General features: G+C 42.4%; 2 protein-coding genes and 1 pseudogene across 2 annotated transcripts; 2 read left to right on the top strand and 1 right to left on the bottom strand.

Moving 5' to 3' along the window:
* The first annotated feature begins 53,814 nt into the window (after positions 1–53,814).
* On the top strand, positions 53,815–54,578 carry LOC122655141 (annotated as a pseudogene).
* Positions 54,579–60,827: 6,249 nt separating this feature from the next.
* LOC122655140 (AAA-ATPase At5g57480-like) lies at positions 60,828–64,704 on the bottom strand. Its single transcript, XM_043849367.1, has 2 exons — positions 64,683–64,704; positions 60,828–61,432 (listed from the first exon to the last, which is right to left on the bottom strand). Exons 1-2 carry the CDS (start codon positions 64,702–64,704, stop codon positions 60,828–60,830), a joined length of 627 nt encoding a protein of 208 aa, XP_043705302.1.
* LOC122654411 (patatin-like protein 6) lies at positions 64,621–68,422 on the top strand. The gene is made up of 2 exons (XM_043848489.1): positions 64,621–66,183; positions 68,109–68,422. The coding sequence occupies exons 1-2, from the start codon at positions 65,062–65,064 to the stop codon at positions 68,394–68,396; spliced, it is 1,410 nt and encodes a 469-aa protein (XP_043704424.1). The 5' UTR covers positions 64,621–65,061; the 3' UTR covers positions 68,397–68,422.
* The last annotated feature ends 3,667 nt before the right edge of the window (positions 68,423–72,089 follow it).

The following is a 72,089-nucleotide window of genomic DNA, read 5'->3' as shown; positions in this document are numbered from 1 at the left end:
TTTTTTAATTGTGCTGTAATTTTGTTGAGCTTGGTTCCAAATTCCCGAAGTGTATTGGACAAGCAGCTCTTTGTCATCTTGGGCTTGCTTAAGGATACCTCCATAGCCTAATTCTAATGTATCAGTTTCGACTATTTTGGGTAAGGTAGGATCCGCAAGATGGAGACAGGGGATTTCTTTTGGAGACAGGGGATTTCTTTGACAAGTTTTTTAATATTTTGGACAGCAATAGTTTGGTCATTGGTCCAAGAAGGTGGTTTTTTCTTGAGTCTAGAATATAAGTTTTTGCAGATATGACTGATTTGGGGAATGAAATCTCGTACATAATTGAGACTTCCTAAAAACCTTTGGAGTTGTTTTTTGTCAAGAATTTGGTCTGGAAATTTATCTTCAAAAGCAATGGATCTTTCAATAGGGATAATCTTGCCTTGGTGGATATAGTGTCCTAGAAAATGGATCTTTATTTGAAATAGTTCCATTTTCTTCTGGGAGAGTACTAAGCCACTAATCTTCATTGTCTGGAAGAAACTTTTCAAGTGTTTGAAATGTTGTTCAATGGACGTGGAGAATATAAGGACATCATCAATATAGACAATTATGAAATTGCCAAATGGATTTAGGATGTCATTCATAATGTTTTGGAATTCACTAGGGGCATTCTTGAGGCCAAAAGGCATGACATTCCATTCATAATGGCCAAAGGAGGTGGTAAAAGCTGTTTTGTATTTGTCATCCTTGTGGATCTGGACTTGCCAGAAACCAGACTTCATATCAAATTTGGAGAATATGGTGGATTGGTAGAGTTTTTGGAGCAAGTCTTTTTTGTTAGGTATAGGGTAACGGATCCATTGTAGAGCATCATTGAGGGGTTTATAATTGATGACTAACCTGGGTGTTCCTCGTTCAATCTCAGCATTTTTATTAACATAAAAAGCAGCACAACTCTAAGGAGACTTGCTCTTACTGATTAATTTATTATCGAGGAGGTCTTGTATTTCTTTTTTACAAGTTTCTTGAAGTTCTTAGTTCATTTGAATGGGTCTGGCTTTGGTAGGAATATTTTTCTCCAGGAACCCTGGTTCATAAGGTAGCCTAACATTGTGTTTATGTCTATACCAAAAGGCATCAGGAAATTCAGGACAAAGGTCTTTTTCAAACCGTTTTTTGATATCAGCTATTTGTTTTTGTATAGTTTTGTCACAAAGTTTTTGTGAAACATGTCGGTGTGTTATTTCTTATTTTAAGTAGTCAAGAAGCTTTTGTTTATTGTTGATTAAGTTAATAGTGGTCTGATTAGATATAGCAACAGATTTGAGAAGATCAATATGTTTTGTCTGGGCTGGTTCAAGAAATTCAAAATCAACTGTGCGTGCAAGGATTTGGGTAGAAATTCCTTGGTTTGTTACTGTAAAGGGTTTTAAGAGTTCAAGGAATGGTTGGCCTAAAATTACTTCATTATTTAAGTCTTTTACAAGTATAAAAACTTGTCTGAGGCATGTTCCTTGGTTGCAGATGTGAACATCTGAAAGTTTATAATTAACATTGAGTTCGGAACCATTTGCTCCAGTGAGTTTTTGTGTTGATTTCTCGAAATACTGAGTTGGGACTAATCCTTCTTGAATACAATTTAGTTGGGCTCCTGAATCAATTAATGCGATAGTGGTTATTTTATGTGAAGAAGAAATTACTAGTGTTATGTTTACGTACCATTGTTGGAATGGAACTTTGTTGATAATGGCAACAAAATCTTTTTCTTTTTCCATATTTACTTGTGGTATATATATATATATATCATCATCATCATCATCATCATCATCTTGTGGAAATGCAGGTTCAACACTGGAAACAGAACTCAGAGGACTCAAAGAAGGACTCGAAAAGGCACTTACACTGGAATGCAGGAATATGACTATTTGGACAGACTCACAAGAGTTGAAGAACTGGTTAACTTCCCCAGAAGATTTTCTGTGGCCTTGGGAACTTTTTCATTTACTTTAGGGAAAATTGCATCCCCCTCCCTATACTATGGCCTAATTATACCTTCCTCCCCTTCATTTTCCCCAATTACACCCAGACCTCCTCTGGCTAACGGTGTTAACCTGCTGTTAGTTATTGTTTGAAAAAAGACTGTTTTACCCTTGTTCTAAAACACCACAATTAGAATTACAATGTATCCTTTTCATCATCTTCAACCTAAAACACCTCCTCCTCCACCACCAACATGACCACCATTGCCACCACTATCGTTGTTGCCGCCTCCTCCTCCTCCACCGCCAACACCTCCACCATCTCCATCACTATCGCCGTCGCTTCCTCATTTATTTCTATTGTAAGTTCGAGTATGTGATAATGGTGTCTTCCCCTTGCTTTCGTTTAAACCCCTACCAGTTAGGTGTTTCTCTCCTGTTGAGAGTTATGGTGTTAAGAGTACTTGGGCTAATGATGTTTTGAATTGACCATCAAAGAGACAATGGGATTGGTTGCTCCTGGAGTTTGAATTCTCATTAATAGATAAAATTGTCTTACTAAATGATACCAAATTTAAGGAAACAATAGGTGCTTTTCATCAGATTCAGATCTTCTACAGTGCTAGCTATAGCGGCAATCGTCTGGCGCGGTAATACAGGCTTGACACTTGTAAAGTGCTTCATCTAATGGTAGTTTTTAAATTTTTTTGAATTCAAGAGTTAAAGTGGTTTTAGGAAAGAAAACCAAACCAACCTGGACCAAAACCATGTTTGCCAACCAGACCAGTCTAAAATCTAAACAAAAGTAAAACGATTCACAGCCTTCTTCCCATTTTCAAAATCAGAACATAAAACCCTAATCTGGTCTGGCGAAGGGCGTCTTCTTCCTCCTCCTTCGTTTCTACCCCATCGTCTTCCTCACCTCATCTGGTCTGGCGAAGGGCGGCATCTTCTACCTCTATGTGAAGGCACACCCTGCATTTGGTTGGCACCTCAAATTCGACTCTTCAAAAACCCAGATCTATAAGTAAAGTCCTTGTTCTCTTTGTCGATTCTTGTTCTTCTTTTGAATCCGGCAACAATAAGTATCCAGTACCCTTATTGTTAAATGTTGTTGGATTCAAAAGTCCCATCTTTCTTCTTTCCTCCCGCACTGCATTAAATCTGTTATGTAAAAAGGATAGGTCAGATTTGTTCAATCATATTGTTGGATGGCTTGTCCTTAATTAGTTGTTTGAAATTTGTTATGTAAAAAAGATAGGTCAGATTTGTTTCATGTATGGTTTAGGAAGGCTCAGTTAGGTAGGATCAAATGTTATAGACTTGATGTAAACTCTTTTGTTAGATAATGCTACTATTTTTTAAATAAAGAATTGGATATTGAATCAAATGAATCCCTTTTAAGTCCTGCATTTCACTATTAAGTTTCAAAATCTGAATGACTTTTCTAAACTCTGACTCATTCTACAACTTAAAAGATACATTTCAATGAGAAAGGAACATTTTTGCTGAGCAGTGATTTGATACACTCCTCAAGGATTGGAAGGCTTTGGTTGTCATTGTAACTATGCATCAGAGGGACAATCCTCGCAATGTTAAGTGATGCCCTTTTGAAGGTGGGTGAGAAATGCTTTATTGAAAGGCATTCTCTATTGAGTTGCTTCCATGAATCTGAAATCATTCCAAAGACATGATCTTTTGGACTTTCAATTGAAGAACCCCCCCTCTTGTTCCTTCATGTAACATTGTATATAAGATCCAGCGTGTCCTTCTTGCTTCTCATTTAGGTTGTCTTTATATTAATATATAGTTATTACTAAACTTGGATTTTGGAAATATAGATCATTTAGGTTGTCTTTATATATAGATGTTAATTACCTTGGCGCTTCCCAAGTCTTCCCTTTTTCTTTGTAATATAAATTTTATTCATGAACTGAACTAGATTATCATAGTTACTTCGTTTGGCATATTGGTTGTTCGTGTTCATGATAATATATTTATTTACTCTTGTTATACATGTGTATGAACTATTGTAGGTTGGGTTTGAGATTGTATTTGATACATAACATTTGATATGGACAATACAATGAGTTCACCAGTTGAAGCCTGTAGTGAAGATAACATTGTTGATTATACGCCTCGAAAGGGGATGATGTTCAGTATGGAGGTTGAGGCATATGATTTTTTCAACTGATATGGAGGAATGGCTGATTTTAGTATTAGGAGAGATTATGCACATAAGTGTAAGAATAAGACTATCATATTATAGAGGAGATTTGTATGTAATAAACAAGGACATAGGAAGAAGGATAAGAGAGATGCTAACACGACCGCGCCTCGACCAGAAACCAGAATCGATTGTGATGTAAGAATGGGGATTTCTAGGTTAGGTAATGGATTGTATGAAGTTCATGATTTTTTGATGATCACAACCATACACTTCATACATCAGAAACTATTCATTTGATGCGCTCTCAGCGTAAAATCACAAATGTAGATGCGCATCAAATAGATTTGGCTGACGATTCTGGTATAAGGCCCAAGGCTACCTTTGATTTAATGGGTATGCATGCAGGGGGAATAGAAAACATCGGTTACACCAAGGAAGATCTTAAAAATTATCTTCGACCCAAGCGTTAGCGTGACTTGGCTTATGGTGAAATTGGTAGTATGTTAACATATTTTGAAAATCAAACAAGGCTCAATCCATCTTTCACATATTCTTTGCAGTTGGATAACGGAGAACAGATAACTAATATTTTTTGGGCAGATCCAATGATGATAATTGATTATTCAATTTTTGGTGATGTTGTTATCTTTGACACTATATTTTGCACAAACAAAGAGTACAGACCGTTTGGTGTTTTTGTGGGATTCAACAATCACAGGGGTGTAACCATATTTAGAGCTGCACTTCTATATAATGAGACAGTTGAATCTTTCAAATGGTTATTTGAGACATTCTTGAAGTCTCATGGGAAGAAGAATCCCATTATCATTTTTACTGATCAAGATGCTGTAATGGCAAAGACAATAGCTGAGGCTTTACCTGAGACATGGCATAGATTGTGTACCTAGTACATAATGTAAAATGGGATAAAAAAATCATGGTTATTTTATGAAGAATGGATCACTTTTTCTTAAGGATTTGAATAGATGCATCTTTCACTATCAAAATATAAAGAAATTTGAGAATGCTTGAAAAAAATTGTGTGATGATTACAAAGTAGAGAATACTACATGGTTGGACGGGATTTATGGCATTAAAGAGAAATGGGCATTTTGTTATATGAAATACACTTTCACATTAGGTGTGAGGAGCACACAACTAAATGAAAGCATTAATAGTGATTTGAAAGAGTATTTGAGATCCAGTTTGGATCTTGTGCGATTTTTCAAGTATTTTGAACGGATTGTGGAAGATAAATGTGCCAATGAATTGAATGATGAGTTTGATGGAAAAAACACACGTCCTAACCTTGGTTGTTCCAGAGCTTTGTATTGAGACAAGAAGGAAAAGTTTACACTCTTATATTTAAACATTTTCTAAAGGAATATGAGTAGATAGCTGCTTATGTCATAAAATCCCGTAAGGGGATGATGTCTTTTGTGAGTATGTGGTTGAAATGGTTAACGAGAAAATAAACTTTGTGGACGTGAAATATGTGGTCTTGTATAAGGCATCTGAGCAGTTGATAGAATGCAGTTGTAGAAAATTTGAGAGATTTGACATCCTATGTTGTCATGCCTTGAAAATCATTGACGTGCTAGACTTGAAGTTTATTCCTGATAAATATAGTTTAAGGAGATAGACACGGACAACAAGAAACATTGTGGTGGAGGATAGTAAGGGTAAACAAGTTGTAGAAGTTGTTAATTTGGATTGCACACAGCATTTTAGGCTTCTTATCCCTGCATTTCTTAAGCTTGCAAACATAGCATGTAACTCAGAAGCTGGTTTTGAGATTGCCCAAAAAAGTATCATTTTGTTGGGTAAAGAGCTTGGAGCACTGGGGGTTGATGGTCCCAATACAAAAGCTTCAGTTCATTGCTTTGATGTCAACACTGAATTGGTGCAAAAAAAGAAAGAAGGTAAAAAAGGTGGTGGGAGCAAGAGGCATAAGGGTTGGAGAGAAAATATGGGCAAGAAGACCAAGAGCAGTAGCAAAGCGTTGAAAAGCCAAAACTCGATTGAAGTTGAAAACCCTCAAGGATTGGAGTTACCATCTCAACATATGGAGAACATTCAATCTTTCACATCATCAAAGTTACCATTTCAAGATATTTCTACTTGTGATGTTCACGATAGATCTCAAGCAATGACACTCCTCCAACTTTCACGGCACTTTTACAGGTATATAAATTGGAAAACCTTTCATTATCAAGAATATGAGATAATACTACTGTATTTAGTAATGTCTTATTTTCATTGTTCCAATGTGCAGGGATTTGGTTCTTCAAAAGGTTCAACAGTACCACATGGACTTCATCCATCTCAACAGCTACAAAGAGGTAAATATGTGAAAAGCTTCATTTAAGCTTTCATTTTTTTATTTTGATTTTTCTGTGTATGTAAGATTTAACCATTTTTTGTATTGATTGATACAGGATGGAATTTTTTATGAGGATGATACACATTGTAGCCGAGACAAAGTATTTGACAACTTGGATCTTGTGTTGGACAACATAGCATCTTTTTTATTTTTGTCTCTAGTTGTGATTCAAGTTTGAAGGAATATGGTGTTTTGCAGTCTTGGAATAAACAACTTATCAATTTTAATTATGTATATGGTTCGTTCTTTTTTTTGTTCAAACATTCAAAAAACTCTTATAGCAGATCTGAATTTGCACTCAAAGCTTCACTTAGTATTTGCACTTTACTCAAACTGCAGGATGGAACAGTTACCTGAATCTATTGGTCTTTTGAAGAAACTTAAGACCTTGACTACTAAATACTGTGTTGCATTGACTGAATTTCCCAATTCAATTGGTAATTTAAAATCACTTGTAGACCTTGTGTTATAATACCGTAAGCGTACGAGTTAATCGTAGCTACGGGTCGAACACGAGGAGGTCAACCTTGAATAAATTTCCACTTTTAATTAAGGCAAACTGTACAACTTACAAAATATAGAAATAACCTATATATGGAAACTATCAATTATGGAAACTAGAAAATATAGAAGCAACTAAATTACCAAAGATAACAAATTAAAAATAGAAACTAGGGCAACCGCTAAGGGAATAGATGAATTAAAAGTAAGAAAGTCACTTGGGAATGGGTTCCACCATGAGAATTAGGACAGATCGATGACTAGCATATTAGGGCAAAGCATGCATACAGCCTAGGTCTATAAGATATGCGGCACGGCTCATATACGGTTAACATATCCTATGAAAATAGTGTTCATATAACATACAATGTAAACAAAAAAATACATGAACATAATGGTGTCACAATGGATACGGCTGACAAACATGTATATAGTTCCCCTTAGAATGACATATAAGCTGTGGGCGGTCATCCATTGTAAGTCCAATATTGATCATGTCCATTAATCACAGAAACAATGCTAGCCATCAATTCTTCCTTCTCTCATGTTTTCACCCACTCCCAAGAGGAGAGGTTTAGCTAGCCATGAAAGCAATGAAGAGGGAAGGAAGGATTGACGGAGAAAAAGATAGAAAAATTATTAAAACTAAAATTTATAAGAAGAAGAACTTAGCTGATTCGAATAACTCCAATGAAGATGATTCTGTCACTTGAATCCCATCACTTGAAGCCGCATCCAATATTGAAGAATAAATTACCAAAATATTTAATGAAAATTACACATATGATCGAAGGGATGGGGAAATAAAAATTATCCCAACAATGATTCTAAAAATTAAAATTATATATGATAACCTAATTGCATAAGATCTAAAAACTAAAAATAAAAAGAAGAGGATGAGAGATCCGATATAAGGAAGAGGAACGGCATTGCTGCTGCTATTGTCATTCTAGAATAGGAAATTAAAACTGAAAAGAAAACGAAGGACTGAAGGGAGAGAGAGAGGCTGGAGTGCGGTCAAGATGGATGCTATATGGGGGGAGAGAGAGAGCTCGTGAAAAAGAGATGGGAAGGAGATAGGAGAGAGAATTTGAGAAGAAGTGGGAGAGAGAAGAGATACAATCCAAGAGAGTTTAGGAGAGAGATTAGAGAGAAAAGATATTTTTCTCTTTTCTTTATTATATTTTTTATCCTAAATTCTAACTTCACTAAAAATTGTTTTTGGGCAATATCTTTCTGTCCTGGACCTGAGTAGATCGAGCCCAAGAATTAAAGTTGCATCATTTTAAATTTCGAACGATATGAGTCCAATATCCGATATCTTCTAAAAGATTCTTGATTCGTCAAAATTACCAATATGCCTCTATGCTTTATTTTTTTTCTCTTTCCTCTCCTTCTTCTTCTCTTAACTTGAATCGACTCGCTCTGGTCTTCAGTTCCTATCTTCATTGAATCTTCTTCTTTTTGGCTCTTTTAGCTTTATTACTCCACTTCTACTAAAATTATTCTAAAACCTGAAAACACAAAAAAAAAAAAAAAAAACTCGAGTAGTACCATTCTAGGAATTAAGTGATGAAAATAAAAGGATATATTCACACATAAAATTTGCTCATCAAATACCCCTATACTTAAACTTTGCTTGTCCTCGAGTAAACAAAAAGAAAACTAAACTAAAGAAAACAAAAGAAAATAATAAAAACCTAACTCACTTTCGTAGGAATCCCGATTGCACTTAGCACGTGCAATAAGGCTTTAAACCCCTAGGTTACCCCTGGTGGACGAGTTGTGTCTCGTGAGTGTTTGCAGTGAATATACACATAGAATTCAATTGTAACTCCATACTATGGTCAAGATAGAGAATGCAGCCCCCCTAAGATAAAAACAAAGAGATTTTCTAAATATTCCTCCACACTTGAACTTTATTATCCCACTCTGAGTTGGAGAACTGTCATACATATAACTTAGGGAGGTTAGGGGTAGGGTGAGTCGCACTATTTTCCCTCAAGATTAGATCAAGTAGGTCATCTAGGCTACAAAAGACTTTAGCTCGGAACCGTGGTAGAACCTTTAAACACATGCACAATCTCAATTTTTCTTTGATTTCACTTGCCATTATTTTGCCAAGTATTGAACTCAAATGTTCCTCTACTGCATTTGACTTGAATGACATGCAGGGCTTGCACCAGACACCCAAGTTACTAAGCAGTGTTGGAATAGATTCTCAGTGCATATATCTTTTGATTACAACTTTATGGCTTTAAACATTGATGCAGTATGAGTTCAAACTTCTTTTTTTTTTTTTTCAACACATTATTCCAATCCATGCAATGTCTTGACCTCTTAAGCTTTCTAGGTGGTTCGTGTAACGAGCTTTAGGTCAATTACTCTCAAACCAAATGGCTTTAAGGAATTAGGTGTAAAACACCCCTCAGGCTTACTTACTCAAACCAACTAGGCTACAAGTCAAAACTGGATCAAAGAGCAAATATTTATTTTATTATCTTTTTTTCTTGGCAATCAACTATAGATCATGCAAGTGTGTCATGGTTCAACCTTAGCACCTAACCAAAACTCATGTAAACAGGATGACTAACAAAATCGGCTCTCTCAGTAGATAGTGTATTTAAAAAAAATTTAAAATCCCAAAAATCCCGTTGATCGATATATTTCAATTCCCTCCTTAGTGCGGAATTTTTTATTGCTTCAAAGTGTAGGGTATTTTGGATGCTCTCAAAGTCTTTCAGAAAAATAAACTAAAGAGGCTACACACTCGTTCTCGAACCGCAGTACATACTACAAATCGATGAAATCCCCCAATACTTAAATTATGCAGTGTCTTCAATGCATGAAAAAAATAAAAACAAGGACAAAGAAGAGGAGGTGTACCAGATATGATCATAGTGGCTCAAAATAAGGAGGTGCATGAAAATCCATGACCTCGTAAGAATGTGGTGAAGAAAATGGCATGAGAGAGGAATTAAGAGATTTGCTAGAGATTGTAGAGTTTGTACCCTTACCTTGATCAAATATTACAGTGCCCCCATTGTGTTGTTGGGACAACACCTCTTGTTCCTTTTCAGGCAGTTCCACTGGTGGTGACTTAGGAAGAGAAGTAGACATAATATCATTTGGCTCAATAGGTGATGGCTTGGTCCATAATTTAAAAGGTTCTCCCCCATACTTGGATTGAGGCAAGTCCTCTAGACATTAATTGATACCCGTGTTAAGAGCAGTTGCAACCAAATCAGGTGATTCAAAAATTAGATGCACGTTTTCATCTAAGTATGGTTGCTTTCCCAATCTAAAGACATTAAAATCACGAGATGCATTCCCAAAAGACAGTCTCATCAGACCATTCCTACAATTGATCAAAGCATTGCTAGTAGCTAAGAAATGTCTACCAAGGATAATTGGGATTTGACCTTTGATATTGGTCACAGGTTGGATATCTAGGACTATGAAATCATAGGAAAAAGAAATTTCCCAACCTTTAATAACACATCCTCAGTTACTCCCTTGGGAGTCTTGACTGATCTATTTGCCAATTGTAACGTGATAGATGTTGGCTTAAGGTCTCCTAACCCTAATTGTTGGTACACTGAATATGGCAATAAATTGACACTAGCTCCTAGATCAAGATGGGCATGGTCAATTCTAGTGTTACCGATCATACATGAGATAGTTGGGCAACCAAGATCCTTATACTTAGCCACTATTTGTTGCGACAGAACTAAGCTCACGTTGGCAGTCAGGAAGGCTTTCTTAGGTACATTGTTTTTTCTTTTCTGAGTACACAAGTCCTTGAGGACTTTTGCATAGGTAGGTACTTGGGAAATAGCATCTAAAAGAGGGATGTTAACTTGCACATTTTTTAAGATATTTAAAATTTTTTCAGTTATTGCATCCTTCTTGTTGCTTTTAAGCCTATTGGGAAATGGAGCCTTAGGGACATAAGTCTTCTCAGGTGGCTCTTCATGTTTCTCTTCATTAACCACTATAAGTTCATCAGACGAACCTTGGACAAGGGGCTGGTCATTCACAACTATGAGAGGGTCATGTGGGGCACTTACAATGGGGGGGTGGATGGGGAACATTGATAACATCAACAGGAGGCTCAGAAGTTACAGGAGTTGGTTGAATTGGAACCTCTTGTTGGTACTCACGTCCACTCCTCAGAGCATATATGGCATTACATTGACTAGAGGGTTCTGAGTAGTGTGGACTCTGATGGATAGAGTTCAGCTGAGTGTGTGGTGGATGGGGCATAGAGGTCCTAGGGTTTAGATCTAGATGACTCGGCATCTTACCCTTTTCCCTTTCATGGAGAGTATTGGCTAGTTGAGAGATTTGCCTCTCCATGTTATGTTGGCTGGTCATGAATGTGCTCATGAGAAGCTCCATACTCTTCTCACTGGAATTTATCCTGTTAGACTCATCACTATTTTTCAGAAATTCAGGTGGTTGTTGATTCATCATTGGGGTTGGTGGTGTGGGTCGGAGATTATTGGGAGGGGGGACAAATCTAGGGTTAGTCTGCTGGGGAGAAAACTAACCTTAGATTGGAGGCTGGAATATAGATGGACCAACTTGATTGGGGCCTGGGTTCCATCAGAAGTTAGGGTGATTTCTCCACCCAGGGTTATAGGTTCCACTATAAGGATTGTTCATTACATGCACACTCTCATAGCTTCCATGCCCACTTGACCTATTAGGGCACTCATCCATCACATGTGATGAGGATTGGTATCCACTACACCACGGGGTGGTCTGACAAACCTGATTTATCAAGGAAGGTCCCTTGGTCACTATGGCTTCCAGTCTTCTAATAAAACCGTCCAACTGAGCCTCTTTGGCTACAGTTCCCTCTACCAAAAATCCCTTACCTGAGTTTTCATTTTCTTGAGTGGATTCCCACTTTTTGGTCTTGTCCGCTAAGTCAACCAAAAACTCCCAAGCTTGATTTTCATCGGTGAATGATGTGAATCCAGTTGGGCACATGGATTCCACCAACTGCTTGGTTTGATAATCTATACCCTCATAGATGATTTGGCACAGATGCCAAGTATGACGAAGGTTGTTGAATCTCTCCATGAATTTGGAGAAGGATTCATGTGGTCTGTGTTTGAACTGCAGAATGTCATTCCTAATCCTATTGGTCTTATGCAAGGGAAAGAACTTCTTTAGGAAGACAACTGTAAATTAATCCCATGTAGTTATTGAGTCTTTAGGCAAACCATAGAGCCACTTTTAGCTTGATCCTTAAGTGCAAAGGTGATGAATCTCAACTTAACCGCATTATCAATCAATTGTTGCATCTTAATGAGCACACATACCACCTCAAACTCCCTAAGAAACAAATATGCATCTTCATTAGCTACCCCATGAAAGTGGGGCAACATACTTATGAAATTAGATTTAAGCTCATAATTGTTTCTTTGGGCGGCGGGTAAGCGAATGCATGAGGGTTGTGCAGTTCGTACGGGATAAAAGCGGTCCCTAAGGGTCATAGGTTGCCTCTCTCCTTCCTCACCCATGGTTGGAATCTCAACTAGTTCTATCCGGCTCTTAGAATTCCTCAACCAAACAAGCATACAAAAGCCACAACCCGAAATTAGGGCACTCCTCAAAGCACTTTTTTTTTTTATTAAAAACACTACGAATCAATTAAAATTGGAAACTAAACAAGCATCACCTCCCCGGCAATGACGCAAAAAACTTGTTTGAGTTTAAAATAATACCGCAAGCGTACGGGTCAATCGTAACTACGGGTCGAATACGAGGAGGTCAACCTTGAATAAATTTCCACTTTTAATTAAGGCAAAGTGTACAACTTACAAAATATGGAAACAATCTATATATGGAAACTACCAATTATGGAAACTAGCAAATATAGAAGCAACTAAATTACCAAAGATAACAAATTAAAAATAGAAACTAGGGCAACCGCTAAGGGAATGGGTGAATTAAAAGTAAGAAAGTCACTTAGGAATGGGTTCCACCATGAGATTTAAGGTAGATCAATGACTAGCACATTAGGGCAAAGCATGCATACAACCTAGGTCTATAAGATATGTGGCACGACTCATATACGACTAACATATCCAATGAAAATAGTGCTCATACAACATAGAATGTAAACAAAAAAATACATGAACATAATGGTGTCACAATGGATACAGCTAACAAACATGTATATAGTTACCCTTGGAATGACATACAAGCTATAGGCGGTCATCCATTGTAAGTCCAATATTGATCATGTCTATTAATCACATAAACAATGCTAGCCATCAATTCTTCCTTCTCTCATGTTTTCACCCATTCTCAAGAGGAGAGGTTTAGCTAGCCATGAAAGCAATGAAGAGGAAAGGAAGGATTGATGGAGAAAAAGACATGGAAATTACTAAAACTAAAATTTATAAGAAGAAGAACTTAGCTGATTCGAATAACTCCAATGAAGATGATTCCGCCACTTGAATCCCATCACTTAAAGCTGCATCTAATATTGAAGAACAAATTACCAAAGTGTATAATAAAAATTACACATATGATCAAAGGGATGGGGAAATAAAAATTATCCTAACGATGATTCTAAAAATTAAAATTACATATGATAACCTAATTATATAAGATCTAAAAACTAAAAATAAAAAGAAGATGATGAGAGATCGGGTATAAGGAAAAGGAACCGCACTGCTGCTATTGTCATTCTAGAATAGGAAATTAAAACTGAAAAAAAAATGAAAGACTAAAGGGAGAGAGAGAGGCTGGAGTGCAGTCAAGATGGATGTTATATGGGGGAGAGAGAGAGAGCTCGTGAAAAAGAGATGGGAAGGAGATAGGAGAGAGAAGAGATACAACCCGAAAGAGTTTAGGACAGATATTTGAAAGAAAATCCTAAATTTCAACTTCACTAAAAATCATTTTTGGACAATATCTTTCTGTCCTGGACCTGAATAGATCGAGCCCAAGAATTAAAGTTGAATCATTTTAAATTCTGGACAATATGAGTCCAATATCCAATATCTTCTGAAAGATTCTTGTTTCGTCAAAATTACCAATATGTCCCTATGCTTTATCTTTTTCTCTTTCCTCTTCTTCTTCTCTTAACTCGAATCGACTCGCTCTGGTATTCAGTTCCTATCTTCATTGAATCTTCTTCTTTTCAGCTCTTTTAGCTTTATTACTCCACTTTTACTAAAATTATCATAAAATCTGAAAACACAGAAAAATAACTCGGTGAGCACCATTCTAAGAATTAAGTGATGAAAATAAAGAGATATATTCACACATAAAATATGCTCATCATGTTAGATGGGACACGAATCAGTGTATTACCAGATAGTATTGGATTGCTGCAGAAACTGCGATGCTTATCATTAAAGGGTTGCTTTCTACTAAGAAAGATTCCAGGTTCCATTGGAGGATTTGTATCATTGGAAAAGTTTGATCTTACTAATATAACGAGGCTGATGCTTGCCTGAGATGCTGAGCAACTGACAATTTCGTACCATTTCTTTAACAAGTAAACTGAGAAAGTATCCTCCTGAGAGTCATCGACCAAGAAATGATCTGAATTTTAATGGATTATGAGAAAGTTTATGCTGATGATGTAATTGACATGCACAATGTTCAATTAAAAAATTACAATAAATTTCCAGTGAGTAAAATGCTAAGCAATTCCATGTAGTTCTGACTTCTGAGTACCCACTGCTTTTCTCATGCTTTTCTCAAGAAGAGTCTTAGATATTATGTGTGAGAAAAAAAAAATCTGTACAAACAGTTTTTATGATTACTCTGAATCTAGGAACACCTATGGTAGACTCATCAGTTGACTTGACTTTCAAATCAATTTTCTAGATGAGTTTCTTCCCCAATCGCCCCCCCCCCCCCCCAAAAAAAAAAAATAATAAAATTCTCTACATGAGTCGAGAAAATATCATATAAGATAAATCCACTAGGTCGAGTATGAATCTATGACAATGATAAAGTAGTGTTCAGTATTCAAAGACAAAGGCTTGTTACTTGGTTAGGAATCTTATTGTAACTATTACAAATTTTAACTGTTGATGAATAAAGAGTGCCCATTGTTAGAATATTTTATTTCTATTCTATATTCCTTCTTATTTAGTAGGTTCTATTAATTATGGCAACTGCCATTTCTAAAGGGTTGGTCTAATAAGGTAGATATGCAATATCTTAGGGTTTTCAATATGGACTGGCTAGTGTAGGCTCACAGATCACCGTTAGATCTGTAATGGGAGGATCTATGGTAATCTGTATAAAGGGGAAGCTAAGTCCTTCCTCTAACTTCGATCAACACATTGTAACACCACTCTGCCGAAACGGAGACTAAAGGGGTTCTACCATTGAGCCAATACTAAAGGGGAGATTAGAGGAGAAGATCCTTGATTCGGAGAAGACTAAAGTGCTATTCCGTTGCGTTCTTCGTCGTCTCCATGGATCCGAAGGAAGGTACGCTCCCTAGAACAAATCTGTCACATATTGGATGTGTTCTTAATCTATCTATATGTGATTCCATTTGGATTTAATCTTACACCCATCTCATCTCTTATATTTAGCTCTAAGTTTTCTATAATCATTCAAGTTGAAAACGAGGCTGGACTATTCATGGCTTATATAAACTGAACTTGTTACCCTTGATTCTTCGCCTTGATCTTACTAATATAACGAGGCTACCAGATTCTGTTGGATTTCTTTGTTTTACTATTAAGTACAAGGCATTGCAAGAGGCTACTTAAGCAACAGTAACTTTTGTAACCTTCTTGAAAGCATCTGTGGCCTTTCTCTGTTGTAAAGTCTTGAAATAAGGAATTGCCCAAACCTCCAGTCACTTTCATTAAAAATAAGAAATTTGTCTTGCGGGTTTTCTATCTTGTAAGAACTAGTGTCTTACTAGGAAAATATAAGGGGGAGACTACACATATTAAATGTAAGAAGACAAAAATTAAAAATCTTTTTGTGAATCAGAAATATATCTTTAACCTGTATACATTACATTGCATGTCAATGCCAGCAAACTCTTTTCCACAAGAAAGAAAGGCAATACAGATTTGACACAGTTCCCATGTTGAACAACATTTTAATCTTGGAAGAAAATATAATAATATAAATAGATACAACAATACGCCATATGATAACAATATTTCTAATATCAAACACTACATAGTGTTGAGAATCGTCTCTATATGCTTAAAATCGAACAGGGTCAAGAACAGGATCGCGAACATGATCACGAACAGCAGTGGATGACGAAGACTCATCGAGCTTGTGGTAGCTCACCACTTGAAGGAATTTGGATGATCCTCATTTGCAGGACATTAGTAAAACCAACGACCGTAATTTTTCTCAATATATGCTTTCTTCAACACCATCTCACCTTGTCCACATGAACACATAGGTCTTGAAGTATTCAATGTCTTGCAATATTAAAAAATTTTCATTAGATAATTTAAAGGCATTTGGACTCTGACCAACAAAAGAAGGCATTTCCCCTAGTCATCCATCTATGTCCCTTGCACCTGATTATATCCAATATATCAATTTCACACAAGATACTTAATCGTGTGTACCATTCACTGTGCAATTCATATCAATTACAACCGACAAACATTAAGGAAATCAAGATGTCAATGAAAAGAAAAAAAAATTGACATAAACAATCTGCATCTCTCCTAGATCTTTATTATGTGTCCCTCATTCACTTCTAGCAGATCACCACAGCATGAAAGTGATGAAGCCCCAAGCCATCATTGGCATTTTAAGAATCAGTCAGAAACATATTTGTGTTGTTCATAGATTCCATGGTGGACATGCCATGCCAGACTTCCATTAGTCACAGTGTTTCCAAAAATTCTCTTCTTTTTCTTCTTTTTTTCACCCCATACGATTCAATATTCTTATTCTCAACTTCAAAGACGTAGCCAAACTGTTGTTCTATCCCATGTGTTCTTTCAAGGGGAAAAAAACCTCTTTCCAATGGACTTGAATTTGAACAGAGCCCAAATAATTACACTGTAAAACGATCCCACAGCTTATCTAATTTTCCATCAATCAAACAGGATAGCGTTTAAAGCGTCAATTAATGATGCATATAAACTGAGTGGGGTCAAAATTGATTCCATGGCCGACACCTTTTCTCTTCTTTCGTTGGTATCTATTCAAAAATCTAATGAGATGAGAATCTGGGATATGGAACAAAGGATTCAAAGAAAACTCGCATTAGAGATTTGAACTTTCCAATCTCTAACGTTTCCTCTGCCATATGTGACATGGTTCACAATCAATTGTCCTCCACCGGTGGTGGTGCTGTAAGGAAGGAGAGCGTATTTTAATTCTCTGATGAGCTTAGAGAGGAGAGAGACGAAGGAGTCCTTGTCGAGTTGATCCAGTAGTTCTTTCGCAAAGTTAGACCAGATCTTCTAACCCAGTTCGAGGATTCAAAAACCCAGGGCAGATCGAGTATGTGATAGAGAGAAATAACAGAGAGAGAGAGAGAGAGAGAGAGAGAGAGAGAGTTACATTGTTGTCTACACACAAAAAAAAACAGAGCGCAGGGTTTCCTCTATTTCTTCTTCTTTCCAAAATCCAGATCTAGATTTTTGAATCCTTGAAATAGAAGAACAAGAATCGACAAAGAGAACAGGGATTTTACTTACAGATCTGGGTTTTTAAATCGGATTCAAAAGAAGAACAAGAATCGACAAAGAGAACAAGGACTTTACTTATAGATCTGGGTTTTTGAAGAATCGAATTCGAGGTGCCAACCGAATGCAGGGTGTGCCTTCACATAGAGGTAGAAGATGCCGGCCTTTGCTAGACCAGATGAGGAGAGGAAGACGATGGGGTGGAAACGAAGGAAGAGGAAGAAGACGCCCTTCGCCAGACAAGATTAGGGTTTTATGTTCTGATTTTGAAAATGGGAAAAATGTTGTGAATCGTTTTACTTTTGTTTAGATTTTAGAGTGGTCCAGTTGGCAAACACGGTTTTGGTCCGAGTTGGTTTGGTTTGTTTTCTTAAAATCACTTTTAACTCTTGAATTCAAAAAAATTTTAAAACTACAGATGAAATACTTTACAGGTGTCAAGGATGTATTAGCGCATCGGACGATTGCCGCTATAGCTAGCATCGTAGAAGATCTGAATCCGAAAAAGTGAGTGATCATGAGCTCTTCCGGCTTTTTTCCCTCTCTTTCTCTCATTGGCTTTTACGACTGACCTAAGTTATCATTCCCCGACCCAACCCATCCCTACCACAGAAGATGGGCAGAACCAGAGGTCCACAGGGTTTTTTTTTATTTATTTTATGTGAGTAGGACAGAGGTTGCAAGTAAGGGTGTTAAATGGTCCGATTTCGATTAAATGGTTTGGTTCAATTCGGTTTTGACTATTTGAGGGTAGAAACCGCAATCAGACCTTTTAACTAAACGGTTGCATATCTAAAACTGTAACTGTTTAGTAAACGATTTCGGTTATACGATTTTTAAACGGTTTCGGTTAAATAGTTATACACGGTTTTCGATTAAATGGTTCTACACAATTTTACACGATTTGGGTTAACCGATTATGAATAACATCCCTGATTTACTAAATAGTTTAATAGTTTTCAAACCAAACCTCCTGCATTTTTAATAGAAAATGGGTTGTAGCCTGTAGTGCATCTCTTTTAATTAGTAAATACCTTTAATGGATGATGGATCCTATGAAAATGTTGTACCTTCAATCATTGTTTACCCTTTTCTTTTTTTTTTTTGGGGTAGAAAACGGTTTACCTTCTATTTACTAATTTACTAATACAAATTAGTTATTAGTAATTAGTTATTAATTATGAAGTTATTAGTTTTTTTTTTTGAAAAAAGGAAATCATTTATTAAAGAAACGTGACTTAGTGAGTCAATGACTTAGTGGTTAGTACTTAGTAGTTGCTATTGCTAGGTTTTGAATCTTTTGATGTTTGGTTTAAACGGTTATAATCGATTGTAATTGGATTAAACGGTCTGAAACCGTTGGATTAATCGATTAAAATAGGGCCAAAACAGTGGTATTTTTTAAATCATAATCAGACCATTTATTTAAACGGTCTGCTGATTCCAATTTAAATGATTCGATTCGGTTTCAGTTTTGTTTTGACACCCTTAGTTGCAAGCAATGGTGGGGGTTTCTCATGTTTTAGTCCTTCTACAAGAGGAAAATATATAGATACGGGCCGTTAGATGAAGCACTTTACAGGTGCCAAGCCTGTATTACCGTGCCGGACGATCGCCGCTATAGCTAGCGCCGTAGAAGATCTGAATCCCATTTTTTCAGCCACATCCATCATCAATGTTACTTCACCCAAAAATCCAAAATGAAACCGAAAAGCTGGGTGAAACAGATAAAAACAAAGTGAAGCGTGGCTGAGTTGGGATTTTTAAACTATAGAAATACCAATCTCTGAGTCCCTAGAAACCCTAATCATTTGCTGAAAGGATAGCAGAACTTACAAGGATCTATTAGAGTTCTAAGAAAGAGATCTGAGACAAAACCAACACCAAAGTTTACAAAAATCAAATCAATAGCAGGACAGACAGAGAGGGGAAGAGGGAAAGGGCTCAATAACTGGATCAGAACTTTTGGTTAATGGCTTCCCGCTACGAAGACGATGAAGTGAAGCATTGGAGGAATTTGGGTAACTAAAATTGGATCTGATTTTATCCAAATTTCTATGTTTCTTAGGTATTTGGAGACAGTCCTCAGGGTTTGAAGGAGCAGGGCTGGGGCGGAGTTGCAGGAAAGGGGTTGGAGAAGGAGGAAGAAGAAGGATAAAAGGGTCTATTTATATGGACCCATGGTTAGTTTGGGGATTAAATCAAAAGGATAAATCATAAATGGGTCCAAGGACCCAGGGTTAGTTTAGGGATTTTGAAAAATCTTATTACTCTATGTCAGCAGTTAACAGACGGATGCTAACAGTAGGGGTGTAATAGTAAATTTCTTTTAAGTGTAGGGAAGAAATATATAATTGGGGAAAATACAAGAGAGGAAGGTATAATTAAGCCAAAGTACAAGGGACGGATATGTAATTCTCCCTTCACTTTATGGAATTAAGTCTTTTTAAAATTTTTTTCTAAAGGTTTGTATAATTAAACAACCAAGACACTACATCCAGCCAGTTGATAATTTACCCAAACATGCTAGGATCCACCAGACAAACTCTGATTGTATGCACACTAATAGAACACTTATGCTTTAATATAAATATTTTTATTTCATAAAATATATATATATATATATATATATATAGATATATATAAGACTTTGCTTCCCTGCAGTATTACCTATCAAACAAATCAGTAATGTTGACTCTTAAGTCTTTATCCTTCTTCTAAATTCTATTAGATGGTGTGTCCCTTGAAACTTGGATATGCCTCATATTTTTTTTATGTTTTCTTTTCTTTTTATGTTAAGGTAAAAGTTTTCATGCACTGCCATGTATGTATACGATCTGTATTAAATGCAGTTAGATTGGCATTTATGTCAATCTGAAATGTCATAAAAACCCTTACACCCCTCCCTATTTGATGAACTTGATGGGAGAATCTCCTGTGTATGAATACCTTCCCCCTATGTTAATATGGTAAGAAAAGAAAAACTAACTATCACGAGACTTCATGAACTTTGTATCTCTCACAAAATTGTGCTCCCTTGCCATCTTGCAGGCACAAATTGGCATAAGTAGATTTATCAGTAGAGTTCACCATATCTTTCTTATGGTCTAGTTTCAACCTAAAACAAGCACATGAAATGGTTAGAGTGATTTTAAAGTTGGGGGAAGGTTCCCCACACTACCACAATGGGGAGAAAAATGCACTCCACATTAATAGTTGTCCTAGAAAAGTATCTGGGGCCCAAATATTTAGAACATGTGAGATATAATAATAAATAATATTCATGTGTGGAAAACTGTACTTTTTTTTTTTTTTTTTTTTTAAACTTTATCAACAAGGGACAAAATCCCACAAGAGTAAGCATACAAGAGAAACAAAATACAATTAAGAGGAGAGACCAACGAGAAAAGGAGAACTTGAGAACGAGCACCAGGACTATAAGGGTGCGTTTGGTAACGGTCCGAACACCGTTCTTTGCCGTTCTTCCATTCTTTAAGAACAAAAAAACATGAAAATCTGTTTGGGTTGCCGGTTCGTTTTTATGTTCTTTTAGAATGAACCGGAGAGAATCTTTGCCAAAAGCACGTTCTTTACAGACCGTCTCAGACACGGTTTGTAAAGAACGAGAACGACTAGGCGAAAGCAAAAATCGACCAAAACCCGTGAAGGTCTTGGTTTGGGGATACAACCTTGCGATCAAACGTTGGGAAGAGAAGGAGAAGAGAAGGAGCAGAGGAGGAGACCTCTACCTGCAACTCCAGCCTTCAAGATAAGAACAACAAAACACGATCTCATCTCTCTCTCGCTCTCTATCTTGCTATCTCATTCTCTCTCTCTCTCTCCCTCTCACTCTCTCTGTCTCGTTCTCTCTCTCTCTACCCTGCTGTAGACCCTCTGGTGTTAGGTCGAAGAAGTCGGATCAAAAGGTATGGATTTCAGAAGAAATTGAGCAATTTTAGGGCTTTTGGATAATGTAACATTCTCTCAGTGTAATGTATTGATTTAGAAATTCTTCATGTTTAAAATTTTTAGGGTTCTTTGTTTAGTAGATAATCCATGCCTCAATATGTTATCTGTGCTTCAAATTTTTTAGGGTTCTTTCTCTATTTCGCTATTTAACAAAACGCTTGAGGTGTTTTGTGTCCTAGATGGGTTGTGATTCTTTGTAGGTGGATGTGTAATGGAGAAAGATAACTCGATTGAGTTTTGAATATGTTGAAAAATAAAAGTCAAAAACGATAGAGAGGCCCTAAGCCAACCATTATAAGTAAGACTAATAATGAAGAACTCTAAACAACAATAGTTAGAGGAGCAAAAGAAAGAGATCTCTTGCAAAAGATATGATGGATGCTACATTGAAAAGATCTCTTGGCCTTGGAAACATGGTGGTTAAGGAAGGTAGAAGAAGAGTGGTATCTAATGATGATGTTGATGGCGAAAGTTCAGGAGAAACTGGAAAGGTAAAGCTTATCTTGTTAATTTCTTTTCCTACTTGTGATGATGAATTGAGGGAAAGAACAAAGTTCTCTCTTCTTTTTCTGTTTAAATCTTACCAAGGATTTTGGGTTTCCATTGTTTTGGACAATTTGCTAGGGAAAATGTGTTTGGGTTCCCTCCGTTCCTCAGGGTAATGTTTTATTAATTTGTCTGTCATATCATATGATTAAAGCTGTAATATATTTCTTGTGGTAAATCAGTCCATGGTGAAGGCAATATATATAGCAGCTATGAAATTTCAGTGTTAGATTAGGAAGGAAAATGCAAACCTGCATAGCCATACGGAAGAGAACAATGGGTCTACCTCCCAACCAAAATTTCAACTCCCTTAAGACCTGTTAGTGACACAAACAGGCTATGCCCTGTTTTTATAAGACAATCTTTATTTTTTCCATTTCTAGAGGATCGGCCTGTAGTGGTACAGAAGCAATCCCCAAAACCCATTTATTGGCTGCCAAATAGGGCTTCATAAGGCTGTCATGTGGGCTGTTAAGTCCCTTCCAAGTTATGTTTCACATTGCTGTTGCAATAATAGCACGAAGTGGAGGGAAATGATGAGGAAGAAATCCATTAGACTCTGGTGGTGTGAAAGGTGCACTCACTCTATGTGGAGTATCTGAACTCTGAAGTCCCAGGTAAATATTCAAAGGGAAGATGGGAATCTGGAGTTTCATCTCTTTTCCTTCTCTCTTTCTAGTCATGCTGGTCTTTTTTTTTCTCCCTTTCTAGTCTCTCTACCCTAACTATATATGATAACAGATCAATCAAGGGTCTTTCCCTTTGAACAATTGCTGCCTTCAAACCTGCATAGCTTTGGGGAAGATATGGAAGATGAGATCTCTTTTCCTTCTTGTGAATGGATGTATTCATAACTTCCCTCCTGAATTTTCATTTTCCTTTTTTTTTTTCAAGTTAGATGCATTCATGTTGACTCTATTGATTTCCCATTTTGATGAGATCATAATTCACCTGCTGAATTCCTATTTAGAAATCTTGCTTGTTAACTTTCTCATGCAAATATTCATTTCAATGTGACTCTTTGCTGATTTCTGCATTAGACCTTTGCTCATTTCATTCCTCATGTGAAGATTCATGCTACTGTGACTTTTTTTGTTGTATTTCTATTTTTGGATCTCTACTTGATGGGTCTTTAGCTCAAATTGGTGGAGCACTTGGAACATGAGCATGTTCCAAAGGGATGGTGGTTCGAATCCACCAAGACCCTTTTTATTCAACTGTTCATAGTATAGTCAGTGATGACACTAATCCACACAAGAACCCAATATTAATGGTATTTTTGAAATTGACATTTTTATAATTATTTTGATTATGTTAATGAAATATTTTAATTTTATGCCAAGGTTGGTAAGAGAGAAAAGGGTTTTACAAGTATTTTTTTGTATAATTTAAAAGGAAATGACATTATTGTAATTAATATCAAATTTGGAAGAGCAGGTTTTACCAAACACCATTTTCGTTCTGAACATGTTCTTGAGACTATTACCAAACGGTCATTTTCGATCACAGAACGCCATTCCAGACTAGAAACACCAAATAAAGTTTCTAGTTAAGAACAGGCGTTCTTTGTTCAAACCGTTACCAAACACAACCTAATAGTTGTGGGAAGTTTTTCCTTTTAAAATTTCATGAAATTACAAGAATGTCATTTCACCCTCGAATATAATAGTGTTTTTGCAATTTAATGTCATTTTGGAAGCGTGGTCCTGATAACAATAATAATTAAATAATTGTGAAATGAATCACCACAACGTCAAAATACTATTTTCCTTTCACTTGGGATTCTTTATTGTTTTTTCTCTCTCCTAATTTGACCATATCCACATGGATGTTACTGTTCTTTACGACACCATTAGTGTGGTGTGCAGATTCCTCCCCACATTGGCGTCATGGGAAACCCTCTCAAATAAAAAATTATACAAGAAAAACTCATAAAAAAAAAAAAAACATTTAGCTTAATTAGTTTGAGCAATTTGAATTCCAATTTAATTATGATTTCGACTTAGTACAATTTAACTAAGAATTGATAATTTGATTAGAAACAAAAATTGAAATCTAATTAGATATACGAAGGGGCCGGGAAATAAGAAGCTACCCTGCAAGAATCCATCAGTTAAAGAGGATCAACATTAGATGGTTGGCTGGAGGATATGTGTAAGTGAGATCATTGAAAACCACAACTCGATCTAGAGATGAAACCCACTTGTCAAATCCTCCAACGTCCAAACTCCTTGATATCTTTGTGTGTACTTTGTCTTCCTTTCGAACTCACTCACTTAACTAGAGGCCAAAAACTACATTTAATACCCACACTCCTTTCCAATACAGATCCTTTACGGTGCGGCTGCCCGTTGCGGTCTGTGCAGCTCAGACAGAGCGTTGCGTGTAATGTCCGCCTTACCCCCTGCTCGGGCAGGGGTAAGGCGGATATTGTGCACAGCACTTTGTCTGGACGGCACAGACCGCTATGGGTAGCGCGCCTTAGAAGATCACGATCCCACCTCTTCCTCCTACATCATTGTAAACCTGCAAGTCTCCAACCGCTACCCGTGCATGGTGGTTCCTCTCTCTCTCTCTCATTTCGTCATTCATGACATGACAACGAAGTTCGACCATAAAAGCTAAGGAATATATTCTCACAGGTTACATGTTGGCTTGCAAGCCCGTGATGTTATTATCTCTGAAGACAAAGTAAGAATATAGAAAGACAAAAGGAGTTGCTGTTTTCATCAGTTCTCAGTTTCCAGTTTCCACACATAAATGTATATAATCCTTTCTTCGTAATTAATTATCGTTGTGGTTTCAGAATTCAAATGGCCATCCTTTCTTCTTAATTTTCTTTCTACCTACTATCAAAGCGTTTCCGTTAATAAATGGAAAGTGATATGCATAAAAACAGCCCATCAATGAGTAGTCTACATGTGGCAGAATCAAAGAGGAAAGCTGGGATACAACTATAATGAATATTAAGGTTGTCAAATGGTGTGGTTTTGATTATACGGTGTGATTTTGATTCGGTGCACATTTTGCAAGATAGAAATAAAAACCGCACCGGATAAGAATTACCCAAAATCATAATTGTTTTATATGCGGTGCGGTTTTTGCGGTTTCTATTTGGTTTTCGTTATCCGATTTTTATGCAGTTTGTAATACCGGTTTCACCTTTGTATCCTTTAATTTTTTTTCCCATATCCTTGTTATGTGAGAGAAATTATATTGTTTCATACACATCTAACTCTAGGCAAAGTTCAGTTAGATATGCTAGTTGTAATGATAATTTTAAGTGATTACTCAAGGCTACAAAGTACCGCAAGGGAAACCAACCTGATGATATCACCAATCGATACCCCACTCAATTCATAAACAAAGTCCACTAAGACATGCTCGTACTAAAACCTTCTGTCCCTTCATGAATTTGGCACTCAAACTAAAATTCAAAAATATCTCAAGGAGTCCTAATATTTGTTTAACCCCATTCTTAAACAAGCAAGAATATTTCTAATCTCGGTTTTCTACCCGGTTTCTATTCGGTTAACCAATGGTTTCCCGCTTTTGAATCAAACCGAACTGAACCGATAATAGAACCTATGAAAATCAAAATTGCGTCGTTTTTATACGGTGCGATTCGGTTTGATCATAAACGATCGGTTCCAGTTTTGATTCCATTTTGACACCCTTAATCATGATCTTTCGTATCTTAGATTCTCCACCGCCATAAAGGGAAGGACCCACAAGGAAATTTTCCTTTTTTCAACTCCAACTACGAATCGGACTTCATAGACCGCCTATCCTATAAATAGGAAGGTAAGGTATGAGGTATAACATGTAATCCCAATCAATCATACTCACAATTAATAACTCTCAGGCTAGTGCTCTTTCAATTCCCAGCTCATACGATTGTTGCTCAGAGTTAATTTTGACTTAAGCATCGAAGAGTCTATCTCAAAGTCTGCTCCGACCCTCTGTCTTGCTCGGTTCTTAGTCGGTGATGCACATGTCTCCCTCCTCTCGACATGGCGATTCAGATTCCAAAGACAACAAAAAGTTATTCTGAGTTAGTACTGAGTTATAATAACCATTCTCATCTCTTAAACTTATTGATAATCTGTTGCGTTAGGAAATCGTCAGCAGTCCCTCGAGTGTCGTAACCTGCAAAAGGACCAGGGTGACAAAGGAGAACCGGTGTGGTTCTGGCCTAAGACTCTCCGATGCCTAAGTTAGATCTCTCTGAGTAGACAGAAGAATGATAGAATTCAAGATGGGTTGATGGGGTAGAATACCTTCCCTTTTATAGTAGAGTATGGCGGTGTGGAGAGTCCCAGTTGATGGTGAATAGTCCCCGTAGTTGATAGAGTCCCTGGGTAGCAAGGTTCTTCCATGATTGGTTGCCCCTCTATGGGAGGTGGTGTCCCGATAGAGTTGAGGTCTCTGATAGATAGACGTTGGTGTGCTGTAGATAGGGTGTCTGGTGTTTGTGTACATCTGGGACTGTACAGGCGGTGGTCTAGAGTTCGAAGTCCTCGTTCGCCCGTGCCCATCCATAGTCCGCGCCCAAGGGGGTTAACGCCCGAGGGTGATCCGCACCCGGTGACGCCCATTCAATCCACGCCCGATGACGCTCGTTCGATCCGTGCCCATTGACGCCCGTTCGATCCGCGCCTAGGCTTGGTTCTCCTCTAGTTCTGGCATGGCCCATCTCCTTGGGCTAGGATGCGTGGCGTCTTCTGATTGGTTTGTGTATATTGGGGTTCATCATTTGCCCCCACTCACTTGGGTCAGAATGTCCAAGAGAGTAGATTTTGTCTTTTTACACTCACAAGGGGTTTGTTGCGGATTCCTTCTTGTTGGAGGGTGTGTCTACAAATCATTCGGTGTAGTGGGAGAGGTCGTGGGTTCAAACCTCTCCTCTCACACCTTTTTGTCTCTTTTTTTTTTCTATATCTTTTTCATCTCTCTCTTCTTTTTTCTTTTTTCCACCCTTTCACTTTTTGCTCCTCTCTCTCTTGCTTTTTTATTTTCATCCTTTCTTTGCATTTGGCAGTTACTTCTTAGTGCCCCTCAAGTGTTTGTTTTTGGGTTGGAAGGAACAGTAGTCGTGTCAACGCCCTTATGAGGGTAGCACTTGTGCACGCGATCCACGCCTGGCGACGTTTGTTCGGTCCACGCCTAACGACGCTCTTCGATCCGCACCTGACGCTCATTCGATTCGTGCCCATTGGCACTCGTTCGATCCACGTCCAATGACGCTCATTCGATTCGCGCCGTTCGGGCTTGTTCGACTCGATCCACATCCGACGACGCTCATTCGATTCACGCCCGTTGGCGCTCATTCGACTCGATCCACATCTGGCGCTTATTTGCCTCGATCCACGTCCAACGACGTTCATTCAATTCACGCCCATTGGCGGTCGTTCGACTCGATCAATGTCCAATGACGCTCATTCGATTCGCGCCCGTTGGCACTCGTTCGACTATATCCACATTCGATGACGCTCATTCAACTCGCTCGGCGTTGGCGATGCTCATCGATCCGCTGCCGTTGACGCCCTTTTGATTGACGCCTGGTGACGCCCATTCGATCCGATCTGCGCCCTTTGATGCCTATTCGCTCCGATCTATGCCTGGTGATCAACGTCCACGATCCGCGGCTGGTATGGACTCATTCTTGTCTCTCTTTTTTTTTTTTCTCCTCTCTCTCTTAAGAGTCGGCGCCTATGGCCCTTTGGCCGTTCGTGCTCACATTTTATCCACTCCTGGTGACGCCCATTTGATCCGATCCATGCCTGGTGACAATCGTTTGATCCGATCCACGCCTGGTGATGCTCGTTCGAGTTGATCCGCGCCTAGTACGCTCATTCAATTTGATCTGCACCCGTGCTGCTTGTTCGATTCGATCCGCGCCTGTGAAGCTTGTTCGATTCGATCTGCGCCTGGTGACACTCGTTCGATTTGATCCATGCCTGGTACGCTCGTTCGATTTGATCCGTGCCCGTGATGCTTGTTCGATTCGATCCGTTGGTCCATGCCTGTTTTCTCTGGTATGTCTTTGGCCATAGACACATATTTACTCGAACCTTGACCTCGATCCCTCGCAAACTTTGACCTCGGACCTCAACCTCAAACGTCGAACCTTGTCCTCGGACCTCGACCTCGAACCTCGAGTCCTCGCCCCATGTCCATGGCCTGTCGTCTACTACCCTCGGCCGTGGCTTTTTTTTTTTTTTTGTATTGACTCGAATTGGACTTTGGCCACGAACATATCTTTACTTAAACCTTGGCCTCGATTCCTCCCAAACTTTGACCTCGGACCTCGGACTTCGAACCTCGTCCTTGGACCTCGACCTCGAATCTCGAACCTCACCCATGTCAATGACCTGTTGTCTACGGCCCTTGGCCGTGGCCAAAAAAAAAATTTTTTTTTTTTTTCTTTTTCGGACCTTTGGATTCAACACTTCGGATTGTACATATTGTGACTTCCTTCCCGTGCTTTTTATGGTTGAGTTCTCATCTTCTGTTCCTTATTGTTTGCGTGTATGGTCAAGTGACCTCAGTAGTCGTTCGATCTCGATGACCTATTGCTTTGATGGTTCTCGGACTTTGTTGGTCTGCGATCGTTGGTGGTCTACGGACCTTGGTGGTCAGCACACCTTGGTGGCCTCGCGCCTTGGTGGTCAATGGACCTTGGTGGCATTGCGCCTTGGTGGTCAGCGGATCTTGGTGGCATTACACCTTGGTGGTCAACGGACCTTGGTGGCATTGCGCCTTGGTGGTCAACGGACCTTGGTGGCATTGCGCCTTAGTGGTCAGCGGACCTAGGTGGCATTGCGCCTTGGTGGTCTACGAACCTTGGTGTGGTGGAGGTGATCCGATCGATAGGTAGGCGTAGACGAGTGTACCCAAACTCAACTATTTACTTCAAATCATCTTGAATAAAATTTTAAGTTATCCTTGAAAACTGTAATGTAACCTACTGTGTACCATGGCTGACATCTGTCTATGCTACTGCTACTGCTGCTACTACTACTGCTACTACTGGTGATACTGATGCTACTACTGGTGGTACTGCTGCTACTACTGGTAGTACTTCTTCAGGTGCTCTGAGTTCCAGGTATGGTCTACCTTCTTGCCCCCCGGAGTTTTCAAGCGGTAGGTCCCTGGACGTATCTGCTTAGAAACTATGTACGGTCCTTCCCAGTTGGCAGACAACTTCCCTTCCTTCCATGGCTGTGATGCACTTGCCCTTCTTAGGACTAGGTCTCCCTGGTGGAATAGCCTTTCTCTTACTCTGGCGTTATAGTACTTGGTCATTCGCTGCTGATATGCCACGCTCCTTAGGAGTGCCTTCTCGCGTACCTCATCTATGAAGTCTAGGTTTGCTCGTAGTCCGTCGTTGTAGGTGCGCACATTGAAGTGCAATACTCTGTGGGACATGGCGAGGACCTCTACTGGTGCCAGTGCCTCTGTACCATATGCTAGGAGGAATGGGCTTTCCCCTGTGGGCGTCCTTACTGTGGTTCGGTATGCCCACAGGACACTTTGTAGTTCCTCGACCCACTTCCCTTTGGCTCCTTCTAGCCTCTTCTTGATTCCGTCTAACAGCGTTCTGTTTGTCACCTCCACCTGACCATTGGCCTGTGGGTAGGCTACTGAAATAGGCCGATAGTCAATGTTGTAGCTTTGACAGAAGGCTCTGAACTTGGGGTTGTTGAACTGCTTCCCGTTGTCTGAAAGTAGTATCCTTAGTACCCCGAACCTGTAGATGACGTCGTCACGAATGAACTTCTCCATTTCATTCTCTATGATTTGGGCCAATGGCTTTGCCTCAACCCATTTGGTGAAGTAGTCTATGGCAACCACCAAGTACTTGCGGCTCCCAGATGCAGCTGCGAAGTCACCTAGGATGTCCACCCCCCCACATGGCAAAGGGAATGGGGTGGAGGATCGATGTCAATTTGGTGGTGGGTAGATGGGGTATTGGGGCGAACAATTGACATTGCTCGCAAGCCTTGAAATATTGTATTGCTTCCTCTTGCATCTGTGGCCAATAGAACCCGAACGGAGGACTTTGTAGGCTAGAGCTCGTCCTCCCATATGGCTTCCGCATATCCCTTCATGGACCTCTACCAGGGCATACTTGGCTCCCTTGGGTCCTCGGCACCGGAGTAGTGGTGTTGTGACACCCTCTTGTATAGTACGCCATCCAAGATGATGTACTTTGCAACTCTCATTCTTATCTTCCTCGCCTCGACCTTGTCTTCCAGTAGGATGTCATTCTGTAGGTAGTTGAGTATAGGGTCCATCCAGCTAGGCCCCTCCTCAATCTCATTAACCTGCTTCTCCTCATGCAATATTTCAACGTAGACGGCACTAGCCAAGTTTTGGAGCTCATCATTGGCTAGCCTAGACATGGCGTCGGTAGTAGCATTCTCGATCCTAGGAACCCGAACCATGTCGAACTTCTTGAACTCCCCCAATCAATGCTCGAGCACTTGCTAGATATGATGCCATTCGCTCGACCTTTGCCTCATACTCTCCATTCACCTGGTTCACTACAAGCTGGGAGTTACTCCGGATGAATAGATGTGTGACTTGAATGGCCTTGGCTACCTGGAGTCCAGCGAGTCATGCTTCGTACTCTGCTTCATTATTGGATGCGAGGAAGGTGAATCGGAGAGCATACTGGATTCGAAATCCTTCAGGGCTGATGAGTATGAAGCTAGCCCCACTTCCTGCTACGCTGCTCAAACCATCCACATACATCTCCCACGATCCTCGATCATGCTCCTCCGGTTCTTCTGCTTCTGGTCCTACTTCAGGTAGGGTGCACTCGGCGACGAAGTCTGCCAAAGCTTGGCCTTTGATTTCCGTCCTTGGTTGGAACCTGATCTCATGTTCACTCAACTCTACCGCCTAGGCAATCAACCATACGGAGACATCTGGCTTGTGCAGCACCTTCTTCAGTGGTAGGTTGGTGAGTACTGTGATTGTGTGGGCTTGGAAGTATGGTCGAAGCTTCCTAGCCGTGATCACCAGCACGTAGGCTACCTTCTTGACCCTCGTGTACCTGGTCTCTGCGTCAATCAAGACATGACTGACATAGTAGATGGGTCTTTATATCTTTCCTTCTTCCTTCAATAGTACTGCACTCACCGCGATTGGGGTTGCAGCCAGGTAGATTTATAGCTCTTTATTGGGTTCTGGTCACCCAAGCAATGGTGGGTTCTCCAAGTACTCCTTCAATTCTTCGAATGCTCTTTAACACTCCTTCGTCCATGCAAAGTCTTTTGGACTTCGGAGGTTCTTCAATGTCTTGAAGAATGGTAGGCATTTGTCCCCTGACCGTGACATGAACCTTGAAAGGGCGGCGATCCTTCCATTCAACCTCTGCACCTCTTTGACCGTCTAAGGTGGTGCCATTTCTTGAATGACTTTGATCTTGGATGGGTTGGCTTCGATTCCGCATACTGAGATCATGAACCCTAGGAACTTCCCTGACGTTACTCCGAAGGCGCACTTTGTAGGGTTTAGTCTCATCTGGTTCCTTCTCAGTACCGTGAATGCTTCCTTCAGGTCGGTCAGGTGTTGGTGGGCTTGGACGCTTTTCACGAGCATGTCATCCACGTACACCTCCATGTTGCATCCGATCTGTTCCTCGAACATCTTATTGACCATCCTCTGATAGGTGGCACCTGCATTCTTCAATCCGAACAGTATGACGCGGTAGCAGTAGTTCTTCTTGTCCGTCTGGAATGCTGTGTAGGACTCATCATCCTCATGCACAAGGATCTGGTTATACCCAGAGTAGGCGTCCATGAAGCTCAGCATCTTATGGCCGATAGTTGCATCGATCAATAGGCAGATCTTGGGGGGTGGGTACTCATCCTTCGAACATGCCTTGTTCAAGTCGGTGTAATCGACGCACATTCTCTACTTCCCATTGGTCTTTGGTACCATGACTACATTTGCGAGCCAGGTAGGGAACTTCTCTTCTCTGATGAACCCCGATCGACTCAACTTCTCAACCTCTTCCTTGATAGTTGCTTGTCGGTCGAAGGTGAAATTTTGCCGCTTCTTTTGGATGAGCTTCCTGGTTGGGTCTACATGTAGCCTGTGCTCTGCTATGGATCTGGGTATGACAGGCATGTCGGCGATCGACTATGCGAAGACATCCAGGTTGGCTTGGAGGAGGTGTCCCAGTTCTTCTTTTTGTTCATCGTTCAACAACGAGCCAACCTGTACGACCTTGGAAGGGTCATCCTTGCTACATGGCCATGGGATGAGGTCCTCCACTGGCCTACCTCTCTTCTCTGTCTGTTCATCTCTCTGGTCGCTGACCAAGTACTACATGCACAGTGTCATTCCCAGGATGTTACCATTGTTCTTCTTGACAAAAGGTGGCATAGCATTCTCTGGCCTTCTTCTGATCGCCTCGGACCTTGCCCACTCTGTTGTTAGTGGGGAACTTCATCTTTAAGTGGAATGGTGATACGACTCCTCTAAGGGCTATCAGATATGGTCGTCCTAAGAGGCCGTTAAATGACACCACGGACCTGACGACCATGAAGTTTACCATGATGGTCACTTGTCAAGGATGCTCTCCAAAGGTGATGGGTAGCTCTATAGTGCCTCTGATGGAGGCAATGGCATCCGAGAATCCGTGGAGGTAGGTGGGTTCTGGCTTGAGTTGGTCGTCTCCGAACCCAAATTGGCGGTAGACTTTCACTGAGAGCAAGTCCATGGATGCCCCTGTATCTATCAGCACCCTGTGCACTGGTCGATTGGCTACCTCCACCTGCACTACTAAGGCGTCCTCATGTGGAAAGCTCACACCTTCCAAGTCCGCATCCGAGAAGGAGATCACAGTCTCGGTCTTTGCTACCTTGCTTGGCTTCTCTGCTACTCCCACGAACCTGGCATGGGCTTTGGCCTTCCTGGTAGATTCTTGCCCTGGTCCTCCAAGTATGGTGAGGATGGGGGCTCTCTTGGTGTCATTGGCTCTGCTACGTCTCTCCTCACTTCTGTGCAGTCTCTCTCCCTATCTCGATCCGCCTTCCTTTCCTCCCTTCTTGGTTCTTCTCTTTCTCGATCATGACCTCAATCTCCTCGGCCATCATGTCTCCCTTTTATGTATTTGTTCAAGCTCCCTGCCCTTCCAAGTTGCTCTATCTCCCTCTTCAATTGGTAGCAATCTTCTGTGTCGTGCCCGTTATCCTTGTGGAAGAGACAGTACTTGTTGGGGTTGCGCCTCTCAGGCCCTGTTAGCATGGGTCATGGCCAATGGAGTAAGTCAAAATCTTGGATCTGCATAAGGATTCGGGACCTGGTGGTGTTTAGGGGTGTGAACTCTGGGCTGCTTTTTCATTCACTCCTTTCTGGGTGACGGTCGGTCCTTCCTGTCGGGTGATCGCCCTTCTCCTATCGACGCTCGATCCTCGACCTCTTGCTTTCTTTACGTGTCATCTGGCGCCGACCTCCTATTATCCTATGGCTTGGCTTCGATCACCTTCTTCCGAGCTTGTAGTACCTCGGCCATGTTAGCGAACTCGTTACAGCGCTCCAGAAGCTCTTTCATGGTCCTGGTCTCATGACGTGCCAGGTCTTTGATCAAGTCCAGGTCCCTGATACCCCCAGCCAAGGCTGCATGCTGGGTCTGGTCGTCTAAGTCTCGGACCTCCAGGGACTCCTTAGTGAACCTGCTGACATACTCCCTAAGGGACTCCCCAGGGTTCTGTATCACGTTCAGTAGATTGACCGTGGTCTTCTTTTGCTTGACACTGCTCTGGAAGCGAGTGATGAACTACTCGCATAATTCTACGAACGAACCTATCGACCTCGGTCGTAATCTGGAGAACCACGAAGTAGCGGCACCCTTGAGGGATGCAGGGAACGCTCGGCAGGAAACCACGTCTGACCCCCTATATAGGGTCATCATCCCGTTGAAGTAGTTGATATGGTCATTAGGGTCCGTGGTACCATTGTAGAGTTCAAAGGTGGGTAACCTGAACCTAGATGGGAGTGAAGCTGACATGATCCCTTCCGAGAACAGATGTTGTCCAGGGATCGAGTGTGTCTCGCCCTTGGTGTGCTTTTTCAATCCTTCCAGCTTCTCATCCAAATCCTGGAGTCTCTTGTCTAGCTCTTCCTCCCATGACTGTCCCTCACGTCTGGCTGGTCGTTCACTGCGACCTCGTTCTCGTCCCCTCCTTGAAGTCCCCTCCCGTCTTGAATGTTGGCGGGATGGTGAATGGTCACGACGCAATGAACCTTGGCGTGAATGTGAGGGGTTTTCTTCTCGGTAGGTCTGGCTTCGCCCAGGTGTATGACTCCTTCCTAGTCGACCTTGGAACACCGACCTCCTGATGGACCCTTCTGGGTTAGGTACCATGGATCGGTGTGATGGTGTTCTCCCGCGATCTGACCATACTGGAAGGTCTGTTGTTCTCCTAGGAGGTTGGGAAGGCTCCCCCCACTGCCTGGTGTACCTCTTTGACCTATCACCCCTGGGAGGTGACCTCTTAGGGCTCTACTCCTGTCGAGGGACAGGATCTACCCTACGATGGTGGGATGTTGCACGCTGCCTCAGGTAGTCGCGGAAGAGTTGTTGGTCATGGAGGATCTGTTGCTGCAAGTCATTGATCTGACCCACAGTCGCCGGTGCATTAGGATCAGGTACTAGATCCACAACGGCTTCCATGGCTGCTTCAGGGTTGAGGTTGACTACCTCAACCTGTTGGTTATGTGGGACCTCCCTCTCCTGAGAGACATGGTCAGTGGCTCTGCGACGTGAGCTCTCTGGAAGAGGTGATCCATTCCCCTCCCTCGTAGCATTGTTGGTGGAGGGAGCGGTCTTCTTGCCTCGTGGTGCCATTGAGTAATTAGGAAAACTAGCTAGTAGGTACGATGGCTAGCGTCATTCCCACAGACGGCACCAATCTGTTGCATCAGGAAATCGTTCAGGGGTCCCTCGAGTGTCGTAACCTGCAAAAGGACCAGGGTGACAAAGGAGAACCGGTGTGGTTCCGGCCTAGAACTCTCCGATGCCTAAGTTAGATCTCTCTGAGCAAACAGATGAATGATAGAATTCAAGATGGGTTGATGCGGTAGAATACCTTCCCTTTTATAGTAGAGTATGACGGTGTGGAGAGTCCCAGTTGATGGTAAGTAGTCCCCGTAGTTGATAGAGTCCCTGGGTACCAGGATTCTTCCATGATTGGTTGCCCCTCTATGGGAGGTGGTGTCCCGATAGAGTTGAGGTCTCCGATAGATAGACGTTGATGTGTTGTAGATAGGGTGTCTGGTGTTTGTGTACATCTGAGACTGTACAGGCGGTGGTCTAGAGTCCGAAGTCCTCGTTCACCCATGCCCATAGTCCGCGCCCGAGGGGGTTCACGCCCGAGGGTGATCTGCGTCCGGTGATGCCCGTTCAATCCTTGCCTGGGCTTAGTTCTCCTCTAGTTCTGGCATGGCCCATCTCCTTGGGCTGGGATGCGTGGCGTCTTCTGATTGGTCCGTGTATATTGGGGTTGTTCATAATTTATTATAGTTTGAAAGTTTGAAGCAAACAGGCAACCAGAAAGGGATGAGTGTGGGTTACTCCGAGCTGTGCGGACCTGTTCTGTTATGGACATGGTGAAAGATTGTCTCTAGTAATTACAAATTAATGACATTAGATCTGTTGGAGGGTCCAGCCAGGATCTAAAAACCCAGGATTTGATTCAGATCGATTCCTACCGATTCCTCAAAATCAGAATAATATTTCAGGCATCTAGAATTTTTCAGTACTGGATCAGCTGGAATAGGGAAAATCGGGATCGAACTTAATTGATTTGGTCCGATTCTTAAAATTCTGGGTCTAATCTTTAAACCTTAAGTATTAGGTGGAGAGAGAGAGAGAGAGCTTCTCAACTATCTGAAAACATAAAGGACCAGAGCAAACGGATGTGAGACTTTTTATATAATCCTATAACTGATCTCAACATCTCAACAAGATATATGACCCATTGATGAGGCATAAAACACCCCTCCTATCAGAGGCTGCCACATGGCCGACCTGACCGCGGGCCGAGAACCGATTTGGGCCGAGTAGGAGATGGGCCGACCCCATCTCCAATAAGTCACCTGACAAAGCCAGACACAAGTGAGCTAGCCGGTCGCTGAGGCCGAGCCCATACAGGTCAGCCATAGACTCCTAGTCGAGCTTGCGACCGAGACCAACCTCTCGGGCTGACCTCCCTTGCCGACCTCCTCTGCCGACCCCCTGGGTCGACCTCCAAGGCCGAGCCCTCCTCCACTGAAGCTGCCATAGCACCCCATCGGGGACCTCCGGGCCATGTCAGCGCATCCCGAGAATCACGGGATAAGGATCAAGCCACGATCCCAGCGCAACACGGAATCGCACTCTACATGGACGCTTACCTTAATAAGAGTCCGACCCCGAAAATAGCTCTCCACTCCGCTCTACGCGAGAGAACCTTCTGAAAGAAGGACTCCTACTATACTAGGACTCTCCCAACCGCCTCATCTCCTCCTCACTCTATAAATACCCAGGTATGGAGCACCATTCCCCATCTGACTTTTGACTAGCAGTTACGCTGTTGCATTGGAGACCTGACTTGAGCATCGGAGAGTCCTAGGCCAGAGCCACACCGGCCCTCTTATGCTCATTGCTTGGTTTTTGCAGGCTCATCCGCGGGTGAACCAAGCACTGGAGGTTTTCACACGCAACAGATTGGCGCCGTCTGTGGGAACGACATCAGCAAGCATCGTCGTTTCTACCAATTCCCAAAGCAATAATAATGGTACACACGAGGTCAGGGCAGCATGGCTCGACTTCCCGCACGGAGGAGCCGCAACCCGTTGTGCAGACGAGGAGATCACCGCCCCCCAAAGCCTCTCGGCAGGGGATAAACAGAAGACCCTCTAGGGCAGGGGGTGCGCAGCCCATCACGGGCACCATTCCCCCACCAGAGAGTGGGAATGGGGGAGGTGCGCTAACCACGGCCTCGGCTAGTCGGGTACAGGCTGAGCCAAGCTTGGACGAGATGGGCCTACCAGCACCGCCACCCTTGCCGGAAAGTTTGGACTCTGAAACCCCGGTAAATAATCGACAGGTTATGGATTTGCAGCTGCAGATGCTCCACACCAACGAGATGCTGCGCACCTTCATGAACCAGATGGCCCGAGGCGGGCTGATGGGCCAACCACTGGCCGCGCCCCCTCCAGCTCTGGTACGCCCAGAGAGAGACTTACAACAAAATGGTGGCCGCGTCCTCATACCCGTCTCGTCAGAAGACTCCACCTCCGCGCCCTAGTAAAGGCGCTCGGCGGGATGAACAAGAGCATCGCCAAAGCCCGCGAACAGGGCAGGAAATCGAACCAGCCGGCTCGGTAGCGAGGAGGTTGGTATTTTCTGGACGGCTCAGAGAGGACGAACCGCCGAGGAGAATCCGAGAACAAAGGAAAGAGCCGGTTGAAAGGTGTGTGCCGAGACAAGGAGAAGGATCTCGTCATACCCCCCGGCATCAAAGCTCGCCTCTCCGAGAAGTACAACAGGGGAGCCCCGTGGGTCCAACTTCCAGGAGGAAAAAAGAACAAGGAAGGATGGTGAGGACCGACCTGACCGGAATGGCCGACCACAACGGGACCGACCCTATCGACCCCGGGCCGAGGAGCCGATTGGCCGAGCACCTGAAACCGAGTTGGAGAGGCGGCTATGAGACTTGGTGGAGCAAGTGGAGGGGTTGAAGAAACAAGCGACCCCGGACGCCTACTCTTTGGTTGGGCATCACCCATATCCTCCAGAGATCATGACCGCGCCGCTACCAAACGGGTTCAAACCTCCCCCGTTCGACCGATATGACGGGACGACCGACCCGACGGATCACATCAACTACTTTAATGCGATGATGACCATGTACGGAGGTACCGAGATCGTTTCTTGCCGAGCCTTCCTCGCATCCCTCAAGGGCGCGGCGACCTCATGGTTCTCATGGTTGTCACCGAACTCCATAACAAACTTCGCTCAACTCTGCCGAACCTTTGTCACGCGCTTGGAACACAAGAAGACAATGGTCAACCTCCTCAGCGTGAAGCAAAGGCCCGACGAGTCGATCCGAGCATTCGTCTCCCGCTTCAACAAGGAATCCTTAGACATCAAGGATTTGGATGAGGCCACGGCCCATACGGCTATGAGCAACGGGTTGGCCGACATGGACCTTATCAAGGACTTGGCCCGTAAGCCGACCAAGAACCTGGCCGAGCTCTTAGAAAGGTGCAATTAATTTGCAAATATGGCCGAGGTCCTCCAGGCCCGGAAGGGAAACGAAGGCCCACCCGACAAGAAAAGGCCGACAACGGACGATCGTAGGGAAGACAAAAGGCCCAAGACGGATCGCCGAGCTGACGGGTCGGATCGAGCTCGGAGCCCCGACTACACTCCACTGAATACCTCGCGCAAGGAGATCTTGATGCAAATACAAGATGGAGGGTACATCCACCGACCCCGACCAATGCAAGCGGGGTCATCTCGGAATCCCAACAAATACTGTCAGTTCCACAAGGACACCGATCACGACACCAAGGATTGCTATCAGCTGAAAAGAGAAATCGAAGAGCTGATAAAAGCGGGCCACTTGAAGCGATATGTCAAAGGAGGCCGAGAAGATCGTGGAGGTCGGCGGCCTGAAGACCGAGATCAAAGAAGAGCCGAGCCTAGGGCCGAAAACAGGCGAGTTGAACGAGACAATGATAAAGTCCGAGCCGAGAAGAAAGAGGACGGATCCGGGCCGAGCAGTGACAAGGGAGCTCCCATATACACTATCCTCGGAGGGCCCGGGCAAGAGACTACTCGAAAGGCTAAGGCAAACACGCGGTTCATCGGAGTGACCGAGATGCCCGCCAAGAAACTCAAGCCAGCGGCGACGATCTCCTTCACCGAAGCCGACCTCGAAGGTATAAGTTTACCTCATGATGATGCTTTAGTGGTGCAGGTAGAAATTGCGAATGCACTACCACCGTATTGGTTGATACCGGCGCATCCGTGGACCTTATGTCACTAGAGGCGTATCGATAATTTGGCTTCGGCGACGAAGCACTCAAGCCAGAAGGCACCTCACTTCACGGGTTCTCGGGAGCTGCCGCGACCATCAAAGGCTCAATCAACCTGCTGGTCACGATGGTACAAGCTCCATGCCAGGCTACGATTCAAGTCAAATTCATGGTGGTACGGTCGGTAGTGGCTTTCAACGCCATACTCGGCCGTCCTTCATTGACCACCCTCCAAGCCATCATCTCCCCGACACACTTGAAGATGAAGTTCCCCACCGAGAACGGTATCGGTGAGGTCCGAGGAGACCAGAAGAAGGCACGGGAGTGCTACGCTACTTTCGTCAAGCAAAACAAGGGTAATGTTCGAGGAATGGCAATGTGCGTCGAGCATCTCCCTGAGGATCAGCGGGATGAGCTTATCGAGAGGAGAGGACGACCCGTGGAAGACCTGACCCCATTTCATCTCAGCGAAGATGACCCAACAAAGGTGGTCCAGCTCGGATCATTATTAAATGAAAATCAAAGGAATCAGCTCGGAGTTTTCTTGAAGGCAAACGCCGATGTCTTTGCCTGGTCAGCTGCCGACATGACTGGCATACCCAGGCATATAGCTGAGCACCGGCTCCACGTAGATCCAGGTCAAAAACCAATCCGACAGAAGAGAAGGAACTACGCACTTGATCGACAAACCGCGATCAAAGAAGAGGTGGAGAAGCTTCGCCGATCAGGGTTCATCCGAGAAGAAAAATTCCCGACCTGGTTGGCTAACGTCGTCATGGTCCCCAAACCGAACGGAAAGTGGACAATGTGTGTCGACTACACTGATCTCAATAAGGCTTGTCCAAAAGATGAGTACCCACTACCTCGGATTGACCTCCTAATCGACGCCACGGCAGGTCATGAGATGCTGAGTTTCATGGACACGTACTCCAGCTACAACCAAATCATGATGCAAGAGGAGCACGAGTCATACACGGCATTCCGAACTGACCAAGAAAATTTCTGCTACAAGGTCATGCCGTTCGGATTGAAGAAAGCCGGAGCGACATACCAGCGCCTCGTGAACTATATATTTCGCGGGCAGATTGGAAGGAACATGGAAGTCTACGTGGATGACATGTTGGTGAAAAGTTTGAAGGCCGAAAACCACTTGGCCGACCTGGAAGAAGCCTTTGGCGTATTGAGGAAGAACCAAATGAAGTTGAACCCCGCCAAATGTGCATTCGGCGTGACCTCAGGAAAGTTCCTCGGCTTCATGGTCTCTGTCAGAGGCATCGAAGCCAATCCGAAAAAAATCAGAGCCATCCAAGAGATGAGTCCTCCAAGGACGATCCGAGAAGTACAGAGGCTAAACGGGCGTGTGGCGGCGTTGGCGCGATTCATGTCGAGATCGGGCGACAAGTGTCTATCGTTCTTTAAGGCCCTTAAGAATATCCGGAACCCAAAGGACTTTATCTGGTCGGACGAATGCCAGGAAGCTTTTGAAGAGCTGAAGAAATATTTGGAGAACCCGCCTCTCCTCAGCGGACCCGAACCAAAAGAGAAGCTTCAAGTCTACTTAGCCGCTACTCCTGTAGCGGTCAGTGCGGTGTTGATCAGAGAAGAGAGTCGGACTCAAAGGTCGATATACTACATCAGCCACATTCTTGTCGATGCCGAGACAAGGTACTCCGGGTTCGAGAAAGTAGCATTCGCTCTTGTTACGGCTACAAGGAAACTAAGGCCGTACTTCCAAGCTCATCCGATCGCGGTACTGATCGACCAGCCACTCAAGAAGATATTGCACAAATCCGACGTTTTGGGACGGCTGATTACCTGGGCGGTTGAGCTAAGTGAATACGATATAAGCTATCATCTGAGGACGGCGATAAGAGGACAAGCCCTTGCCGACTTCATCGCCGAATGCACAGGACCCGACCTTGAGGTCAGGGAGGAAAAGACAGTAGAAGAGGTCGGGGCTACGGCCGACCCGACATGGACCATGAATGTCGACGGCTCAAGAAACTCCAGAGGAAAGACGAACCAACTCGTGGTCAACCAGGTCAACGGAGACTATGAAGCGAAAGACGAAAGGATGATAGCTTACCTGAGCCGAGCTTGAGATCTGATTTCCGAACTTGAGCACTTTGAGATGACTTGAATACCGAGAAAAGAAAATGCCGCGGCTGACTCCCTGTCCAGGTTGGCCAAGGCTGACCTCCAATATCTGAGCCGGTCAGTATACATAGAAATCTTGGAGAAGCCCTCCTTACAAGAAGAAAACGTAAAGCACATTGAAGAGGACGGACCGACCTGGTTGGACCCCATTGTCAACTACTTGGAGAATAACCTGCTCCCGGAGAACCGAGACGAAGCAAGAAAGGTCAAGATCCGAGCTGCCAAGTACGCCATGATCGACGGAGTGCTCTACAAAAGAGCAATCTCGGCCCCTCTTCTCCGATGCCTTGGACCAAAGGGGGCCGAGTATGCATTGGCAGAGGTGCATGAGGGAATATGCGGGAGTCACATGGGTAGCTGAGCTCTTGCATACAACATACTTCGGCAAGGATTCTATTGGCCAAGAATGCAAGAAGAGGCCATGAGGTATGTGAAGATGTGCGAGAAGTGTCAACTGTTCGCACCAATCCCAAGCCGACCAACAACAAAGTTGACTTCAATGCTGAGCCCAATCCCATTCGCTATGTGGGGAATGAACATTCTCGGAGATTTCACCCCGGCATCGGGGAACAGAAAGTATGTGGTAGTCGTGATCGATTACTTCACCAAGTGGGTCGAGGCCGAGCCCCTTGCCACCATCACCGAGAAAAACATGGAGAAATTCTTCCGAGACAAGGTCATTTATCGGTTCGGACTACCGAAAGTGCTCATCACTGATAATGGCACCCAATTCAACAACCCGGCCTTTCGAGAGTTCTGCGAACACTTCTACATTGACTTCCGACCAGTCTCAGTAGCTCATCCGCAAGCAAATGGACAAGTAGAAGTGTCCAACCGAACATTACTCGCCGGCATTAAGAGAAGGCTAGATGAGGCCAAGGGGAGATGGGTGGAAGAACTCCCAAGTGTCCTATGGGCATATCGAACGACAGTAAGAACTCTAACCGGGGAGAGTCCTTTTCGCCTCGCTTATGGGACCGAAGCCCTCGCCCCGGTTGAAATTATGGCCTCGTCGTACCGAGTGCTCAACTTCGATGAGAAGACCTATCAAGATGGACTGAGAGCCAACCTTGACTTCCTCGATGAAGTTCGAGAAAATGCCCTACTCCGGAACGCGGCATACCAACAGAGGACGGCAAAGTACTATGACTCAAGAGTAAAAGAGCGGCACTTCCGTCAAGGGGACCTTGTTCTCAGAAAGCTTAGTGCATCCCAGCTGAGGCAGCAAGGAAAGTTAGCACCAAATTGGGAAGGCCCATACATAGTCTCCAAGCACATATCGCTTGCAGACTCTGGGGGGCAAGAAGGTACCGAGACCTTGGAACTCGAAAAATTTGAAGAAGTTTTTTCAATAACTGAGAATGCTTGTATTCGGCTTCAGCTCCGACATTTGATTCAATAAAGTCTTTCTCCACCACTTAACGTATTTACAAGCCCCTAAATCAAAGTCGTAAGACCGGTCCTCATAGACCTGGCTGACCTCAAAGACCGACCCTCATAGGTCGGCAGCCAAGTCGTAAGACCAGTCCTCATAGACCTGGCCGACCTCAAAGACCGACCCTCATAGGTCGGCAGCCAAGTCGTAAGACCGGTTCTCATAGACCCGGCCGACTTCTCAAGAGCAAACATCCCCCTTTTTGGCCGAGCCTAACAAAGTTCAAAACTAAGCTAAGGCATTAAGCTCGGCCAGGAAGGATGCTCGGCCACGCATCCGTTTATATGATAGCCTGTCCAATCGGACCAAAGGGAATGTCGAATTAACCAACTAAGGCGAGGATCACATTGACCTCGGGCATGGCATGGCCGAGCCGTCGACCACGTGAGGGATGGGCAAAAAAGAGACAAGTTCCTAAGCTCGGCTAGAAAAATGACACGGCAGTTCAGCCACAAATAGAACAGAGTACACAAGGAAAAGAAGTTGAAGAGCGCCGAGCTAAAACACTTAGACAGATTCTGGCAAAAATAAATTTTTTCATTTATTATAAGCCGACTGATCGGCACGGTTACAAAAGGGCAGTCCGGCCCCCACAAAAAAAAAATAAAAAAATTTTACATCTCGGTCTCCTCGGGGTTGGACTTGGAGGCGACCTCGGAAGTGTCCACGGCAGTAGGCTCGGAAGGAGGGTCTTGTGGTCCAGCTTCTAGAGGGAAGACGTCGGCCGGAGTAGGTTCCTCAAGGGGCAGAGCCTGGGTGACCTCGGCTCCCTCCTCATCTCCCAACTCCTCGGCAAAGGTAGTCGCACCATCATCAAAACGGGAGAGGTTGAGATCCGGGTACGCCGCCTTGATCTCGGCCAAAAGCTCAGCTCGGCCTGCCTCGAAACCTTCGGCGTATGGAGGCCTCCTGATCTCATGGCAGACATCAGCGTACTCCTCCGATTGAAGATAGTCGCTGACCGCCTCGTTCCGAGCCGTAGCCAGATCTTCCTTGGCCTTCTCCCTCACCTCGGTAAGCTGAGCTTGTAGAGCTCGGACCTTTTCTCTCTGCCTGACCACCTCGGCCTGAGAGCTCTCCACCTCGGCCTCGGCGGCAGTGAGCTTCTCTTGGGTCTCTCGATGCCTCTGAACGGCATCCTGGGCATCCTGGTAGGCCTTCTTGCACTGGACGCCCAAGGAATGGTTCTCGGTCAGGAGCCGCTCAAAGCGGAGCATGGTCTCCACTGCCTTGGCGAAGCCCTACAAAAAAGCACGAGAACAAAAATCAAGACAGACTACACAGATCATATCTAATCACAAGAGCCGACAAGGAAACTTACCATGTTGAAATCCTGGAACAGAGTAGAGAGAAGCTCGGGGTCAGACAGCGCCTCAAGCTTCTCCTTGTCGGTTGGAAGCTGACCTGCATCCAACCATTCTTTGGCGTGTGCGGCCGACACCAAAGCCGAGTCCCTTGGAAGAGGCGCCAGGTCGGCCTTACAGGAACGTTGTTGGCCGAGGCCCTCCCCAAGACGTATCGGGAAATGTTGGTGGGTGAAGCCACGGGCGGAAGACCACCACTCGTCAGATTGACCGAGAGCTTCTGACGCTTGATGTCTCTCGGCGGGCTCCTCTCGCCTTTTCGGCCTTTCCCCTTCCTTAGAGACCCGGCTGGGCCCGTATTCTTCTCGGCCTCAAGGCCGACCACAGCGTCCGATGGTCCCGACATCATGGCCTTGCCCTTGGGGCCCTTGGAAGACTCGCCTCGGGACTTCTTCTCGACATTCTTCTTCCTTCGATCTGCCAGGGTCTCGGCCCTTAGCCGAGCTGTATCCATTGGGGGAATATGGCCAACCACTGCAAGAGAAACCGAGAACATAAAAAATAAGTAGAAACAAAAAAGAAGACTAAGTAAAAGGGGTCAGCTCGGACCACCGAGACGGGCTCGGCTCGGGCTCCTACCAGGGGTCATATGCCACCTCTGAAGAAACCCCTCGTCCTGAAGCTGGAGGACATCGAAGGGCGGACGCTGGAGGATCAGGTCAACCGAGGTCATCTCGTTCTCGGTCAGGGGTAGTATCCTATTGACGTAGTTCAAGTTCATCTCCTTCCACTCGGTTCTGAGAGGGCTGTTGGGAATGGAAGCGAAGAAAAAACGAGGCTTCCAATACTTATTGAAGGTCGGTGTGCCGACCAAAAATTTGTGGCTGCCCAGAGCCGCACTCTTCCCCGATCGGTGGTAGAAATAGTACCACCCCTTCTCGAGAGACTTCTTCAAGAAGAAGAGCTGAGAGAAAAGCGCCACGCTCGTACCTCGGCCCATCTCGCAGAATAAGGCGCAGAAGCCATACACGGCCAGCCAAGAGTTTGGCACTAGCTGACCAGGAGACAGGTGGAAGTGGTCCAAGATCTGGTCCACCAGGCCAAGAACGGGAGCCTGAACGCATACTTGAAGGGCGTCTCGTACAAAGCCACCTCGCCGGGCCTGATGAAGCAGGCCATCTCCCCGGGGTTAGAAACTCGGAGCTGAATGTCCTCGGGGATGGCATAAGTCGTCCTCAGATAGTCGAGGTCGGCCTCCGTGATTGTGCTCGGAACGGTGCCGACACTACCTTCCTCGGGCTCAGGGGCGTCAGCAGACGAGCTGACCTAGCCAACCCCCACCTAGGACGAATCTCCCTCACTTGATTCCTCATCGGATGAGGACGACCCAGAGTTCTCCGCTCGGTCTGCGGCAATGGGATGGGCCGCGTGGTCAAGCTCCAAGAGTAACGGAGGCTCGACCACCTCGGCCTGACGAAGCTCCACTACATCGGGCTCATCCGAGGTCGAGCCCAAAAGGTCTATGGTGGGAGAACGAGCAGGGAGCTCTCGGCTCGGACTCGCGCCCTCTGCCGCCCTGGCGAACAGTTCGCCCATGGGACTACTACCAACTGACATACTGGGCGAAGAAGACTTACTGGTTGAAGAAGAGTTGAGCGCAAACGAAGCAAAGGCTGAGCTGATCACGAACAGGTAAACACCGAGCGCTACCGAGCTGAAGAATCCAAGCTTGCCGAGAAGTCAATAACTTAGAGCAGTGAGGAATGAATAGTTATGAGTTGCCTATTTATAATCCTTGGGTTATAATGATCCGACGGCCGCTCAGAGCTCAGCTTGGTTCAACGGCCCAGTTCAAAGGACGTTTCGAGTTCCCGAGCCTGCCATAATGACTCTGCTGATGTGGCACTGACACCCAACCGTCAGAACGTGTAACGTCAAATCCACGGCAAAAAATAAGCTCGGCTCGACCCCAAAAATCTTCCAGACAAGCAGACCAGGAAATTTCACTCATCAGTGCCGAGCCGACTCCTGATGAGTGGGGGGGCCTGTGATGAGGCATAAAACACCCCTCCTATCAGAGGCTGCCACATGGCCGACCCGACCGTGGGCCGAGAATCGATTTGGGCCGAGTAGGAGATGGGCCGACCCCATCTCCGATAAGTTACCTGACAAAGCCAGACTCGAGTGAGCTAGCCAGTCGCTGAGGCCGAGCCCATACTGGTCAGCCATAGACTCCTAGCCGAGCTTGCGGCCGAGACCAACCTCTCGGGCCGACCTCCCTTGCCGACCTCCTCTGCCAACCCCCTGGGCCGACCTCCGAGGCCGAGCCCTCCTCCACTGAAGTTGCCATAGCACCCCACCGGGGACCTCCGGGCCACGTCAGCGCATCCCGAGAATCACGGGATAAGGATCGAGCCACGATCCCAGCGCAACACGGAATCGCACTCTACATGGACTCTTACCTTAATAAGAGTCCGACCCCGAAAATAGCTCTCCACTCCGCTCTACGCGAGAGAACCTTCCGAAAGAAGGACTCCTACCATACTAGGACTCTCCCAACCGCCTCATCTCCTCCTCACTCTATAAATACCCAGGTATGGAGCACCATTCCCCATCTGACTTTTGACTAGCAGTTACGCTGTTGCATTGGAGACCTGACTTGAGCATCGAAGAGTCCTAGGCCGGAGCCACACCGGCCCTCTTGTGCTCATTGCTTGGTTTTTGCAGGCTCATCCACGGGCGAACCAAGAACCGGAGGTTTTCACACGCAACACCCATCAAACAAAAAATAACAATTAACTTACTTTTTTAACTTGCACTTGTGTGAGTGTGTCCCTCTTTTCTCTATGTGCATGAAAGCAATACAAAATTGTACGAGGATATTTTATCAAAGAAAAAATGTATAAGGGTAAAAAACAGAAAAATATTTTAATAAATCAATTTAAACACTTATGGGATTTTCAACACCGGTTACCAAGGATTTAGGTATCGGTATTGCATCATGTTGCGGTGAAATCCGAGTTGATGTCTTCTTGGAGAAGCTAATTTGCACAAGAAGACAACACTAAACATAGGAGTGCCGGCTTGAACCGGTTAGAATACCCTTTTACCTGGGGTAGGCGTTGCTATTTATAGAGTTGAAATGGTAGATCGGTATATGATCTTTCAGATTGGAGATGATTAGTATCGTCCCATATAGTGGTAGGTGTCGCCTCTAGGACATAACACTTGTTGACCCGAGAGTCACATGGATGGTGTGACCATAACTGTTGTTATACTCTGGTTAGGTTAACTTTTTCGTGTAGAACTTTTTGCTTGTTGCTCATTAAGCTTTAGGATTTATCCGACGTGTATGCTGACCGCGAACAACTCAAAGTTGTATGTTGACTGGGAGACGAGTGAATTAGGCCGATTCTGACCTCGGTCTCCTAGTTGACTCGGTAATCGGATACAAAACACTTTATTTGGGTTTATCCGACCCAGCTATCAGTCATGGTGCAATTTGGCTCGTTCAGGGCTCATATGGTTCAGCTCGAGAATCGGAATCGGTTCGGCCATCCTTTTGTCCTGCAACGTGTCACTCAGTGATTGGCTAGTGATAATATGGTTCATGATCACATCAACATGGATTGGGTGTATCAGCTGATTTGTAGTGGCCTGATATTGGCCAATAGTAATACTACCTAGCTGATTTGTAGTGGTGTTGTATTGGTATTGACAATGAGTGATCGGGCAACGATACTGATACCTAGGGGTGTCAACCAGTCAGTGCGGTCCAATTTCAATAAGGTTGAACCGATTTCGGGGTAGTAACAGATCAAACCGAAACTAAACAGTTGAGCTGAAGTTCTATTTCAATTTTGGCAATGGCTCGATTTGGTCTCCCCCACCACACCCCCCCCCCCCAATTAAAACCCTTGCCGAAGTCCGGGGTTCAAATTGATCCTTGTTCAACGGATCAGTTTTGGGATTGGTGTGTAGTTTGTGTGATTACACTTTCATAAAAAAAAAACAAGAGGGATCAGTTTCGATTAGTCCACTGGTTTGGGTAGAAAGTTGACACCCTTACTGGCTATACCTTAAGCCTTACCCGTCACTTATGAGCTTCTTTTAATTGAGTACTTTCAATTTCACAATTACTTTTTAGATAATATTAGTGATTTAATATAGGAAGAAGAATGCTGTCTGGGCGTGTGCCATGCGCTGCCCTTGCGCCCAAACACAATGGTGTATCAAATGACCTTGTGCTCCCATGAAAAGACAAAATTTATCGAAAACACTGCAATCATTTAGCAAATCTTTGTGTCTAGATGTCACAGAGGCAGTACATCGTAAACGCTCAAGTGGTGTTCTCTTTGCCTTTAATATTAAATAGAAAATGAAAGACTCTCAAGTCTCAAGTAGGGATGTAAATGGATCGGATTCGGCTCGGATAGCACGTGCTATATCCGCATCCACATCCGATTAGCTTTCGGATAGATTTGGATAGTGTTAAACGAATACAGACATGGATACGGATCGAATTTTTTATCTGTTTACATGTAAATATAGCTTTTTGGATAGTTATAGTCTATTCGTATCCGTATCCGTTTAGCTTTCGAACGGATTCGGATAGTATTAAACGGATACGGATACGGAAACGGATTTTGACTATTCATGTACCCCTACGGATAGTATTAAACGGATACGGATACGAAAACGGATTTTGGCTATTCATGTACCCCTAGTCTCAACTCTCAACTCTCAACTCTCAACTCTCAGCTTTCAACCATATCGTGCCAACAAAAAACAAAAAAAACAAAGTCTCAACCATGTGGCGAAGTAGAAACGAGTTAACGAGGTCGTCCCCTCGTCGGCTGTCCTGATAAAGGTTATCTACTAGAAAGACAAAAATATTGTTATACTTTTTGCTTTTTGGATTCCAAAATACTACACCCACGAATGCATGAAATTTATGTAGGTTTTGGCCACAATCGTGCGTCTAAAGGAATGTTGTGTCAGTATGACTTGTGTGTGTGCTAATGCCACCTTCCATGTTGTCAATAATTTTGTTTCTCCTTATTTAAAGTAGTGTTTTAGGTCTGATTTTATCCTAAACCCATCCCTACCCTCTTAATAAACAAAACACACACTCTCTCTCTTTTTCCTAAAATGAAATGACCTTACTACCCTCCTCCATAATAAATCATTCCATCGCATCTCCATTGGTACACTATTCTATGTCGCTTGCTCATAAAACTTTTTTTTTTAGAGCGTAACACCTGCACCAGACAGAGGGGGGGCAAAATGCCTATCCCGCTGTCATGAAAGGTGAAAATATTATCCCTATTGATGCCTTTGCGTACACTCCGATTGGCCCTCGCGTGCGCATAGGGGCCACACTCCCCACAAGAAACACTTCCCCTTATTTTTATTTGAGTAATTATACATATAACAATGGAAGGTGATGTTTTCGAAAATCACATGATAAGTCTGAGTCATCTATTTTCATTTTGGGAAAATTATACTGTCACCCCCTGAGGTTTGTCTTAAATACAGAACGACCCCCTGTGTTTTGAAAATATACATCCAGCACCCCTAAGTTTCCACTCCGTTAGTTCACTGTTAAAATGTTGGTTAAGTTTTCCCTCAAATGACTAATATACCCATTTTCAGGGTGTGAACTTACCATTTTGCCCAGGGCATCCCTAATACCTTAATGAAGGTGTTTTTCCATATTTACCCCATTTCTTTGAAACACTAAATATTTTTTTCCCAATTTTACACTAAAAATAAACTTAATGGGACCCACCTATCACCGTCCCTTCTCCTCCTCCTTCTTCTTCTTCTCCTTCTTCTTCCTCCTCTGGAACAGCGCTCTCTTTTTCTGCTCGTTGCCCTTTCTCTATCTTTACTGGAACTTCAACAACTCACACTCGCTGCCCTCCATCGTCGTGTTCTCTCGCCGGACCCATCTCTCGAATAACTCTCGCAAAACCAATCTCTCATCCCTCTTTCCACTCTCTGTTCTCTTCAATCCCCAAACAGAGACAATCAAAACAATTTGTTTAGATCTTTGAGATGGTATTGTTGATGGAGCATGGCTTTGACAGAATCGATCAAGGCAATATTAGAACCAGTGATGACGACATCGTCCACGTAGAGGAGGACAAACACAGAATCTGTACCCTTTTGGAGATGAAAAAGAGAATGATCGGCCTCAGAATGAGTAAAGCCATAATTACATAAGGATGTAGAGAACTTGGCATACCATTGGCGGGAGGCCTGTTTGAGTCCATAAAGGGACTTGTGAAGGCGACAAACAAGGGTCTCCCCCTTACGCCAATACCCAGGGGGGGTCATGTAGACCTCTTTGTCAAGGTCGCCCTGAAGGAATGCATTATGGACATCCATTTGATATAGAGGCCAATTCCGAATGGTGGCAACAGCAAGAAGAACCCTGACAGTAACCATTTTCGCAACTGGAGCAAAGGTCTCATGAAAATCTACTCCTTCAACTTGAGTGTAGCCTTTGGCGACCAAACGAGCTTTGTAACACTCGATGGAACCATCCGAATTACACTTAATTTTATAGACCCATTTGGAACCGATGGGTTTCTTCCCTGGTGGAAGAGGAACTAAGGACCAAGTCTTATTGAGAGTCAATACCTGTATTTCAGCTTGCATAGCATCCTTCCTTACTTTGTGTTTCATTGCTTCAGTGAAAGTGGAGGGTTCTGTGGAACTGGACAAAGCGGTGAGAAATGCCAAGTGTGCAGGACGAATATGAGTATAAGATAAAAAGTTGGATAAGGGATGGGCAGTACTTGAACCAACGGAAGTGGACGATTCATGAGATGAGACAAGCGTGCATTGGTAGTCGTTTAAGTACCTGGGCTGTTGGCGGGTTCTCTGGGGGCGTACAGATGGGGGGGAAGGTGGTGGTGTCGAAGGAGGTGGTGGTGGTGAAGACGAAGGCTCCACGAGGTCAGGAATGTCCGAATCTGGAATGGGTAAGGGAAGAACGGGGGAATTGTCTAAAATGGGGTTGGGAAGGAAGGAGTATGGAAATATGTGCTCATGAAAAACTAAGTCACGCGTGACATATATGCTTTTTGTGGTAAGATCAAAAACACGAAACCCTTTCTGACCATGAGGGTATCCGATAAAAATCCCTGGAGATGCACGTTTATCAAATTTATGCTAGATGGATGTCTGCCGACCAAAAACCAAACAACCAAAAACCTGCAAATGAGTAAGTGTTGGTGGTTTGCCATAGAGCAGTTCAAAAGGTGTTTTCCCATTGAGCACCGGGGTGGGTAAACGGTTGATTAAATAAGCTGCCGTTAAAATGCAATCCCCCCAAAATTCTAGCAGCTAGTTGGATTGAAACCATAATGCACGCGCCACATTTAAGAGGTGGCGATGTTTTCGCTCTACAACCCCATTTTATTGAGGGGTAGAGACACAACTGGATTGGTGGAGAACCCCCAATAAATTGAGGTGGGAAGTGACAGATGTATTAAAAAATTCTTTCCCGTTGTCAGAGCGAAGGCAGCGAATGGTAGTTTGAAACTGTGTATGAACCATGGCAAAGAAATGAATAATAAGAGAATTAACATCAGCCTTTGAGTGCATTAAATAAACCCATGTACAGCGGGAATAATCATCAACATTGGTTAGAAAAAAACGTGCACCAGAAAGGGATTTAACTCGGAATGGTCCCCAAACATCCAAATGTAATAGCTCAAAACAAAACGTATTGGTTATTGAACTAGAAGGAAATGGCAAGCGTGTCTGTTTTGCAAGTGGCCAGACAGTACAAGTACAATTATTGGGAAAAGAAATACTAGAGTCCATACGATTAATTTTTGCGGCAGAGGCAGAACCGGGGTGGCCCAGCAGCCAATGCCAAAGATCAAAGTGCGTTCCTGTAGAGGTGACAGATGCAAATGGAGAAGAAAGAACATGTGCCAGAAAATAAAGACCACCACGCCGCTTACCCGTCGCTAAAATCGTCCTCGAATATGGGTCCCGGATGACACAAGATGTAGAAGAAAAAAGAATTAAAGAGTTGGAAGCGGTTGTGAGTTTATTCACAGAGATCAGATTATATTTAATAGCAGGTACGTAAAGCACATCTTGAAAGAGTAAATCAGGAAATAATAAAATATTACCAATATGTGTTACAGGGACCTGTGATCCATCCAGTAAAGTAACTGGTTTGGCTGCTGCAGTAGCGATAATGGAAGAAAATAGAGAAAGGTCTGAAGCAATATGATCGGTTGCTCCCGAATCGAAAATCCAGGCAGCAACCGAATTGGATTTAAGGGAATTACCTACGAAGTTAACCAATGGGTGGTTGCCGATAGGAAGCAAAATCAGCAATTGCTGTTCTTGAGATGCCATTAAACTGGGAACTGAATCAGATGATGAACCAGAATCATGAACAGCAGCAAAAGCACGGGTTCCTGTAGCACGCGGCTGGTTGGGGCGTGGTGCTGTTGAGCCACCCTTGGTGGTGCGAGGCGTCCACCCCTCGGGGTAGCCATGTTTCTTGAAGCAACGCGACTCGGAATGGCCGTCCTTGTCGTAGTAGGTACAATGATAACTGGGCTTGGAACCAGCAGGCCGTGAGTGAGCCGCGGGTGGGCGAGAAATAGCAGCCATCGCTTCTTGCTCAGGTGGACTGGGGCGAGCATCATGGATAGTGCGCTGTCGTTCTTCTTGGAGAAGCAGCGAGTATGCCTTGTTAATAGAAGGCAGTGGTTCCATTAATAGAAGTTGGCTGCGAACAGCCGCATAAGAGTCGTTTAATCCTTGAAGAAAATCAAGTAAATAATCTGTTGCAATAAAATCATGAAGAGTCTTCATCGCCCCGCATGAACAATTAGGAAGGGACCGATATGAAGATAGTTCATCACGTAAAGCCTGGACCTGCGTAAAATAAGCAGAGATGGAGGCATTGGCTTGGACGTGCGTAGAGAGGGTACGGCGAATTTCAAAAAATGCGTGGAGCATTTTTGGGAGAAAACCGTTCGCGAAAATCTGTCCATATTGCATGTGCCAAATCAAGCCATAGAATACTATGAGCAATAGTGGGAATGATGGAATGCATGAGCCAAGACCACACCATACTATTTCAGCGAACCCAATGAGCGAAGTCTGACGAGTCAGAAGTCGGAGTCGGGAGAGATCCATCATTAAAACAGATTTTATTCTTGGCTTCAAGAGCCATTAAAATAGAGCGGTGCCATGTCGGATAGTTATCACCATCCAAGAGAGGAGTGATCAAAGGGTAACCCGGCTGATCATTAGAATGAAGGAAATACGCAGAGGAGACGGGAAGAGTGGCCGGAGCTGTGGTGGCTGTAGCCATGGGAGCAGTAGGATCGAGACACATGGTAGGGAGAAGAAGAAAAAGAAAAGAAAATTAGGTAGGCACAGAATCGGCTCCTGCTTTGATACCATATTAAACTGTGAATATCTTCTCTTGATTATAATCTTGTCCTCAAGGGACCTTATATACAGAACTAATTACGTAATGGGGTGTATCTAAATATGGAACATACAATCAATGGGATACATACAATCAAAGGGATACAATCAAGGATACAATTAAGGGAAATACAACAGCTATGGATAAGGTTGACACCACGGCATGAAGAATCATGCTAACACAATTCCATAGCCATAAATCCTTCACTGTAGTTATGAGCTATGAAGCCGGAATTGGAGTAATGGGTACAAAGCTCGGAATGATGACCTACTTCGAGCCTGAGGGAACTGCTGTTCCAGTGACAGTAATCGGTTTCAGAGAAGGAAACATCGCGACTCAATTGAAACGGAGTCCACTGATGGCTACAATGCAGTCCAAGTAGGGTATCAACACGTCAAGAGACAAGAAGCTCACGAAACCTGAAATGGGTCACCTCAACAAGGTGGGAGCCATTCCCATGAGACATCTCCAGGAGTTTCGCCTTGTCTCTGTCGAGGGCTTGGAGCCCAATCAGAGACTCATCGTTGATGAAATTTTCAATGAAGGTGATCTTGTTGATATCTCCGGAAAATCAATCGGCAAGGGCTTCCAAGGTCTGGACTTTTTCAAATTTATCGCCTCTTTAATGTTTCACAAAAAGGACCCATGATCCATTTTTCTCCATTTTGTTGCAGGTGGGATCAAAAGGCATAATTTTCGGCGAGGTCCGATGACTCACGGTTCAAAGAGTCACAGAGCATTGGGTTCCATTGGAGCTGGAACAACGCCTGGACATGTTTATAAAGGGAAGAAGATGCCTGGAAGGATGGGAGGAGCGAAGACGAAGATCAGGAAGCTTAAGATTATGAAGATTGATAATGAACTGAGGATGAGGAGGAGGAGGAGGAGAAGGGACCGTGATGGGGTGGGTCCCATTAAGTTTATTTTAAGTGTAAAATTGGAAAACAAAAATTAGTGTTTCAAACAAATGGGAGTAAATATGAAAAAACACTTTTATTAAAGTATTAGGGATGCTCTATGGGCAAAATGGTAAGTTCACACCCTGAAAGGGGTATATTAGTCATTTGAGGGAAAACCTAACCAACATTTTAACAGTTAACTAACGGAGTGGAAACTCAGGGAGTGCGACTGTATAATTTAGAAACACAGGGGGTCGCGCTGTATTTAATATAAACCTCAGGGGGTGGCAGTGTAATTTCCCCTTTCATTTTTTTTATTTGTATAAGAAAATATATTCAACTAGAGAAACGAAATATATACAGTATTCTTAGATTGAGCATGCCTAGCTAGATTAAGGGCTATTGCCATGCAAAAAGAATCTCCTTTACTGTCGAAGGAGATATTTTGAGCTATGGTATTTATATATAACAAGTCCTGTAGAAGATGCCAAGGCCAAGGTGAATTAGTTGGGGATGGAAGAAAATCGATGATCTGTTGATTAAAACACCACACTTCTTTTATCTTCAACCCCATACTGGATGCATGGTCAAGGCCTGTTCGGATACTAACCAGCTCTGGTTCCATATAATTGGAAGAGATAATATACCCTGTAGCAAATAATATAAACCTGTCATCTAGCAAAAAAATATAAGACCATCCCGCCAAATTTATTCTAGGTATCTGGTATCCTGCACAAATTAAAATAGGAAATTTGAAAATTGGTAAGGAAGAAAAAGTATGAACTATAAAATCCTCCTCATTACGAATATATACATTATGGGACAAAAAAGAGGGTGGGTACAATTTCAAATCTACTAACCAATTTTTGAGCTGATTCACTACTCAGATGGGATCAAGCTTTTCTAACCCAATAACAATTTTGTTTCTGGCAGCCCAGATAAAGTAACAAGTAATAAATAAACACTCCCAAAAATCAAATTAAAGATTGTTTGTCTAGTTTACGGTTGAAAAAAGTAGCAAGGCAGAATTCTTTCAATGAATCATAGGCCAAGTATTCAGTTTTCAGCCCCAGAGGTCCAGCCACCCAAATGTATTTAACCCAATCGTAAGATAAAAATAAATGCTAGAAGGATTCAGCACAATTTCCACATAGAGCACAGGAAGGATCGATCTGAAGCCATTTGGAAAGAGTTGCCTTGATTGGAAGTCCTGCATTTAGCACACGCCAGAAGCAAATTTAAACAGTTTGTTCCCACTTCGAGAGTATTGGTATACATGCATCAACATTAACACAATAATGGGATGAATGCGAACACAAAAGGGGGTTTTTAATTGATGGGTCGGTGTTCTCTGTGGGGGGAGCACAGTCCTTGCACGTGCACGGGGGCCAATGAGAGCATGCATTGACATCGTGGGGGGTGGGGCTGTCATTTCATCCCCCTCTGTGTTTGGGCGTGGGCGGTACACTCCCCTGTAGAGAACTTTCTTCATTCATTGATTTAGACTTTGAAATTTAACATGTAACTCATCTAAACCATATCTTCTCTATTCCCCCCCCCCCCCTATTTTTATTTTAGGGAAAAGGTTCTCCGAACCATTGGGGTAAGGTATGCTTGCACCTCTATATCTATCTCTCCTCCTCACAATAAATGACCACACTGCCCTCCGATGTAAGATGTTGTTTTGCCGCACAACATTGGTTTGCTCCTCCATATCCCTTGCTCAAAACTTTTTCTTTTTATTTATGAGGGAGCGCAGGGGCCACACGCGCACGCTGACATCTTGGGGGCACTCCTCCATACCCTTTCATGGGGGTGGGGCGGTTATTTTGCCCCTCACTGTGTTTGGGTGTGGCCTCTGTGTCCCCACATAGAACTTTTATCCTTTATTTATTTACGGGAAAAAGAAGATTGCCAAGTTGAGTGATATTCTATGTCAGCGTGGGGTCAATGGGAGTGCGCACCCAAGTATCCAACGGGTGGACTCACAAGGGCAAAATCATTTCATCTTCACCCAACCTGGCAGCGATCCCCATCCTTTATTTATTATTATTATTAATTTTGTTGAGGCAAAGACTAAAGACTTAGAACCGAGTCAACCGAGATGGCTAAGCATTCTAGAGGCTTGGACCGGGCAACAACTTCCAACATAACCAACTCCCCCCCACCCCAATGCAGCTCCCACGTACATATTGCTCACCCAAACAGAGAGATCCTGTGGAAGTGGTCAGCTTTTGCCAAAGATCGTGGGTGGCCATAGTGCAGCTAGCGAAATTGGTTTATTCCACTCCAATGGGGGCGCCAATGGGCATCAATGTCAACTTGAAAATTGAAAAAAACTAAGAGTTCAAAGTGGCCTAGTTTTTTTGTCGTGTAGCATATTCTTTTAATTTCTTCTTCATGATAAATAATTATTGGGAGAGGATTCTCTGAGCAAGCGGTGTAAGAGGAATGCACCTATGAGGTGCGACAAAATGGTATCATATATTGGAGGACAGTAAATTTATTTCATGTTAAGAGCAAAGACATAGACATAAACGTGCTACCGTATCCTGCCCCAACAGCTTAGAGAATATTTTTTCAAAAGTACTTTATTTGGGAGAGGGTTTTCTATCGGGCAATATGGCCCCAGCATTAGTGTGCAACTCCGTTGGAATGAGATATTTGCATTTCATGAGAGAAGCAACAGTCATTTCGCTCTAGGTTGTGTCTGGACTCAGAAACCATGCGACCAAATAACATTCATTTTCTCTTTTATTTTTCTTAAAATTAATAAAGAAAGTGAATTCGCTTGATCGAGTTGCCTTCGAAGGTAATTTGGGTATGAATTTTCCACCATGTGTTAAGTCGATAAAGGCACAAATGAACTTACACGTGTTAAAACCAAATGAACAAAAGTTGTGATAACAATTGGCAAGAACCGAGTTTCCCTTCATCATGGACATTGAAAAGAGAAAGACTTGTACCAAAAACATAAAAAAACAGAAAAGGACAAATGTGGTTGAACCAAAAGAAAAGGCCAAGCTAGTCTCCATGGAAAGGTATGTCAAATCCATGAAATTTACACTATGGCTAAGACTAAAGGCTATAATTATGTACCAGAAGTAAATAATCATAGAATAGCCCCTTGAATTTGGGCATGGCTTAATATTTAATTGAAATACTTATAAATTGAATTAAAATGAAAAAAAAAAAAACCCTAAAAATAGAGAAAAATAATTTTTTTAAACAAAATTGATGCACTAAAGCATGATATTGTACGAATAAATTTGAGATTAGAAATTAGTTGGAATGAGAAACATCATAAAAGGAATTAAAACATGCATTTTTTTTCTTGAGGTGCTAGGAGTACAGTTATGAAGAATCTTGGGCTTGTTTGCGCTAGGTCTTGCGATCAAATGTTACCTGCAACTCTCTCACTCCATCCCTCCCCCACCCCACAACCCTAAAAAAAAGGTGCCCAAATTTATGGATATGGTTGAAGGATATAACTAAACAAAATTCAATTCAAAGCATACTTATTACTATTACTAAGCTATCCATGTCTTTCCTTACCACTTTTCCTTATAGTCATTTTAGACGACCTATCCCTGGCTCTCTTAACTCCTTCGATCTAAATCATCTCAACCATCCATATTGGTGCACTCAAAGGAGGCCTTCATTGCTAATGTCCATACCACCTCAAATGGCTTTCTCTCTATTTTTCATGTATCAAAGCTACTCCTAAATTAGCAATAATTTGTTTATTCTTTATTTTCTTTTTTTTTTTTAATCTTTATCATCCATCCATCACAACATTCTCATTTTAATTACACTAAGTTTGTCTATATATTATTTTTTCATTGTCCAACATTCAGCTCCATACATCATTATTGGTTGTATAACATCTTATAAAATTTTTTCTTTGAGTTTTACAAGAATACATTAATAAATCACTACTCTAATTTGTTGTATAACATCATCTTTCATCTCTCCTCCATATATGAATTATTGAACTTAGGTTTATAAAATTATCACTTTACGATATCTCTCTATCATTTCACTATCTCCTTTTCAAACATATTTTTACTATAGTTATTCATTGTATATTTTAGTTTACTTATCTTAACATCGGTTGGTTTCAAGGAAAATCTTCATAATTCTAGCTTGCATTTATCCAATTTATTTCATCCACCAAACTGTATCATCAGTAAAAGACATATAATATAGTACTTGATCTTGAGTATCTCTAATCATTCATATATAGATGATGACTCTAGGCATGTTGGTACCACACCCTGGCTCTGTCTCTTTCCGTAGGAACCCCAATAATCTCTCCTTCGATGTGGGAGCTATAGAGGTCTTTCTCATCTCTCCCTCCACGAGGGAGCATCCGAGATCTTCACCAACTTCATCCACGGAGGTACATTGATTCCCACACCCTGGCTATGCCACAATTTTGGTCCTGCCATGACCTAGCCCTAATACCACTTGTTAGGAACTTGAGTAAAACTTGTCCTTAAAAAGTAGCCGTTAAGGAGAAGGTGTTCACCGTTAAGAAGAGGGTGTCCAAGTACCTACTACTCTCCACATTGGGCTACTCACATCTAATGTGGGATTACAACGTCTGCCTTCTGTGTGGAACCCCAACACTTCTTTGATGATCCACCTTGTTGTTGCACATGAAAGGTAATGTAACAAAGAGGCCATTATTGGTTAATCCATATGTCAATTTGAGGTCTAAATTAATTAAACTCCCTTTTATATATAGGCATACGTCCTAGTGGTAGTCCCTGCATTAATGTGCATCGTCTCGGTACTCGTAGGTTTTTAAAGCTTTTGCATTGCCATGTGATAGACTCTGTTTGGGCTGAAATTTCATACGTCATCAATGACTATGGAGTCCATTTGTCCACAAAATTTGGATCATATAAGAAGCTATTCCACAATGGACTATCTAGGAAACCATATCCAAAAAGGTTTTATAGGAAACCAATTATTAATGAAAATAATACCATCAATAACCAATCTATTCCTTAAGTAGCTTCCCCTTAATAAGTTGCATGGTAATGAACGTGACATTGACATTACATTTCCAAAATTACATAATTTTTAATCCAATGCCAAGCTATGGAACCACATAATATATAGAAGATATATAAATGACATGCGTCTCATACGTAAGGAACACACATATATGTTTCATTAAATGGATGCAACCTAAAGTTACAATGCAATTTGGCATTTACATACTCTAGTACAGACTAGGTTCTAGTGGGTGAGCCTTGGCATAACAGTTAAGTTACTCTATTGCAACCATTAAGTTGTAGATTCGAAACATGAAAATTATAGAGTGGCTTCTCTTCATGAGATTCTTAATTTTGCAATGTGGTAGAATGATGTAGTAATTTGAAACTCTTAAATACACAAGGAACAACTAGATAGGTCACATGTCAAATTTTAGGTTCAAGTTTAACCATATACTCTTATTGGCATGCATTACCACATTCTTCCATGCACGTGTATTGTACTCCGACCAATACTGTGCATTCCCTCATTTTCTGTTCGCTTTGAAACCCTAGTTTTTCATTGAAAGAACTCTTTTTAGTTGAAACTTGGTATGTGAGCAAGGGACTTAAGGGTCTAATAGTCCACAAAAATTAGGGCAAAACAAGTGATCATGAAGAGAAGACTCTCTCCAACTGTGAAAGAAAGACCTTTGCGTATCTTATAACTGTCGAGAAAAGATAAAGATTAATTATCCACTATATAATTTTTGGTTAGAAGTCGATAGTAGAAAATTGGTTGAGCAACTATAAAATTTTTTTTGGGAAAATTTCACGGACACCCCCTAAAAGTATCCAATATGTCAGAAACTTACCATACTTGGTCAAAATGTCTTAGACACCCCCTATTTTTATGAATTTCTTTCAATTTAGTCCACTCCGTTAGTCTCTACAGTTAAGTGTCTGTTAACTCTTTTTAAATGGCGAAATTACCCTTACCACAGTGAAATCTCTATAATACCCTTAATGGTGAATTAATGATCTTAGAAGTTAGATTTTACAAAAAGACAATTTTGCCCTTGTTTAATTTCAATACTTTTTTTTATTCCTTTTTTCTCCCCTTCTTCTTCTCCTTCTCCTTCTGCTGTTTCTTCCGCCGCCACCACCACCACCACCACCGCCACCCCCTCCAGCCCTCCTTCTCTTGCTCCCCTGCAACCCCGCCACCACCCTCTCCAGTCTCCCCTGCCCGACCATGCTCTCAGCAATCCAATCCCATAAAAACCCTTACTCTACAAATTAAAACCCTAACCCTACAAATTAAATGCTAAATGTTGTTTGTCCTGGAGATCGATCACCATATAGAAGGTAACCACTCTTCCACGCTCTCCCTGTGTTCTGATAAAACGATTGCCCATCTGCAAAATATCGAAGATCAGCCATTATTTCAGCTTTTTTTGCAGGGTCCATGGCCAATGTATCAAAAGTACTTGGGTGCTTGAATGGCACAGCTTCCCATGGATGACCCCTCGAATCAAGAGCTCCACCTCGAGAATTTGTGTAGAGAAGTCGATCTTGATTTTTTCTTCTGATCTCATTGGCCTTCTCCATGATGTAATCAAGATAAGAATCAAGGATCAAGACCTTATCTTTCTTATTGATTCGAAGAGTGAAGCCTCTCTTCTCATCAGGAAGAGGTCTCCAAGCGTAGCTCTGAGATTGTCTCTGTGTGACCACATGCTCCCAAGTTGCTGTGACGCCATTGAATGTATCGACCAAGCAATCGTTGTTTGATAGCCCAAATGTGAAGGCACTTGAATTCCTGGCTCGAGTGAGGCTCAAACGGTTGCCTGTGATTGAAGCAGAGCTGCTGAGGTAGAGTTGACCTGCATTGTACAGCTCGTTTGTGTTGACACCATCGATCTCTGTGATGTAAAAGTAGCAGTAAGAGGAGAACCATTGGAAGGTACGAGTGAAGAGCTTCAGAAGGGTAAAACGAAGCTCTGGCGGGAACAGGGAATGTAGGGTTAGGATTTTGTCGTTAATAACTAAGGGGTAAAATGGATATTTAGGGAAGAAGGTGAAATGACAGTTTTGTCCTTTTATTTAAATAACTGAGGGGTAAAATAGATATTTTACAGTTTTGTCTTTTTATTTAAATAACTTAGGGGTAAAATGGATATTTCACCTTTGGATACTAACTGTGCTTAACGTTTGGGGTGTCTGTGACATTTTGACCAAGTATGATAAGTTTATGAGATATTGGATACTTTTACGGGGTGTCCGTGAAGTTTTCCCTTCTTTTTTTTTTTTTTTTTTTCTGTGGTTGATGGTTTAAAAATTGAAATCATAGAATCATTAAGAACAAACATTTTGGCGCATGTGACTCAATAAAAGATCCATGACCAATTGAAAAGGTCACAACTTAGAATTTTAGGTAACAAATTCATCTAATATTTTAATTAGAATCATAGTCAAGATCATCAAAATCTATTTATTTTAATATCTAAAGCAAAAGGTTAATGATAAAAAAGAAAAAGTTAACAACCATTACATTGTATTGGTTTCTACAGTCTGGATCACCAACATATATGTGTATGCTTCAAGTAGGATTAGGTGATGATATGTGATTTTTTTGCTTCCAAAAATTTCCTTTATACACCCCAAGGGGTTAGCTCAGTTGGCAAAAGACCAACTCCTCAAATAAAAGGTCATGAGTTCAAACCACCATCCCCTATCCCCCCTCCCCCCATTAAAGCTTTCCAATTTAAAAAAAAAAAACATTTCCTTTATGCACTTTTCATTGTAGCATAATAATATATCATGTTTTCCCAAAAAAACATAAAAAAAAAAAAGAAAAAAAATAGTAAACAAATATTTTGTCAAGGGCTCCCATCTTTTCTCCCTTTTAGCAGGACTTATTCAGTGGCAATGATACTATCGTTCGTAATGTTGAAAGGAGAATAAATAAAATTAAAGGGTGAGAGTTTTATAAGATACTAGAGTGTAGTTTTGCACCAATGGGAAAAGAAGGTCAAATCGTCCAATAGGGGTGGGCATTTATTAAGGAGATAACTAGTGTGAGACCAAGGGTGGAATGTGAGAGGGCATGTGCAAGTTATGCACACTGGTGTCATGCACTCCCTTTCCTCAAAATTGAAATAACTCATGGAGATGTAAAACAACTATTAAGTATTAGGAAAAATGTGCTTTTGAGCTGCCGGGTTAGGAATCAGTAGCACCTCTGTGTCTAACTCTCTCATCTTCACATGAAATGATCTTGCTCCTTAGGGGTGTCAAAAGTTTGGCCCACATCGGTATGTTTGATCTGAACCAATTGGTTGATGTCTAAGATTGGACCGATCGATTACTAAATTTGTCGCCTGGTGCAAGTTAGTAGTTCGATGGTTGGTTAACTAGAACCATCAAATACTATGATCGATTGATAACCGGCCATTTATAGTCCGATTTGTTTGCTTAAATCCATTCAAACCAATTATAACATGATTAGTCAATTAACCCATTTATAGCTTATTTATGGATTGATAGCTGATCGATCAAATAGAAATGTGTCCATGTTGTGGCCTATGAGACCCAATTACCTAAACTGATGGAAACAATGTGAGACCTCACATTGGTGGAGCTCGATTTGCCTTGACCAAAACCCGATTAGTCTTGACCAACACCGATTTGGATCCGTTGACCCCCTTATAATGCTACTCTCCTATGTACTCCACTATTTCATTGTACCTCATTGGTGCACTCCACTATGCCTTTCCCCCTCGCGGTATTAACATGTTGAAGCTTTCCTCTTATACAAATTTTTTTTTTTTTAAAAAAAAATGTGATAGGAAAAACGTGGGAGGAGTACATGTACATCTTCATTTATTTTACTTTCTGCTGGTACTGACATCATCAGATTGGGCCATTACCCATCATAGGGTGGGTATGCCCAAATCATTCTACTCCTTGTAATAAAATAATGTATAAAAATTAAAGAAAATAATTAAATAGATGTTAGAATTAATTTGATTCCGAAAATATTTATTAAATATAAGAGGCTGTCTGTGGGCCCAAGTCGATATAAATAACTATAAATAAAAAGGTAGCGACCCACGACTTTTTCCTTTTAAATGGCATGAAATTAGACTATAGATTATTAGACTATTCAAAAGTAAATTTGGTTGACCCGAGACAAAAATTGAAGAGCCGTCTGATTGATTCTTTCTTTTTCATGGTTCACGTTGATCTGATCATTTGGCAGCCCAGTCAGCCACTTTTTGGGGTCGGTCCACCTTACAATCAGCCAAAGGGTAGTTTCGTCATAACAGATAAAAAGATCAGCACGATTAGTGTGAGGACATCCCCGTCTTTTTCTTTTACCGACGATGGAGGCGTCAGGCGTTGGACCCCACACGCAGGAGACGAGGGCGGGAGAAAATTTGCATTTAGGCCGTCGATCACGGAGAAAAGTGGACTCATCGAGGGAAAATGAAACAGGACCGTTGGATGGGACGGCGTGACCTGCTTTGACCCAGCCTTGATGCTAATGTGAACCATGAGGAAATTGGTTTGGTTTGGTTAGTTGTGCCGTGTGCGTGAGTCGTGATTCGTGATTCGTGAACGTGAGAGAAGATATATGAAGCTCTGAAGACCTTCTGTCTTCCTGGTTTTAGCAGACAGGCTCTGTAACTCTTTCGTTTTTTTGTCTCCTTATCTTCCTCTGTTTCTTATCTGCTCTAACACCTCTCTCTCTCTCTCTCTATGTCGCTTCAGCTCTGAGTTGCTTCTTTGGAAGTGATAAGGAGAGGTAGTTGAAGATGCTCGTATGACCTCGAAGGATTTCTGTTCATGAAATTAAAAGGAGGAGAGATGAAGAACGGTGATGATCGTAGGAGAAATTCAAATTCCTGGACATGGAATCTCTGATGTTATATTTTAGTTTCTCGATACAAAAAGATTGACTGCAAAGAGACAGGAAGTTTGTTTTTTACAGGTCTAGTATTGTGTGCTCGAACGAGTTCTGATATGCTAGGCTGTAGGTAGGAATGTTTGGATAACGCAGAAGCTCTGATATATAGTAAGGTACACAGACAGAGAAAGAGGATAGGGCGCCGATATTCGGAAGATCTCCGGAAATTCATGGAGGAAACTTCGAGTTGAACTTCGCCAAACTTGTTGAAGGTCGAACAGCCATCCGTGCTCAGATTTTTGCGTAGCGGAGTTTTGGAAGCAATAGGTACAGATTCTTGAAGGAGGGGATTGTTGGAGGGAAAGGTAGAGGTGAAGGAGGAATAGAAAGTTGAAAAATCTGTTAGAATCGTTCAGAAAAGGAGAGCTTGGGAGCTTATAAACCTTTTAAATCCAGAAAGCAGTTTCGATTTGAAATTGGGAGTTACAACAGCATCCGCTATCAGAGGCATGCACAGTAGTTCCTAATCCAACCTATTCGAAGATCTGAAAACTCTTGTAGACTTGTAGTCTTGTTCAAGAAATCAAAAAGGGGGTCAAATCAGGTCAGAGACAAACAAACTCCCCTGCTAAATTGTCTAGAATGGCTTCTAATCTGTTGGAAATGCAAGAACCAAGCATCGACACCGACAAGCTCAGCTACGAGATATTCTCTATTCTCGAGAGCAAATTTCTCTTCGGCTACGATGATCAGAAGCTCTGGATGCCGAAACAGATATCTCCAGCTAATGAAACAAAATCTGGAGCTGCAGAGCCGGCAGCCACTGACAATGGCGTATCGGCAATCAAGAACCAGAGAGGTAAGGTCTGCATTCTCAGCATCGACGGCGGAGGCATGCGAGGGATTCTAGCAGGTAAAGCCCTAGCTTACCTCGAGCAAGCCCTGAAGAACAAATCGGGTAACCCCGACGCTAGAATCGCCGATTATTTCGATGTCGCCACTGGGACTGGCGTCGGAGGGATCTTCACGGCGATGCTCTTTGCCACCAAAGGCGGTGGCCGTCCCATTTTCCGCGCGGAGGACACATGGAGGTTCTTGGCGGAGCAGGGGAAGCGTTTCCTTCCATCATCAGCCGGTTCATTTTCCCCCGGAGGATTTATCCGGCGATTATTCAAGGGTGGGACAAGCGGCTCAACCGGTTCAACAACAGCCGGTTTAGAAAGGGCCATGAAAGAGGCGTTTACGGCAAACGGTCGGAATCTGACCCTCAAGGACACCTTGAAACCGGTGTTGATACCATGTTACGATCTCTCGAGCTCGGCTCCGTTTCTCTTCTCCCGAGCTGACGCGCTTGAGACAGACAGCTTCGATTTCCGGTTGTGGGAGGTGTGTCGAGCGACTTCGGCTGAACCGGCGTTTTTCGAACCGGTGGGTATGCGGTCGATTGACGGGCAGACTCGGTGCGTGGCGGTCGACGGAGGGCTGGCGATGAGCAACCCTGCCGGAGCAGCAATCACGCACGTACTGCACAACAAGCAGGAGTTCCCTTTCGTACGAGGAGTGGAGGACCTCATGGTCTTGTCTCTGGGGAGCGGTCAACTTCTCGAGGGCAGCTATGACTACGAGCAGGTGAAAGGGTGGAAGGCGAAGGATTGGGCCAGACCCATGGCTCGAATCGCCGGCGACAGTGCCGCCGATCTGGTTGATCACGCCGTCGCCATGGCATTTGGACAGAGCCGTAGCAGCAATTACGTCCGTATCCAGGTTAGTTCTCTGTTCTTTTTTGGGTAAAGTTTAGTTCTCTGTTCACTGATTCAACTAGTTCAAGTGTTCTAACGTGCGCCCTGTGGGTGTAAATTTTTAACCAGTACCTTTTTTTTCTGTTTGTTTTATAACAACATTATTACCAAAAACAAAAAGTCCTACTTACCGTTTTACAGATTTAGGGTTCAGTGTCAGTGCTGTTGCCTTCTTGTGGCGCATGTTAAGGGGCGTTACAAAATGTACCGGGAAATTCTAGGTTGAATCATCCAAGTCTCGTGTCCTGAATCTTGACTGACTCTGACTGTCTTAGACCCGGCCCAATCAGGTGCATCAGGGCCAAGTTGGCCTGGTCTTTTTTTTTTTTTTTTTTTTAAAAAAGCAGAAAGAGATTAGAAACGGCAAAATCATAAATATGATACCCCCGGTCCCGGTCCCGGTCCTGGTCCTGGGGACATTTCTATAGAATATGATGTTGTTGGGCTGGTTCGGAGAAAAGTAAGTGACCCGGGCGTAGGGCCGGACGGCCAGAATTGTTAGCGGTTTGGGATTGTTGAGACTTAAAAGAGTGGTAATGATGACTGCATGAAAGGGAGGTCCATGTATTATGTTATGTTTAGGGAAAACGCGTAGGGTCCATTATGTTACTAAACATGCTTTCTGTTTTCGATTTTGTTTTTGGTTTTTTGGTAGAACATGCTTTCCCTTTGTCAATGTGGCAGAAACATGCACTCCTATATCTGCCGTTCTCATCTTATAATTAGAAATGTACATGGATAGTCAAAATTTCAGTTTTTATTCAAATTTGTATTCATTTATTCGGATAATCTGATATCTGATACAAATTCAGGTTGCTTTTCATATCCGGATGATAATCAGATATTGATTTAAATATCAATGTATTCGTTTTAATAATAACTTAATATTATCTATAATTATCTAAGAACTTAAGCTTAAATGTGTTATATATTGTATGCTTTTTTTTTTTTTTGAGGGTAGAAATATTGTATGCTTATATTTATATATTCTCATCAAGTAAAAATAATCATACAATTTTTATATCAGATACAAATTCGAATATCCAACTGCTTGGCGATTATGAATTATAATACTCAAGTAAAATGTTCGTCGGATATCTGATTGAATTTGAATAGTGAATATGTTAATCAAATATGAATTTAGATACATTGGTACCCACTTCGTATTCCCTCTATTTACATCTCTATTTATAAGTTGATTTATTTGAGTTAATATGGTTTTGGACTGCTCCATCTTAGATTCTTACTAATCAGGTCACGTATTCTTACTAATCAGGTCTCATTACATGAATAGTAATCACTCTTGAGTCTACACACGAATAGTTTTGTGATACATGTTTTTTTATTTTTTTACAAATATCCTTCTAAACACTCTTAATGGCATTATGAAGTTGCACCTATTGAAGCAAAAGGACACAAGTCTTCACAATGTTACACTTGAAGCCTTCATGTATGGTAGGTAGGGCAGGTGATCAAGTTCAAATTCTCGCAAGATTTGTACCAGGGGTATGGGGTTTAGGGCTTTTGGGAGAGAGAGAGGGAAAGAGGAACAGAATGGTGGTAGCATACCCTACCCACACCACACCATTGATAGGGACCAGACCTTTTATTCCGATTATCATCATTAAAGGAGACGTCGTCTTCACCTTCTTAAAATCGTCTCGCGCTTCCTTAGTCCTTTCCAGTCGCACTCGAAGAGTCTCTCTTAGTACAGTTTTTAAATTCAAATATTTCCCTTTTTCTTTATCCCCTAAAAGTTTTAAATATTCTTGAATTAGTGACTCAGTAATTATCTAATCTAAGCATATGATATGGTATTACAGCACAGAAAAAGATTGGGTTGTTGATCAAGAGTAAATTTAATTAATCTTTGGATTTGAATGATGGCAGGCAAACGGATCGAATTTGGGGCAATGGGGAGCCAATGTGGATAAGGACTGGAGCCCGGGCAATGTGAAGATGCTGGTGGGAATGGCGGAAGAGATGCTGAAACAGAAGAATGTGGAGTCAGTACTCTTCGGAGGTAAGAGGATAGCAGAGCAGACCAATTTCGAGAAACTCGATTGGTTCGCTGGAGAACTCGTGTTGGAGCATCAGAGGAGGAGTTGTAGAATAGCTCCCACAGTCGCATTCAAGCAAGCTAGCTCCAAAGGCTTACTTAAACCACCCCCAAATTAAAAATGGTGGGGTGAAGCCGAGAAAAAAACCAAAAAGAAAAAAAATGTAAGCAAATCCTCCTTCTGGGTTCGTTTTTTTACCCTTATTTCATTAAATCTTGTCACATTCCGTGGGGAGTTGTGGCATGTGTCCAACTCGCACTGATTTGATTCTTCAAGAAATTCGATTAAGTGAAATCTTCTTCAAAGTATGTAATGAAATTGTCCTGTAAATTGCCTTTTTCAGTTTTTTTTTTTTTTTTTTTTTTTTTTTTTAAATGTAATGACTACATTTGTATTGGGTTTAAGAAAAGAAAGCAAATGTGTTTTGAGGATGAATTTTTACCTATAGGTAGCCTGGATTAGCTACATGTGAAATTTCAGACTTAAATTTTACTCTCTTTTAATGGTGTACTCTCTTGTTCTGTTTATATGCATCTCGTAGGCATCTTCTTTATAGTTTTGAATTTTTCATTATTTCATTTTATCACATGGAAAACTCTACAATCTTTAAACTCCGCATCCTATATTGAAAAGTTATCTCCTACTGTTCTCTGCCCGGCCCAATTCCCCCAGTGCCTCTAATAAAAGAGGTGAACCTCATTTGGGTAGAGTGTTCGGATATGGGTAAAGTAATCATTGCACCCCCTTTATTAGAGAAACTGAGGAATTAAGCTGGACAGAGAACTGGAGGGGACAAAGATCTACCTCTCCCCTTTCTTCAGTCAATTTTTCTTTATAAATAATATTGATTTATACTTATAAAAAAAAAACAGAGAATTACAATCTATAATAAATAGATTGGTCAGAATCATTCTTTAGAAGGTTACATTGATCAATAGAAACGCTTACGGCATATTTTCTTCACCAAATGCCAAATGACACTTTTCATGTAATCCTCATGGCCTTTGCAGAATAGCTAATTTAGGGTCCCTTCTAATAGGGAGGGATCTTGAAATTCTTCTCTCTTCAGGTCAGGTCCGTTTAGTGTCCCAGGGGGAATTGTGCGGTTAGAGGCACTGCCGTAGGAGCGAGGGATGTTGGTGGTGGGGCGGAGTGACGGGAAACCCACGACAGTTGTCTGCCTTACCGACACCGATAGTGACAGGATTTTCTTATAAGAGGTGGAGGGTATTTCTAGTCATTGGAGAGAAGGAAAACTTAACTTGGGCTTCTAACTTCTAAAACCCAAATCAGTGATTTATTTGACTATTTTTAACGGCAAGTCAAAGTAGTTCTCGAAATTTGTTTCTTTAACCCGACTCCGGGCCCTCGAGAGTCGAGACGACTGAGGAAGGGGATACCAAGTAATCTTTGCTTTCTCTGTTACTCCTCTTGTCATAGACATAACATCACCGTATCCACTCTGCGATTTCCCTTCTTTTTGAGTAAATTTCTTGAAATTATCTATCTTTGCTTTTATTACACAGTTTCACCTCACTCTGCCACTCACCCATTGATGAAAAGCATTATCATTACAGTCTTTTAACAGTCTTTAACCCTTTAAAGCTATATATATATATATATATATATATATTCTCATCTTTCACTCTTTACCTTTTTACTGTTTTACGTTGTTACATCTGTTTGTTTTGTGAGAAAAGAAGAGAAAGTTATTAACTAAAGCATGGAATTTCAATCTCTGTTTCGTTTGAAGGCTTGGAGAAGCTATATAGCAGCTTTTACTTTTTGAGAGGAGAAGAAGGATGAGAAGTTTGATTCAGGGGAACTGTGAACTAAAGTGGGCTGTTGATGTTGAAGGGATCTTATTGGATTTTTTGCCTGCTAGAGTGCCAGCAGTAGTGAATGTGGTGTCGCGTCCTATCAACCTTTCGACGTTTGGCCCCAGAGAGAAAAAGTTTCATAGAAGTGGAGTTTGGTTTAGATTGGACCAGGCTTGGCTTCAAGTGGGAATTTAAGGAGTAAAACCCATTTTCTTACAATTCATACTCATTCTTCTTATCCTCAGTTTTCTTCATCCTTTTGTCGCTTTTCTATATCCTCGTGTCCTTAAAATTTGGGGTTTGGGGTACCCTTGAAAGCGAAGTCTTCGAAGAAAAAGGAAAACTAAAAAGCCCGAGGAAGAGAAGATAGCCCCACAATTTCAAAAACTTTTTCCCTTTGGTTCATGTTGTGTTCCCTTATATTTTTTTTTGTAGCAGTGTGGATTGGGAGTGGAATCTGTTTTGTTTTCCCACTCCCCTTTTTCCAACCGACCATATCTGTCTGAGGAGGGACTGATGGATGTTCGACATATTGGCGCATTTGTTTTTGTCCCGACCTTGCATTTCTGTATTTATTCGATTGACAAGTCCATGATTCCATGATTAATGAAAGAAGGAACTTCTCCTCACCATCTTTTATTTGAAACTTTTCTTGCTAATGAGAATTTGAGATTTATAGGGGAGATTAGATTTGCTTTTTTTTGTTTTTTTGTTTTGTGTTTTTGACATGTATTTGATTCTCTTGATTATTCTTTGTTAGAATAGTTTGAACCAAACAGGGACAACACCATAAAAATCAGGATCTCCATAGGGCGTTCAAGAATACAATCAAATAAATAATAAAAAACAAATCTAAGTACTTCACCCTCTTTTTTGTGATAGAACCACTAATCTTGTTTCGCGTCTATAGTGATGGTGATTGTAGAGGAAAATAAAGACCAAAGATCTAGGTACTTCCCCTCTATTCCCAAAGATAACTGGTTTGATGAGAATACCGTATGCACAGGGATGATGAACACTGAATATCTCCCTCTCTTTCTAGAATGCACTCCTCAACAGAGATTGAGAATTAATAGTTATTATGGGTAAAGGGGAGATCTAGCTCTCTTTATATAGTAATTCCTATAAGGCCTCTCTCATCATAGTCCCAATAGAAATCTATCTGCCCACACCAAAGCCAGTTCACATAGGACTCCGAATACAACTCAATAATCCCATTTATTAGACCAATAATGCAATTAGCCTGAGTTTAGGAGACTTTAATATTAATCCACAATAGGATTATTAATTGGGAAAATTACATGATTAGCTACTTTTGGGTTTTCATTTACAAAACTGTCCACTTTATGTTTGAGTTAACAAAAATAGAAGTTTACAAAACCGGACAAAATAGTGCCTCTCCCTCCCAAAATTACTTTTTTAGACATTTTTACCCCTACCATTGCCTTCTCGCCCAGGCATCCTCCGTTCCCTGCAACCCCACCCCTCTCCATGCCACCGCCATTCTCTGCTACTCCAAACCCGCCCCTCCCTTTTCTTTCCTGTGATTACCTAGGATGCCTGGGCGAGAAGGAAATGGCAGGGGTAAAAATGTCTAAAACAGTAAGTGAGGGAGGGAGAGACACTATTTTGTCCGATTTTGTAAACCTTAACTTATTTTTGTCTATTTTTGTTAACTCAAACATAGAGTGGACAGTTTTGTAAATGAAAACCCAAAAGTAGCTAATCATGTAATTTTCCCCTTATTAATTCCATTCTAAATTGAATTCTAACATTCTTTTCCTTTCTGCTTTCCTTGTGCCTCATACATATTTCCTGTTGAGATGTTGGGAGTTATAATCTCATGTGAAAGTTTAGTCATTAACAAAACAAGGTAATTAAATTAACTTGTCAAAGTTTAGTCATCATGTCTCCCTTCATGGGATTATAATTATCTTAATGATGATATGGGATAATATCAAAGGTAGGAAAACTATATTAATTAAACTACA

Source organism: Telopea speciosissima, chromosome 3 (assembly GCF_018873765.1).
Source record: "Telopea speciosissima isolate NSW1024214 ecotype Mountain lineage chromosome 3, Tspe_v1, whole genome shotgun sequence".
Lineage (NCBI taxonomy): Eukaryota > Viridiplantae > Streptophyta > Magnoliopsida > Proteales > Proteaceae > Telopea > Telopea speciosissima.
The sequence above is the reverse complement of the archived record's forward strand: the minus strand, read 5'-3'. Positions and strand labels throughout refer to the sequence as shown.

Coding starts and splice junctions, on each gene's coding strand:
- LOC122654411 (XM_043848489.1), top strand. CDS start 65,062: ATGGCTTCTAATCTGTTGGAAATGCAAGAACCAAGCATCGACACCGAC. Junction 66,184..68,108: donor GCAATTACGTCCGTATCCAG/GTTAGTTCTCTG, acceptor GAATGATGGCAG/GCAAACGGATCGAATTTGGG.
- LOC122655140 (XM_043849367.1), bottom strand. CDS start 64,704: ATGGCTGTTCGACCTTCAACAA. Junction 61,433..64,682: donor GGCTGTTCGACCTTCAACAA/GTTTGGCGAAGT, acceptor TTTACATCACAG/AGATCGATGGTGTCAACACA.